The sequence below is a fragment of the Neofelis nebulosa genome, chromosome 6 (assembly GCF_028018385.1).
Source record: "Neofelis nebulosa isolate mNeoNeb1 chromosome 6, mNeoNeb1.pri, whole genome shotgun sequence".
Lineage (NCBI taxonomy): Eukaryota > Metazoa > Chordata > Mammalia > Carnivora > Felidae > Neofelis > Neofelis nebulosa.
In genome coordinates, this window is record NC_080787.1 from 18,387,090 (window position 1) to 18,448,037 (window position 60,948).

General features: G+C 48.0%; 3 long non-coding RNA genes across 3 annotated transcripts; 1 reads left to right on the forward strand and 2 right to left on the reverse strand.

Moving 5' to 3' along the window:
* Nucleotides 1-14,204: 14,204 nt before the first annotated feature.
* Nucleotides 14,205-23,221, reverse strand: LOC131513761 (uncharacterized). Its single transcript, XR_009262771.1, has 3 exons — nucleotides 23,109-23,221; nucleotides 20,452-20,580; nucleotides 14,205-16,526 (listed from the first exon to the last, which is right to left on the reverse strand). It is a non-coding gene; the product is annotated as an uncharacterized LOC131513761 (long non-coding RNA).
* A 300-nt stretch (nucleotides 23,222-23,521) lies between these two features.
* Nucleotides 23,522-36,433, forward strand: LOC131513763 (uncharacterized). Its single transcript, XR_009262773.1, has 3 exons — nucleotides 23,522-23,634; nucleotides 29,729-30,027; nucleotides 36,327-36,433. It is a non-coding gene; the product is annotated as an uncharacterized LOC131513763 (long non-coding RNA).
* Nucleotides 24,862-44,820, reverse strand: LOC131513762 (uncharacterized). Its single transcript, XR_009262772.1, has 4 exons — nucleotides 44,252-44,820; nucleotides 42,674-42,735; nucleotides 36,132-37,078; nucleotides 24,862-25,895 (listed from the first exon to the last, which is right to left on the reverse strand). It is a non-coding gene; the product is annotated as an uncharacterized LOC131513762 (long non-coding RNA).
* Between the last annotated feature and the right edge of the window lie 16,128 nt (nucleotides 44,821-60,948).

Consider the following 60,948-nt stretch of genomic DNA (forward strand, 5'->3'; position numbering starts at 1 on the left):
AAAACACTGATGAAAACAAATGGAAGACGATGCAAACAAATAAAAAGACATTCCATGCTCACGGACTGGAAAAACAAATAATGTGAAAATATCCACACTACCCAAAGCAATGTACAGATTTAATGCAATCCCTATCAAAACGCCAACAGCGTTTTTCACAGAACTGGAACAAACAATCCTAAAATTTGTATGGAACCACAAAACGCCTCAAATAACCCAAAGAACAAAACTGAAGATATCCCAATCCCAGATTTCAAGATATACTACAAAGTTATAGTAATCAAAACAGTATGGTGTTGGGACAAAAAGATACACAGATCAACGGAATAAAATAGCCCAGGAATAAACCCACAATTATACGGTCAATTATGCTTTGGCAAAGCAGGCAAGAATATACAATGGGAAAAAGACAGTCTCTTCCACAAATGGTGTTCAGAAAACTGGAAAGTCACATGCACTGTCTTACACCATACACAAAAATAAACTCAAAATGGACTGGAACTTAAATGTGAGACCTGACACCATAAAAATATAGAAGAGAGCACAGACTGTCATGTCTCTGACATTGGCTGTAATAACATTTTTCTAGATACGTCTCCTGAAACAAAGGAAACAAAGGCAAAAACAAACTATTTGAACTACATCAAAATAAAAAGCTTCTGCACAGCAAAGGAAACAATCAACAAAACTAAAAGACAAACTACTGAATGGGAGAACATATTTGCAAGTGACATATCCAATAAAGGGTGAGTATCCAAAATATATAAAAGCTTATATAACTCAATACCCCCCCCCAAAAATTAATCCAATTAAAAATAGGCAGAAGACATGAACAGACATTTCTCCAAAGACATCCAGATGGCCAACAGACACATGAAAAGATGCTCATTATCACTTATGATCAGGGAGACGCAAATCCAAACTATAGCCAACAGGTGTTGGTGAGGATACGGAGAAAAAGGAACCCTCTTGCACTGTTAGTAGGAATGCAAACTTGCGCAGCCACAGTGGAGAACAGTATGGAGGTCCTTCAAAAATTTTAACAATAGAATTACCATATGATCCAGTAATTTTACTGCTGGTATTTACCAAAAAAATACAAAAACACCAATTTGAAAAGATATATTTATTGCACCCCTATGTTTATTGCAGCATTGTTGACAGGAAGCACATTCTGGAAGCAGGCCAAGTGTCTATTGATAGGTGAATGGATAAAGAAGCTGCGGTATATATACATATAATGGAATATTACTCAGCCATTAAAAAGAAGGACATCTTGCCATTTGCAACAACATGGATGGATCTGGAGGCTGTAATGCTAGATGAAATAAGTCAGAGAAAGACAAATACCACCTGAATTCACTCACGTGTGGAATTTAGGAAATAAACAAGTAAACAAAAAAGAAAAAAAAATTGAAAACACACTCTTAACTACACAGAACAAACTAATCGTTACCAGAGGGGAGGTGGTGGGGGGATGGGGGGGGGTACACTTATCATGATGAGCACTGAGTCAGGTATGGAATTGTTCAATCATATATCGTACACCTGAAACTAATATAACACTGCATGTTAACCATACTGGAGTTACACATTTTTTAAAGAGTGCCTTATATTTTGTAATTATTTGTAAAGTGTGTGGTACCCATCCTTTGTGTCAATAAAACTTATAACAAATGTATGTGCGTATGTATTTGCCCACTTTCTTTCTGGACAGCCACTCGATGGACATTTATCAGGGTACCACTTCGTATGGAGCTCCAATAAAAACAGAGTAAACCCACTCTCTCAACCTCACCTATAGGTCAACCACCAGAATAAAGATGACTTAATATATTCTGAAAATTTTGTGAAATCATTTTAAAATATGAGACAACAGTCGTAGGTCGAATGGGCTATAATAAGGCACGCTGTAGTCTGGTTAAATCAGTCACTTCCAGGGCTTTGATAATTGTAGGGTATAAGAAGAAATAATCCCTTTTCTCCACGATGGCTTAATTTCTCCCACGTCTTCCATTCCTGTAAACCGGTGTTGTAGAATCTGAAATCTCCCCTGGGTTGAGCATTGCTGAAAAGCCCCCATTACGATGTGTCTGGTGACAACATCTGTTCCTCAGCGTTGAAGCTGTAGATAGAACAGAGTTATTCGGGGGATACTCGGGAAGGTATCAGAAGACTGTGTCCTCGGTTTGGCAGTTGAGTAACAAGATGGAAAATCCAACAGTACAGAAGACTTAGGATTAGCTGTTTCCTCACCAACCAGCTCTGTGATCATGAGTAAGTCACCACGGAGGGTAACCTGGCCTCCTAGCCGAGGGTAGACTCGCATGGACAGGGACCTGATTTTGCTCACTGCTTTCCCCCAAGCCTCACAAGGTGCCTGGCGTGTGGTAGGCATTCAATCAACGTTCGCTAAACCGACTGGGTGGTGATAAATACAAATTCTGCCTTCGTATTTTTTGTGAGGATCCAATCGATCGGCATGTACGTAAAGTGTTTTGTAAACTCAAGGCTGTTTAAGTTATCATTTTATTAGGTTCCCCTGTTAAAGAGCTGCTATGTGGCTGGCCTTGCCCTGCTTCCTGCTTTGATTTCATCTCTCTGACCAGGAGCATCTCCGCAGGCACGATCCCCACCGGGTTCCCATAGCAGCTCGAGCAGACCCTGAACAAAACAGGTGCACTCTGTGTTGGAATGGCTGGGTTTACTCATCTACCTTTTTCGCCCAACTGTGGGCTCCTTCAGGGCAGGATTTCTGGCTTATTCATGTGAGTACCTTCGGAGCTGTGTGCTCCGAGAAGAATGAATGAAACACGTGTGGACTCTAGGTCATCGGTTCAACTCGTTGTCATCAGAATGTGTGTCAGACCAGGAGGGACAGATAGGCCGTGCTGTCCTTCTCAGATTAGAGGCTGCCACCGGTATAAAACAAGGAATATGGGATGCGTTTCCAACAGACAATGAACCAGCCCTGCCGTGTGGCACTGTGTCATTTAAACAAGATTTGGTGGGCTAGCCTAGGAATCTAATGACCGTGTTTCCAGTTTTTTTCAGGTATTTAAAAAGTAACCCATGTCATGAGACGCCTGGGTGACTCAGTCGGTTAGGCGTCCGACTTTGGCTCGGGTCATGATCTCACGGTCCGTGGGTTTGAGCCCCGCGTCGGGCTCTGTGCTGACGGCTCAGAGCCCGGAACCTGCTTTGGATTCTGTGTCTCCCTCTCTCTCTGCTCCTCCCCCTCTCGTGCTCTGTTTCTCTCTCTCTCTCTGTCTCAAAGTAAATAAACATTAAAAAAATAATAATAAAAAAATAAATAATTACCCATGTGGACAAAATGCCTGTTCTACTAAAAAACAAAAACACATGCTATCCCATCCTATCAGCCAGCCCCAAATATATCATGGATATCGGTTGGCTTTGAGTGGTTTAAATCCCACTACCCACGCCAAGCAAACATTCGTCTTTCACTTCTGGGTGGACTGGAGTCTGCGTTGAGTTAACGAAATAGCACAGCAGAAAGAAATCAATTTGAATTCACGGCAGCAGCGTTTGTGGGAAGGATTTCTCCCACTGAATTCACCCTGCCAAGGAATAAAAACGCATTCAGGGCTCTGCTGGTGTTTTGGCAGAAGCAGGAGACTGTGTGTGCAGGCGAGTCACATGTGCCCCAGCTGGGACACGCTTTTCCCACGCCGAGTCCCAGTCCCCGGTCCCTCCCTCCTTTCCTCCTTCTGTCGGTTTCCTGGGCTCGCTCAGTGAAGGGCGTCCAGGTGGCGAGTGGGCCCCCAAACAGAGGACGGGTTGGCTTTAATTATTTGCATGAACTTCTCAGAGCAAGAGAGATGTTTGCCAGATGACAGAACACATAAAAGACAGAGCCCATAATTAATCTTCACGGAGTGTCCGATTCTTGGCAAGCTCAGGGAGCTGATGTTCACCTTGCACGTCGACATGGCCCTCTCGCGTTCCTCCACACATCAAATAAGTGTATATGAACCCAAGGTGGGGCACACGAACACGATCCCTAGCTCCCCTCTGCGGGATCCTGAGTCCAAGGATGGAAAGCCCCCAGGGTCCCCCGAGCAGGTGCGACAACTACAGGAAGAACGCTAACTGAACAGGAAATGGTTTATCTTTTTTCTTTATTTCTTTTTTTTTAACGTTTATTCATTTTTGAGACAGAGAGAGAGAGAGAGAGACAGAGCATGAGCAGAGGAGGGGCAGAGAGAGAGGGAGACACAGAATCCGAAGCAGGCTCCAGGCTCTGAGCTGTCAGCGCAGAGCCCCACGCGGGGGCTCCAACCCATGAACCGCGAGATCACAACCTGAGCCGAAGTCAGACGCTTAACCGCCTGAGCCCCGCAGGCGCCCCTGGTTCTTTTTAATTGTGCGACAAAGCCATCGCCTGCCTGGCCAGCAGAGCGACCGCCTAAAGACAGTTGTTTTGCTTTCGCAAAACGGAGTCTTTTCGGATTGACAGGAAAGAGCACATCTTCTAATCTCTGCACATGCTTGCCAAGCCCCCAGGGGTAAGGAAGGCTGCATTTTGCAGCTACCAAAGATTCAGTCCCCAGAAAGTGTGGCTGTGCCCAAAGTCCTGCTAGGGAACAGCTCGGTGCCCACCTGCATGGGCGGAGGTGAACCGAAGTGTGTGTGTGTGTGTGTGTGTGTGTGTGTGTTGGTCGGGACAGGGACAGGGGGGCTCACGTTCCCAACCTTGATGATTCATACTGGACAGTCTATTAGATGATTCCTGACACTCTTGGTCAAAAATCAACTCCGTCACCTTCCTGTTGGTGACGGACAGATCCATGTGATCTGCTGCTGTCGCCCCCGCTGGCCAGGCTCCCTAGGAGAGCCATCTCAAGCCTGGCCCGGGGGGGAGGAGGGGAGGGGTGGTCCTTAAAGCGTTTCCCTGCCCTATAGGCTGCCGCTCAGTTCATTACCGTGCCTCTCATTCATCGGCCCTGCCCTGCTGCTGGTTGGGATTCCACCTGTCTTCTGCCACCCTTTTGCCCACACCCAGCTGTCTGGCCACAGTGCCGGCACACAGGTCAAGGGAGCAGGGGTCTCCAAGTAGAACTCGTGTTGCGTTTAGTAAGAATCACTCTCCCTCATATGTGCCTATGTAAATATGTAATATGAATGTAGACAAGGACAGAGAAGGCTTCCTGCTCCCTGTTCTGGCATTTGAGGCCAATCCCAAACGTCATCTAGGGCCAAGTGGAGAATCACGGTTTCAGGAACCTACACTGGTCTTCTGGGGTCTGCCCTTTGGGTTGGGGAGAGACCCCAAAGCTGCACCGTGCCTCACCGTGGATCTGGAAGGTGCAACACAGCATTGGGTGACACTGGAGGCTGAGAAAAAGATGAGAAGGTGCCAGGGAGAAGCGCAAAAGAGAACGCTCTCAGTCTCAGATGTGCACTGACCTGAGTCAGCCCAACCAACCCCTACTCATCCTGCAAAGCCCAGTTCAGAGCATCCTCCTTAGAGCAGATTTCCCTGCCCCCATCCACCTTGCCTCTCTCACAGATCCCTGGCACTTTTCTCTGTTCCTAGAACAGAAATGGTCATGGCCTCCCCGGCCTGTGATACAAACTAATCACCAAAAAGTACTTGAGCTTTACTAGCTTGCTAATGAGGTGACCCAAGTCCTAAGTTCAGCCTCAGATTATCCCCCAGTGATTCTTGTGGGCCCCCAAAGGCTACCACAAAGGTCCTCAGCAAGGCCTCTGTGGTTGAACTTTGGTCTCGGTCTTCACCTGGAGCTATGATACCACAAGTCTTCTTGAGGAAGGCATCCCCTCACAGCGGATGCCCTTGTGAAAATTCATCCATTCTGGGTCCCTCTGCTTCACTGGGCTTCTCTGGCCGGGGGAGGAGCAGAGAAAAATCTCTCCTTCCATTCTATGAAAACCTGAGCCATAAGACACTCTGTGTGCACCCCAAGTCTGTAGAGCTCCCTTTCACCTTCTGTTGTGCCCCCCAACTCTCCATAGAGCCGGCCTCCCGGATCAGGTGGGGGAAGATTGCCATTCATTTCCTCTCCATGCTCTTGCTTTTCTCTTCAGTGTCCTGGGGCCCAAGCATACCCTTCCTCCTTCTTCTGGTTAAAAAACAAAACAAAACAAAAACACACACACAAAAAAAAAAAAAAAAAAAAAAAAACCCACAAAAGCAACCAGGCCTATGAGCCAAGGCAAATCAATGACCTGAGCAGGGGAGGTAATAGGCTTTATTCACACATGTCTGCTCAGACTGAACGGGGATACCAGACACACCCCTTTGCACGAGTGGAAAGGACCCTAGTATAACACTTGTCACATGTTTGTGATCGAGTCATCACAGCCGGACTCCACACGCCTTGAGAGCAGGGCCCACCCACAGATGGATCTTTATGTTTACACCCTCAACCTGGCACTCAGTAAGTGACCATCACAATAACTAGTAATTATTGGGCGCTCATTGGGGATGGACCAGTGCAGGCTTGGATTTGTCCAATAGTGTCCAAATTTCTAACTAAAAATCGTTTGCATTAAAAGCTAAGAGGAGGGGCGCCTGGGTGGCTCAGTTGGTTAAATGTCTGACCTGGGCTCAGGTCATGATCTCTCAGTCCGTGAGTTCGGGCCCCGTGTCGGGCTCTGTGCCGACAGCTCGGGGCCTGGAGCCTGCTTCGGATTCTGGGTCTCCCTCTCTCTCTGCTGCTCCCCTGCTCACGTTCTGTCTCTCAAAAATGAATAAATGTTAAAAAAAAAATTTTTTTTTTAAAGCTAAGAGGAGCGCCTGGCTGGCTCAGTTGGTAAAACATGTGACTCTCGATATTGGGGTCATGAGTCTGAGCCCGTTAGGTGCAGAGATTAAATAAATACATAAATAAATAAATAAATAAATAAAAGCCAAGAAAGATGAGCAATTAACCGTTAACTTCTTTCTCTAGTCCCCATATTAATCACCAAACCTCCTGCAAGACCAAAACAGGGACACAAAGTTTCAGCAAATGACACGAAGATTAGGGGGTGGTGGGATAGAGTGCAGTGAGCAATCCTCAGTAGGGTTCAAAGTACATTTCTTCATTTGATAACGCTCCCTAAAGAAGCTGACCAATTACCTGTTTCGACTCGGAGCCCTGAGGATTGGACATGAAATATATAGAAACATTTATTCCACGATAGAGAATTTGTAGGGTGGATCCGTGGGCACGGGATCTGAGGATTAGTCATTTCTCCCCTCAGCAGGATGATAGAATGTGTGGAGTTTTACTCTATATTTGATCGAAATATCTGCTAGGCTTCCCTAATGACATTCTTTTTAAAAAAAATTTTTAATGTTTATTTATACTTGAGAGAGCGAGAGAGAAAGAATGAGCAGGGGAGGGGCAGAGAGAGAGAGAGGGAGACACAGACTCTGAAGCAGGCTCCAGGCTCTGAGCGGTCAGCTCAGAGCCCAACACGGGACTCGAACTCACGAACCACGAGATCATGACCTGAGCTGAAGTCGGACACTCAACTGACTGAGCCACCCAGACGCCCCCATACTGACATTCTTGATTTGGTTTTCTTTTCTGATGATGGTCATAGCAGAGACTTCACTTACCATTATCACCATGAATAAGAAGAAAGTAACTTCTATGATCTTCTGGAGCCATGAAATCTCATGGTTAGAAGTTTACGATAATTCAGTCCAACTACCCCTCTGATGTCTCAGTTGCCCCAGTCCTATGATGCAAACGGTCACGTCCAACTTACCAGGGAGCGTATTATAGAACAGAGATTCCTGGGACGTCCTTCTGGAGACTCGGATTCACTCTGTCTGGGAAAAGTCTCAGGAAAATGAGTTTTTAACAACATCCCAGGCCTGAGAATCATTGCAATTGATAACATCTCCTGACAGAAGTTTCTCGAGGCTACGATTAAATGCCTCGGATGATGCTTAAAATAGTCCAAAACTATTTCAGATTCTGAGATTTTCGTTGAGCCAAATTCTTTCCCTGGGCCTTCTACCAATTGATACGTTCTTTGGAAATAAATTGAACTAGCCAATCTTTTTCCACCCAACAGATTTTCAAACACTAGAGATAAGAAGGAATGACTCCTTAGAGCCGACCTCCTCCAGATTATAACACACTAGTTGTGGTGGGTGACAGGGCTTCTTCCAACCAGAGTCCTTTTGGTACCATTCTTCTGGATCGAAGACCTCCAGACGGCCAGACCAGGTGCCATTGACCATTCACCACAGTCCAGTTCGAAGACACAACAATTGGTTTCCATTCAGGTATTCAACTAATATTTATAAACCACCTACTACGTGCCAGGCATTCTCCTAAGCCCAAGGGTACAGCCACAAATCAAAGTCCCTTATCTCATGAAGCTTACCTTCTAATCAAGGAGACAGACAAAAGGCAAATAAAGAAACAGATATAGGTAAGAGGGGATAAAGGTGCTGAGGAGTAAAGTTAGGCAAGGTAAGGAGGTAAGGTAAAGAGTAGAGGGTGTGGGGTGCCTGGGTGGCTCAGTCGGTTATGTGCCTGACGCTTGATCTCAGCCTAGGTCTTGATCTTAGGGTTGTGAGGTTGGGCCCCGTGCTGGGTGTGGAGCCTACTTTAAAAATACGTGTTAATTTGAAATCCAAACAGATCTTTATTTTGGTCCAGAGGTACAAAATGCACCAGATGAATATTCATGAACACAAGTCATTATTCTTCAGGCTTCAAGGGAGCCGCTGGTGGAGAGAATAATCTGTGTTCCAGCCAATAGAGGGCAGCTGAGTGCAAGACATATTTCTGTGAGCTGAGCCGAGTAAGGCATCTCACGGGGCAACAGGGCCACACCCCAGTCATCGTCAAGTGAGTAAATTAGCCCCACACCCCAGTCATCGTCAAGTGAGTAAATTAGCCCCCAGCCAGGAGAAACTCTTAATATTTTTTATTATTAAACCGTCTCCAGGCTACAAAAGTACTTCTATGTTGAGAATTTTCTTTCCTTACTTGCGCAGAACCAGTAGTCCAGCCTAACAAGAGGGCAGAGTTCAATTCTGGAACCCAAAAAAAATTTTTTTTCCCAGGACTTCTCTGAGAGGTTGATTTAGCGAGCTACTCATACAGAAATAAGAATTCAGTTACTCGTCACAGTCTAAAGATATTTTATTTGGAATGTTTGCATGACTACCCCCTCCGTTAACAAGACCCCGAGTCACGAAGGAGTCAGTCGCTTTGACACAGTGTAGGTCCTGGCACGGCAGTCGTTGAGAGAAAGGGGACTCGGAAAAATGGCTGGATCTTTGGACCAAGGGAGCAGGGAGGAATAATAAATTATAATCTTATTATCCCCAACCTACAGCCGCGACCCCATTGTCAAAGTAGCCTACAATTCAGAGTAGATATCTAGTCGTATCTGACTCAGCATTAACAAGGTTTCGGGAAGACTCAGGACCCACAAAATTGCCACTTAGAAAAGTGTTCCCCATCATGTCGAACCAGCATAGGAGAGACTCAAAGCATATTTTTTACCGCAAGGCAGAAGGTGGGCATCTGATGAACATCTTCTGAACTGACGTGCCCTTTTCCTGGCGTAGACTGAGTTAACAGCTCAGTGGTTTCGTTTCTGCAATTATCTCCCAGACCATTTATTGTTGCCCCGCTGGCCTTACTTGACTGCAGGTGCTCGATGGGAAAAAACACACATCCAACGTGGAAACACGATAATAATTTTACGACCACTTACGGAGCACTTCCTGTGTACTGTGACCCATATTATTCACACATTATACTAGTTAGCCCCCCACCATCAAACAATGATACAGACATTCACACCGGTTTTAAAATAATAGAGGTTCAGAAAGTTCCGGTACGTGGGTAAGTAGCAGAGCTGGGGCTTCAGGCTCTCCATAAAAAGCTATAAACCCTAGACTTAAATCACTACCTGATTCTTATTTTTTTTTTAGATCTTTTTTTTTTTTAATTTTTTTTTTAACGTTTATTTATTTTTGAGACAGAGAGAGACAGAGCATGAACGAGGGAGGGGCAGAGAGAGAGGGAGACACAGAATCGGAAGCAGGCTCCAGGCTCTGAGCCATCAGCCCAGAGCCCGACGCGGGGCTCGAACTCACGGACCGTGAGATCGTGACCTGAGCTGAAGTCGGACGCTTAACCGACTGAGCCACCCAGGCGCCCCGACTACCTAATTCTTAGTTGATGGAATTTTCAGGGCACACATTTTTTGAGATGTGTGGCTTCTGTGGAAAAGGAAGGATCTTATCACCTAGACAGAATCATGGCTCAGAGCCAAGGAGGTTAAGACCCAACGGAGTGGCCCAGCCCCCTGGAGAAGACGAGAAAGGATAAATGAACTTTCATTTTCTTTGTCATGCTTTGTCATCTACAAGGGGCACCCATTACAAAAATCATTCTTCCCAAGAGAAGATGGCACTCTGCATAACGGTGGGCTATTTTATCTCATTGTTTTCCTTCCCTTTCTGAACATTAAACGGCCAAGTTTGATCTGCATTTGTTCAAAAGACCTTCCGTTTCTCAGACGGAACAGGAAAATGTCATCAAAGGCCACTGGTGTATGTGAGCACTCTGTGAGGCCTGAAACAGCTTCAGTGGTCCCCTGTCTTCTCTTCCCAATGCCCTGCATCCGTAGTCTGTTGTTGATCCACGCTTTGAGCCGGCTATTTTGGACAAGCCACACAGACAGAAGCTTCTTTGGCCCCCAGGGGAACTGGGGAAGGCACCAGAGCTAGCTCAGGGGCACCCCCTCTGGGGGACAGAAGGATGGGCTGACTGCCCCCGCTTCCTTGAAAGGAATCATTAGTAACCAGTGCAGAATCTCTTCCCCATGGGGCACAAAGCCCTTTTCACTTCAGCGGCCAGCAAACACTGACTGCGCTCCTGTTCAGAACTTTGTCAAAAGACAGCAGACGGTTACCTCTTAGAGCAATAGTATCAACACCTTACCCCCTCTCCCCCACCACCACCCCGGGGGGTTTTATGGAACTCCGCACTTCAACAAATACTTTTACACCCATCATCATCTCGTTGAATTTAAATAAATGAACCAGTTGAGCAAAAGCAAAATAATTCTGTCCTCAAAAATAACTGTGAATGAGCCCGTGGTTTCTGTTCCTCAGGGCTTTGCACTGTTCATTACACCCATGTAATTAGTCTCACCTCTGCTACCAGCCTCTTGGGGGCCTCAACGCCTCCTTGGGGAGCAAGGAAACCTGAAAGAAAATCCGTGCGGAGAAGCGAGCGGGGCTTAGGGTCACTGGCATTGATGCGATGCAGATTCCTTGTGGGTCCACGTGTTCATCTGGGTCACCCGGTTTGGGTTGAGCGCTCTTGGGGCGTCTGTCCTCAGCAGGTGCTGGCCACGGGGCAGGACACAGAACTTGCCTTCGTTCTCGGAAAGCAAAACCTCATGACACGGCATAGGGAGAGACATACTGCCGGGGCTTTGGCAAAGAGAGGGGTCTGCTGCCTGCCGCCCCGCAGAGCTCTGCCAGGGTGCCAAAGAGCATGTCCCCACAGGGCCCAGGGGCTCCGGCTGCCTCCTCACCCAGCACCCTTGCTCACGCAGGGTCTCCGGCCTCTGGCCTTGTGGGTCCCTCCCTCCTGCTCTCTTTACACCTTGTCCTTTCCTGTCCAGGGTCTTGCACTATTCTCCTGCCTTCTCCAGCCCTGCCTCCTCCCACCCACTCATTCGCTCATATTTACTGAGCAGTCACAGTGTTATCAGACAGTGTCATAGGTGTCACAGTCATGGCAGGGAACAAGACAGAGCCCACGCCCTTCTGGGCTGTCCATTCAAGCCAGAGAGAGAGAGAGAGAGAGAGAGAGAGAGAGAGAGAGAGACAGCAAACAGATGCACATTCAACAGACATACCCTGGTTACCTCGTGGTGCTGCGAAGAGAGAGAAAATGGAAACGGGTAGGACGAGATGCGAAGGGGAGGCTTGTGACCCAGGCAGCGGTTCTCAGTCAGAGGAGAGTCCGCCTCCCTCGGGACATTTTACGACGCCTGGAAACACTCTCTACTGCGACCACTTTGAAGGTGCTGCTGGTAGCAGGTGGGGAGAGGCCAGGGAGGCTGGGAATCCTACAGTCCGCGGGAAAGCCCCACAGAGCACGGAATGATCTGGCCCAGCGTGTCACTAGTCCTGACCTCGAGACACCCTTGAGACGGACGGGGCCTCGTTCGGATTCTAAAGACACAGGAGCAGCCGCTGTGACGGGGGGCGGACCATCCAAGGAAGAGTCTGCACCCAGACCTGAGATCTGCCCTTCCGTGGGGAGGCCAGGGCCGCGGTCCAGCGACGGGCAGAGCAGTTCAAAGGTAAAGCCGAAGCGTGACCCTGAGTGTCCATCACTATCTTCAGCAGCGAAGGCCTCTCCTTACAAGGGCAGCAGCTGGGGATCGCAAACACCATTTGTATTCCTGCCGCTTCCACGATTTTCATTTTGACCGCTGTTTGAACATAAAAGCTGCTGCTAAAGATTTGCCCCAAATCAAATACAAGGTACTGTACCCAGGGGCGCCTGGGGTGGCTCAGTCGGTTAAGGGGCTGGCTCTTGATTTTGGCTCAGGTCGTAATCTCACAATTCGGAGCCTGCTTGGGATTTGGGATTTTCTCTCCCTCTCCCTCTCCCTCTCCCTGTCTCATTGTCTCTCTCAAAACACATAAATACACACACACACACACACACACACACATATATATACACTGTACCCAAAGAGTACCTCGGATGTCTACACTTGGATTTGACTCCAGTTCTGCCATTTATTAATTTCTACAAGGTTACAGCAAGGATTCAGTGAGGGGATGCATGCAACCGTATGGCACAAGTCCTGGCATCCACTCGGCTCTGTCTGGTGGCTGTGAGGGTGGCAACGATGAGGGAAAGAACATACAGACATTAGTTAGCTCGTTAGTTAGTTAGCTAGTTAAGCAGCTCCTAATTAGGTGTTTTCTGGGCTCTCAGCCCCATATTAGTACTGTTAAAAAAAAGGGTCAGGGAGAGGATACGCGGTCTCTGACTTCCAGGAACTTAAAACGTCTCCCCAAAAGAACACACACATCTTTCGAGGCATCGAGGGAAGACAAAACTTTCGCCTTTGCCCCTGCCCCGCCTCAGTTTCACCACCACCACCCCCCGCTTGGTCTCAAAACTGTTAAGATACGGGGCGCCTGGGTGGCGCAGTCGGTTAAGCGTCCGACTTCAGCCAGGTCACGATCTTGCGGTCTGTGAGTTCGAGCCCCGCGTTGGGCTCTGGGCTGATGGCTTGGAGCCTGTTTCTGATTCTGTGTCTCCCTCTCTCTCTGACCCTCCCCCACTCATGCTCTGTCTCTGTCCCAAAAATAAAATAAAAAACGTTGAAAAAAAAATTAAAAAAAAAAAAAAAAAAACTGTTAAGATAGAAAAGCCCCTGACGACTGAGGCTAAAACACCCATTCTATACGTGAGGAAACTGAGGCCCAGGGAGCCTCAGCCATCTGGAGCTGCCAGATGGAGTGGGGCCTGACTGTTGCCGTCGGGCGCGGTGGGGAGAGGAGCTCACGGGGAGAGGGCTGGTTACAGGACGGCTTCTAGAAGGGGGGCGAGTTAGAGGTGAAGGGGTCCGAGCATATCCCCGTCAAGGGCTCCGAGAGATCCCCCCGTGTGTGGTAGGCCATCCGAGACTTTCTTATTTCCGTGCCTGCGTATTTCTTTATCCTTTTCTTCTCCCACCGAAATACACGCTCTCTGAGCCCAAGCTCTTTGGGTATCTGGTTTGTCTCCGTAGCTGCCCTCCCTACCCCCTCCAGCGGAACAGTCAGTAAACGCGGGAGGAGAATTCACCACCTCTGCACATGGCCAAATGCTCCGTCGGCAGCTCAGAGGGCGTGATGGAAACCAAACTTCTGTCTCTTAGCCTTTCTCGGGCAGAAACCCCCACTACAGTTAAAACACAAAGACAGTCGGGGCGCCTGGGTGGCGCAGTCGGTTAAGCGTCCGACTTCAGCCAGGTCACGATCTCGCGGTCCGTGAGTTCGAGCCCCGCGTCAGGCTCTGGGCTGACGGCTCGGAGCCTGGAGCCTGTTTCCGAGTCTGTGTCTCCCTCTCTCTCTGCCCCTCCCCTGTTCATGCTCTGTCTCTCTCTGTCCCAAAAATAAATAAATAAATTTAAAAAAAAAAAAAAAAAAAAAAAACACAAAGACAGTCAAACCCAGCAGCCACCTAGTTTTATTATTGCCTTTGTCAGCAGCAACAATAGTTTTTAAAGGGTAGAGAAGTCAACAGCGGACCAGCATCGTGTATATATTACTGGATTCTTTCCGACATATTAGCAAACTCTTTTTTAATCATGAACATTTTATTTTTAATCGCCTTCTTAGTTGGGCCTCTTGTCTCTTCCCAAAGGGTTGGGCTGAACCAGGTAGAATCCGTGCTGGAGGGGACGGCAGTGGGGTGGCAAGGTCTTGGGACCAAATATCGCCGGAATGATGATGTGCGCTCAGGCCATCTGAAGGTGCAGCCAGGATAGAGCCAACATCGCTACGAGAGAACCCCAGTTTGTAGCCAGACACCGCACAGCACTTCACATCAAATCTACAAAAGGAAGGGGCGCCTGGGTGGCTCAGTCGGTAGAGCGTCCGACTTCAGCTCAGGTCGTGATCTCACGGTCTGTGAGTTCGAGCCCCGTGTCCGGCTCTGTACCGACAGCTCGGAGCCTAGAGCCTGCTTCGGATTCCGTGTCTCCCTCTCTCTCTGACCCTCCCCCGTTCATGCTCTGTCTCTCTCTGTCTCAAAAATCAATAAACATTAAAAAGAAGAAGAAGAAGAAAGGATGGGAACCAGAAAGCAAAGAGCCATGTCTGTGATTGGAAGAGTCCAAGTAAGGTATCATGATTGAGGATGGGAGGAGGGTTCAACTTGAATTTGTAAAGGTGGAAAAGCAGCGTCTTCATTGGGTGGCTGTACCAGATGTGGGCAGAGGGAGAGTTCAATGTCGCTTACAGAGCGGTCGCCCGGCGGTCGCCTCCCACTCACAGGCCCTGGGCACATGGAACGGGCAAGAGAGATTTGGTAGGGGACTGAGTCTGACAGGCATGCGGCCTCTTTTTCTCTGAAGGCTTGCCCTCACTTGCTTTTAATCCTACAAAGGGTTTCCATGTGGGGTGAGAAGCAGCGTAAACATTCCATCAATGTTGAGTCCTTACCACTTGTAAGGAATGATACCAAAGCAAAAGTCCTTTCACTGGAGAAAATGGCAACTTTATCTAAAACGGGCACTTTAAATAATGTCCTAAAGAATTCAGAAGGAAACAACCAGCCACGGAGAAGGAAGCGCTTCCTGAGCCCGCCGTGGGTTGTCTCTACCCACTCTTTCATCCACAAGCACTGATATCTCTCTAAACACCTGTCTTCACTAGATAATTGTACTGCCCTTCTCTTGGTGGCTTGCGCAGATACAATCCTTCCTCTCTGGGCAGCGGACAGAACTGCCCAGTACGAGGTTCAAGGACAGACGTCTACAGGGGCAGTGGGGCTCCTCAGGAATCCCCTTCTCCCTTGGCATTGGCAGTCAGTCTGGGGCTGCCGGCATCTGCCGTGCCTTATCAATGCAGCTCAGGAGGCAGGATGAAGTGACTTCACCAGGCCTGGAGAAGAATCGCTAATCAGGATGGTCCCAGAACATCTCTTCAGACGCTTAATAATAAATGCTTCTGTGGCGGTGGCCTCGCCCTGATTCTTCCGTAGGGAAGGATGACAAAATCAAGGCTACCGCCCTGGTGGCAGAATTACTGCCCGTGACCCCCGCTACACTCAAGGAATTGGCTTTTACACAGCCTGTTTAAAAAAAGGACACATGACAAATCTCTCAAAGGTCAGTGGAAACAGGCACAATCTGTTTTAAAATCTCAGTAGAGAAAAAAAACACACAGAGTGAAAGAACATACAAGATTAATGATCTCCCCGCAGTGCAGGGAGAAATCAACACCAGCTGGGGGATAGATCTGTCAGAGGCAATGAACGCCATGAGCAAAGGCTGTTGATAAGTTCATTTGGTGCGGAATTTGAAATATGATTTATAGATGCACACAGCACAGAGAAGAGCGTCACTCGTCGCGGAGTGTAAATACCTCCAGAACACGCACGGCCCAGCTCCAGAATTCAATTTTTTTTTTTTTGACTTCTCATTTTATCCTGACCCTGTTTCGTGGTTGCCATACAACTCGTGGGATATGAAGTAGGAAAATCATTAATATTAGTTGGGTCTTCTGTTAAGGCGTAATAAAGGAAATGTGTTTGCAATACGCATGTTCGTAACAAAATCCTCTCAAAAAGTCAACTTCTTATTTACAAGGACACTTGCTGATTCAAATATTTTAGAGGCAGAAACACACCAAGTATGTCTCACTTCCGTGTAGTTCATTATATCAAACCTGAAGCTGGAGAGAGATTCCACTCCAATTGTGTTGATACCTTGGCTGGTAACGTCCCCGCTGTGGAAGGTCACCACCTCTACCATGAAAGCATGATGCCCTACAGAGAGAAAATAAATGCAAACTACATTACGTGATAGGACTGATTTTAAAACATTTTCCCCAGACATTAGACTGAATGAACCTTTGGAACTTAAATCCGCAAGTGTAATAAATAAAACGAGGGTTTGAAGCCGTTAAGTCATCTAAATGCAGCCAGCACGCAACTTCCTTCCCCAAACCTTTTGCCAAAGCGTATCTTAGTGCAACCAGTGGCCTTAGGTGCCCCCTCTCCCTGCACCTCCCCGTGATCCCAAGTGGGTCAAGCGGCAAAAACTTCATTGGCCAAACAGGACAACGGAAGAAAGCAGGAGGACCGTGATTGCCCACAAATTAGGGCAGCCCTGTCAGCCGAGGGCCAGTCAGGGTCCTGGAATCTTTGGATGTTGGAAGTGGATAATCACTTGGAGGTTCGGTACAGGGCAGCAAAATCAAGGCTTCCAGGTCACCCGCCTGGTTGATGGACTGGAATCCAGCGTGGCTAAGTCCTCTCCCAAACAAAACAGAACAGAACAAACACAGACGGTGGCTAGGCGGCCTCTAAACCATGCGTTAGCTCCAGCCCCAACTACGTTGCGGCTAGCACAGACAGCAGAAATCCGGAGGAGTCAGGAGGCCTTTTCAGCAATAATTAGCAAAGAATTAAATCTCAAGTTTACGATTTTAGCCCAAAGAGGTTTTCTTTAACGGCAAAAAAGAGGGAATGACTTTGTACTTAATGAATGAGGAGCACCACAGCTTAGGTGTGGATACAAGGGTCAGCTAAAAACGGGTAGCTGGGTGTGTTTGGTGTGGTGTGGTCGTAGTTTGGCTGCGGCTGGGTGTTTTTAACCATGAAATTGGTATTGGAAAATGAGAAAAAGAGGGTCTTTCCAAAACACCCAGGGTTTCCAGATCCTGGGGAGAAAGTAAAACATTTTAGAGAAGTTTCAGATAATATCTTCCTCTTATGATTGGGCGTGTGTGTACTTGTGTGTGTGCATGCATACGCATAGACATGTGTATACATGTGGACATGTGTGGACACGTGGACGTGTGTGTGTGGCAATGTGTACACGTAGATATGTGCATGCATTTACATGTGGATGTGTGTGCGTGCGTGTTCACATGTGTGTGCACATGTGTGTGGGCGCATGCACATGTATATGCAGACATGTGCACGTGGAGACATGTGTATACATGTACATGTGCATGTGCGTGCATGTGTGTACATATGGACATGTGGGTGTGTGTGCATGTGTGTGTATTGTGTACATGTGAACATGTGTGTGTGTGTGTCTGGACGTGTGTGCATGTATGTGGACATGCATTTGGATTATGTGTGCGTGTGCTCATGTGTGAGGGCATGTGGGCATGTGTGTATATGTGGATGTATGTGCACATAGGCTTGTACACGTGTGGACATGTGTGCGTGTGGACATGTGTGGACACGTGGACATATGTGTGTGTGTGTGGCTATGTGTGTGCACGTAGACGTGTACATGTGTGGACATGTGTGGACGTGTGTGTGTGGGCATGCGTGTACATCTGGACATGTGGGTGGGTGTGGACGTGTGTGTATTGTACACATGTGAACATGTGTGTGCGTGTGTGTATCTGGATGCGCGTGCATGTATGTGGACATGCATATGGATTATGTGTGTGTGCTCATGTGTGTGGACATGTGTGTGTGTGCGTGTGGACATGTATGTGTATTGTGTACATGTGAACCTGTGTGTGTGTGTGTGCATGTGTGTGGACATGTGTGCATACATGGGGGTGTGTGTGTGTGCTCACGTGTGAGGACATGTGGGCATGTGTGTGCATGTGTGTATATGTGGATGTGTGTGCACATAGATGTGTACACGTGTGGACATGTGTGTGTGTGGACATGTGTGGACACGTGGACATGTGTGTGTGTGTGTGGCTATGTGTGTGCACGTAGGCGTGTACACGTGTGGACATGTGTGGACGTGTGGAAGTGTGTGTGTGCATGTGTGTACATATGGACATGTGGGTGTGTGTGGACGTGTGTGTATTGTGTACATGTGAACATGTGTGTGCGTGTGTGTATCTGGACATGTGTGCATGTATGTGGACATGCATATGGATTATGTGTGTGTGTGCTCATGTGTGTGGACATGTGGGTGTGGGTGTGCATGTGGACATGTATGTGTATTGTGTACCTGTGAACGTGTGTGTGCGTGTGTGTGTCTAGATGCATGTGCATGTGTGTGGACATGTGGGCATGTGTGTGCATGTGTGTATATGTGGATATGTGTGCACGCTGATGTGTACACGTGTGGACATGAAAAATGAACTTTAATTTATTTTTGTGTCTGAGTCATTTCTAAAGAATCTTACACCCCCTGACGTTTTTCCTTCCTGTAGCTGCAGGAACCCTTCGTAGAAACTCGGTTCTCCCTCCGCCACTCTGCTGAGACCACATCATGAAGACCACCTCTGCGAGTGAGCAGGAAATTCATTCCCCCCTTTCCCGGGGCCCGAAAAGAGAAAAATAATCAAATGGTGAAACCCCAGTGTTTGTGTACCCACACGATGGGTTTGGTTTCTCCAGGGCTCACTTTCATCTCAAGCGATCTTTTCCGCGCCCCCACCACCCACACCCTGGCCCCTCAGCCGGGAAGGGGGGATGTGTCCCGCTGTCCCCGTGGTGACAGCGATGAACATGTGAGGTATAACAAAAAGCCGCTCAGCCTGCAAGAGAAGCCCTGGTCTGGACGGAGGGGCTCGCGGGCATCGTGCCATGAAGTGTTATCATCATATTTCCAATTTTAAAAATCAATCCTGCCCAGAAGCATGAAGATTTCTTTCTACTTTATTTTTCTTGTGTGTGGTCTAGTACTTTCCCCAAAGCATGTACCTGTCCGTGGGTGCACGCTTCAAGAACTAGCTGAAGTGGGGCGCCTGGATGGCTCAGTTGGTTAAGCATCTGACTCGGGCTCAGGTCGCAGTCTCATGGTTCGTGGGTTCGAGCCCCACGTTGGGCTGTGTGCTGACAGCTCAGAGCCTGGAGCCTGCTTCAGATGCTGTGTCTCCCTCCCTTTGTGCCCCTCCCCCATTCACACACACACTCTCTCTCTCTGTCTCTCTCAAAAATAAATATTAAATTGAAAATAAAGAGAATTAGCTGAAGAAACAGAACAATATACACACATGTATTATGTATATTACATATAATAGAATATGTATATTCCAACGAGGGTAGTCAGGATAACCCCACAAAAACAACCTCCAAACCTCAGTGGCTCGATATGGCATTGGCTCATTCTTTGTTCATGTCACATCTGAAGCAGAACAGTGACTTGATTCCAACAGGTGACTCGGGAATCCCATTTCTCTCCATCTCGTGTTGGCACCATCTGAAACACGAGTCCTTCCAAGGTTGTCACAGGAGAGCGTGGGCCACTCACTGCACACGGGGTTTCGCGCCAGGCCTAGAAACCCCTCACATCTCTCTTCCAGCCACATTCCCTTGGCCCAAACCCAGTCATATGGCCCCAGCCTAACTACAAGGACAGCTGGGAAATGCATCCTCCCAGGGTGCAGGGAAGAGAAAACCAGATTGAAATGTAGCCAATCTCTGCCAGAGGTGGTGTTTTCTTCAGTCTATTAAGTCATTCAGCTTTGAGTGTGCTACATAAGCAATGGAAAGAAAGAAAGAGAAAGGAAAGAGAAGGAAAGAAAGAAAGAAGGAGGAAGGAAGGAAGGAAGAAGGAAAGAAAGAGAGAGGGAGAGAGGGAGAGAAAGGGAGAGAAGAAGGAAAGAAGGAAGGAAGGAAGGAAGGAAGGAAAGATGGAAGGGGCTAAAAAAGCTATTGTTACTCTGATACAATCAGGTCTTTGACCGGACTTATCACCAGATGCCAGACCAAATGAGAACTAAACCAAGGGGCAAAAACCCACTGCACAGACCTAAAAAGTTACCTTTCGTTCCAAACTACACGGACGTCTCAATTCACAGGAACTGGTGTACCCACGGAGCGTGCCAAGATCTGAAGTCCCCTTTGGAACACTATGGTGGTCAGGCCTGGAGGCCAGCGCATCGAGAGGGCCCTGGCGGAGAAAGAAGGGAAGAGCCAGTCTTGGGAATTATTCCACAAGCACAGTGTTCTTTAGGGCAACCAGGACCAGGGCTTTAGGTAGCAAGTTACACGAGACACATCTACTGAAGGATGTGGGGGCCCAGGACCATCCCTGGCAGGGCGGGGACGAGCCGGGCCACCTATCCCCACACACGACATGTGCCCCTCCTGTGTCTCCTGCCCTGGGTGCCTAAGCCCCCTTTCTCCCCTGCAGAGTCCCCACTCTGCTGATTCCACCCGGCTCCCCCCCTCTCTCTCTCTCTCGTTCACCCCACTGTCTTTATGCCACTGCCATGGCCTTAGATCAGGCTCAGCATCGGCCTCTGGGCTTCTGCAACAGCCTCTCCCTGGTCTCCCCGCCTCCATACAGTCTCACCTCATCCGCTCTATGCTTTGTGCTGCAATCCAGAGTGTTCTTTCCAAAACACAAAGCTGATGATGCCAACCCCCTGGTTAGAACTTTGTAATAGACCCCGCTGCCTTCAGGATAAACTTTAGGACCCCTGGTGTGGCCAGCAAGGTCTCACATCATCGGTGCCTTGCTCGGTTCTCCGGCATCACCCCCGCCCCCACTGCCCCTTCTCCCCAACAGCCCACGTGCACACGACGCTCCAGGCAAACCGCCCGAGGGTCCCAGGGGAACACCGGCTCCATCGTCACCAGAGATGGGCTCCCTCCTCTGTGTGCTTCCGTCTCCCACCCCCTCCCCAGGGTACCTCCCCCTGTCTCCGAAGGGGGCGGAGAGAAGGCTGCTTCTCTGTGGCGAAGCAGAATTATTTGAACGTGGCGCCACCGTGACCAGACTTAGCATCAGAGCGCCAGGCCATTGTTTGATCAGCACTGGGGTCAAAACACAGCTATTAAGCGGGATATGCCTTCTCTGGTATAGACTAGCCCGGGGTGTGGCCACAGAGGCACTCCACAGAGCAGCCCTGAGGCACTGTTCTGTGCTTGAGAGGCCCAGGGGGCACTGGTGGAGAGAGACCTCCCTGAAATGGAGGTAACCACGGGCCCCCGCCCTCGTCCCCCTTTTCACGGGTCTGAGCCCATCTCAGCCCTCTCTCCCAGAAGCCTTCAGGAGCCGGGGCAAAGGGGGACCCCTTGGACAGCCAGACACAACCTGGTGACGCCGTTCACAAGTGTCCAAGTCTTAGGACTGGAATTATCCCACGGGGAAGCTTGCCGCGTCCTGAAGGAGGAGGCGTGGGCCCCAAACAGGAAGGGCTTCAAAGGGGCCCTGGAACAACAGATGGCGGGCAGGAGGATAAGCCTGAAGCAAGGGGAACGCCCCGGTGGCATACTCAGCGAATCCCCTGCTGATGGCCCAAGGAGGGGACTGGAAGCCGGCCAGTGCCTTCAACACTCAACGAAAGGGGCTGCGCCATGTCTGGGGGACTTTCTGAGGGAAGCCAAGTTTGTGACCTCAAGCGTATCACCACCTGCAGGGGGAGGGGGGACAATGATGAGGGAGAAGAGTGGAGGAGAGGGTTTCTGCCTGTCTGGAGGGGCTGGGAAGGCAGGAAGGGGAGGGGTTCCCTGTTCTCTTTCCCTTCCTGAAGCCAGACAAGGGGTCTGTAAGGGAACCCCTTGAGGAACGTGATGTGACCCCGGAGTCTGGAGGACGCAGACAGAGACTGGTGCCCGGCCCCTGCCTGCAGCGTTCTGGAAACCGGTCCAACCAGAGGCACCCTGCAGGTTGGGGGGGCGTGGGGGTGGGGAGCGGCCTGCTTTCCCAGAGCTCGGAAGAGGGAGAGAGTGTTTCCCACAGACCAGAGCGGGCCCTGCACAAGGTCACGGGGCTTGAGCTGCCTTGAAGGGAGCACTCCCAATGGGGTGCCTGGAACAGCAAGACAGCACAAGAGAAGGGTCTGCAAATGGGTAGAGCTTCAGAAGGGTCGTCACCTGCACCTGTGCACCAGGGAGCCGTGCCTTGAACGGACGGCCCCAAAGGGGGTCCCCCAGAGGGTCACTGTCAAAGAACTCACAAGATCCGAGCTCACGTTGGGGCACCCGGCCCTGCCAGAGGCCGGCAGCGATGAGGCTCCCGATCCCTGTCTCTCCTCCCTCCCCCTCAGCCCGGAGGGGAGGCCGAGGCAGCCCAGGGAGCAGACCAGGGAGCAGACAGGAGTGTAAAAGGGAAGACGAACACACACGTAGCAGAGAAGCAGACCTCACTGCGGGCTGCCGGGTGAGAAGCTGGAAACTGGAGGCACTGAAGCTTTGATCTTAGACTCAACGAGATTAAGGGAGGGAGGCCGCCCACGAAGGCCCAAAAGCGACCGGAGAAGCATCGGGATCAGACAGGCATGTGGGAAAGTCCGGGCGGGAGGGGCAATGGGTGGTGAGGAAGCATGGATTTTTCCTGCCTGCGTGGCCCCCCGGACTGGCCCGCTCGGTGACCTGGCTACACCCGCTACCCTGGGCCATACCCCCGGTTAGCGGAACCTTTGGGCCTTACTGAGACAAGGGAGCTCTCGGACATCTTGGATTGCCACTCACCTGGGCTTCGGGAAAGCTTCGCTTTGGGGCAGTAAACAAAGCTGCCCCACACCCCTGACTACCCTTTCTTAAAGTTGGGTTATCCAGAGCTGGGGCAGGGGTGCACCTTGGCCTTGACCTCCTGAAGCCACCAGGGCTATGGAGGCAGCCTGTGTGATTCCACTTGGAGAACATTCTTCGCTCACCATGGAGCCTCCGGACACGCCGTGCTGTCTTCGGGGGACGGAAGGAAGGGAGGGCCACATCCAAGCAGCCGAGGGAATTCTGCGGGGACATCCTCGGAGATTTGTTCAGCCTGCCTGGTGAGGGTTGTCGATTCCAGGCACAGACCCAAGAGCTAGGACATGTCAGGCTTTGTTCAGCCAGGCTCCCCTGTGATTGAGAGAGCATGTGAGTTTGGAAGCAAAACAAGCGGGCAACTGTTTAAAGCAGCTGAGTGAACCCAGCGGCCTTTCTCTGACCCGGGAGAGGGAGCAAAGAAAGAGACTTGGAGAGAATCAATCCCTCCCAGGGATCCCTCCCTCAGGTAGGGAAGATGGGGCTTTTCTGCACACATGAGGTTTTCACAAGCTGAAGTACCAGGATATGGGTATTTCTCCCTACTTAGTTTTCTTTCTGCCATTCTTTTGGGGGGCAGAACCGTGTGTGCGCGTGTCTGTGCGTCGGTGTCTGGGTCTCTTAGGACCGCTGTAGCAAATTACCACAAACTTGGTGGCTTGAAGCAACAGAGAAGTTGCTTCAGTCTTCTCCCGTTGTTCTGGAGGCTTCAGGTCCCAAATCGAGGGGTCAGCATGGCCGCGCTCCCTCCGAAGGCTCTGGGGAAGGACCCTTCCTTGCCTCTTCCAGCTTCCGGTGGCCCCAAGCCTTCCTCGCCTCGTGGCTGCCTTGCTCCGACCTCTGCCTCTGTCTTCACGTGGCCCCCTCTCCTCTGCGTGTTCCCCTCTGCTGTTCTCCTGTCTCTTTTAAGGATACTCATTTGTCATTGGAGTCAGTGGCCATTTGGATAATCCAGAATGATCTTATCTTGAGATCCTTAATTATTCTGAAAAAGACTCTTTTACCAAATAAATTCACCTTCCCGAATTCCTGGTATCCACTTTGTAGTCATGTCTTTGGCGGGGGGGGAGGTTGGGGAAGAACATCGTTCAACCCACTACAGGAAGCCAAGAAGACAGCAAGAAAATGATGAACTCTTTAGGTTCCAGGAATAAGGAACTGGGATTTTTAAAAAAGAAAAGAAACGAAAAGAAAAGAAAAAAGAAAAAAGAAAAGAAAAGAAAAAAGGAAAAGTTCTCCCTTTCTGGAGGTATGAGGCCAGCCTGTCCTAGTCTCCATACAGGACATCACAACAGGGACCCCCACACCGCTGCCTCTTTGGAATCTCTGGATGTGGACCAGTTGGAGGCCTTAGGATCAAGAGGACATAGGGCTTTGCACCAAGCCCCACCCCTTCTGCTGGGTGGTGCCGGATGGCAACATCAGTGTTCACAAGGAGACGGAAAGTCGTTCTCGGTTGAGCTTCCGACTTCGGCTCAGGTCATGATCTCGCGGTCCGTGAGTTCGAGCCCCGCGTCGGGCTCTGTGCTGACAGCTCGGAGCCTGGAGCCTGTTTCGGATTCTGTGTCTCTGTGTCTCTGTGTCTCTCTTCGGATTCTGTCCCTCTCCCTCTGCCCCTCCCCTGCTCACGTTCTGTGTCTCTCTGTCTCTCAATAATAAATAAAATAAATAAATAAATAAATAAAACGTTAAAAAAATAGAAAAAGAGAAAAGAAAAACAAGGAACAAGTGGATCCTCAGGGGGTTAGACCTGGCGACAAGCAAGCTATTCCTGACGGGTTGAATTCTCTGGCTTTATGATCCTAAGTTTCTAAGCCACAGTTCTGTTGTGCCTCCAAAAGGCTTTGTGGAAAAGGGGTTACAGGACTCGAGGCCCTGGGCTGCTCTTCAAGAGGTATTTATGGAAACCGTGTTAGGCGACAGGTGCCTGCAGGGAGGTTCAACCTGGCTGGGGAGAGGGAAATCAGAGCAATAAGAAGAATGTTCTGTGTGTCCTTTAGCCAAGAATTTGAGCCAGTGACTCCAGGGTGGGATGCCATGCATATAAAAGCATAAGGAATTGCTAGGTAAATTTGCCTGACACCCAAGTGCCCCAGACCCCTCTAGCTTACATGAGTCACATGCTCAATAACACCTTGAAGACAGTGGTCCAAGGCCTGTATTCTATGACGCCCCAGATGACACCGTCTGGTTCTTGTCTGCTCCTCCGGCCCACGTCCAGTCACCCGCATGGACCGGACTCTAGCTTTTCCGGGGTTTCTGTTGTTTCCAGAACTGCTCTGCTCAAGCTTGAACCCTGGACCATCCCTTAATGCTAAATACAGATTATAATAATTAACAAGGTTTTGGTGAAAGCGTGGGGATAACAGAAGCTTCGGCTGCTCTTGGAGCCAATGCACCAAGGCTTCCTTGGGTTTCCATTGGACGCCGTTCTCCGTAGGCCCTATCCCATGGTGATGTGAAAAGGCCAACCCAGCTTCCAAAGGGCCGTGTCTTCCCAACTTGGAGTCCAGATGGATCTTTTCTGAGGCTTCCACAGAAGGGCGGAAAAAAGTTGTTTCTAGAAGGAAATCATCTGAGATTTGCAATTCTGCCCTCAGTGAAGACATTTTAATTATGGGAAACATTCAGATTCTTTATTCCAGAAGATGATCTGGGATTTATGAGTTTCATAAAGAAAAAGTCCATTAAAGTGTTATTCTGCACATAATGAAGAAGTCTGTCTTCTCTCTGTGGAGAAAAAGAAACCGTACAGGCTTCAAAGCTCCTTCACATATAGGTGTTGTTGTTGTTGTTGTTGTTGTTGTTTAGAAAATGAAAAAAAGAGACTCTAGACTCCCCTGGAGCACACTGTTCTATGCAAAGAATAAAGGGATGGAAAGAAGGGAGATGGGAGGGAGGGAGACAGAGAGAAGACTTGATCACTTACAGAACTTGGTCGTATAGCATTTTAGTTTTTTGATTACTCATTTGTCCCTCACTATAGCAAGCAACTAAGACAGAAACTGTCTCCTCATAAATTGTATATCCCCGTGTGCTTACTTTGGCCTAACAGGTGGTCCATGAAAGTCGATGGATGGATGGATGGATGGATGGGAGGAAGGAATAGCATGGATGGATGGATGGATGGATGGATGGTGGAAGAAGGAAGGAAGGAAGGAAGGAAGGAAGGAAGGATGAAAGATGGAAGGAGGAAGGAAGGAAGGAAGGAAGGAAGGAAGGAAGGAAGGAAGGAAGATGGAAGGAAAGATGGAAGGAAGAAGGAAGGAAGGAAGGAAGGAAGGAAGGAAGGAAGGAAGATGGAAGGAAGGAAGGAAGGAAGGAAGGAAGGAAGGAAGGAAGATGGAAGGAAGGAAGGAAGGAAGGAAGGAAGGAAGGAAGGATGAAAGATGGAAGGAGGAAGGAAGGAAGGAAGACAGAAGGAAGGAAGGAAGAAGGAAGGAAGAAGGAAGGAAAGAAGGAAGGAAGATGGAAGGAAGGAAGGAAGGAAGGAAGGAAGAATGAAAGATGGAAGGAAGAAGGAAGGAAGGAAGGAAGGAAGGAAGGAAGGAAGGAAGACAGAAGGAAGAAGGAAGGAAGAAGGAAGGAAAGAAGGAAGGAGGAAGGAAGGAAGGAAGGAAAGAAGGAAGGAAGGAGGAATGAGAGATGGAAGGAAGAAGGAAGGAAGGAAGGAAGGAAGATGGAAGGAAGGAAGGAAGGAATGAAAGATGGAAGGAAGAAGGAAGGAAGGAAGGAAGGAAGACAGAAGGAAGGAAGACAGAAGGAAGAAGGAAGAAAGGAAGAAGGAAGGAAGAAGGAAGGAAGAAGGAAGGAAGGAAGGAAGGAAGGAAGGAAGGAAGGAAGGAAGAATGAAAGATGGAAGGAAAGAAGGAAGGAAGGAAGGAAGGAAGGAAGGAAGGAAGGAAGGAAGAAGGAAGGAAGAAGGAAAGAAGGAAGGAAAGAAGGAAGGAAGAAGGAAGGAAGAAGGAAAGAAGGAAGGAAAGAAGGAAGGAAGGAGGAAGGACGGAAGGAAGGAAGGAAGGAAGGAAGGAAGGAAAGATGGAAGGAAGAAGGAAGGAAGGAAGAAAGATGGAAGGAAGGAAGGAAGGAAGGAAGGAAGGAAGGAAGGAAGAAGGAAGGAAGGAAGAAGGAAGGAAGGAAGGAGGAAGGAAGAAGGAAAGAAGGAAGGAAAGAAGGAAGGAGGAAGGAAGGAAGGAAGGAAGGAAGGAAGGAAGGAAGGAAGAAGGAAGGAAAGAAGGAAGGAAGGAAGGAAGGAAGGAAGGAAGGAAGGAAGGAAGGAAGAAGGAAGGAGGAAGGAAGGGAAAAAGGAAGGAAGGAAGGAAGGAAGGAAGGAAGGAAGGAAGGAAGGAAGGAAAAGCATGCTTAAAATAGTGTGTTAAGGCAGGCAGTCATTTTTTTCCTTCCTTTATACCATTTGAAATGAAACACAATTCTATCAGCCTTTTCGCTTTTGTTGGTGATTCTCATGGAGGTGGGGGTGTGGTGAGAGTGTGCAAACTTTCAGGTCACATTTGGGGGCCTGGTGTAGTGTACAAGCGACAAGTTCTCACTGCCAGCATGAAAGGGACTGAGCTTCCAGGCTGCAGATCCTGGAGGAGAAACCATGTGGATTATTTTTTAACCTTCCGTGCCTGACATCTGTCTGAGCTTTTGTAGAGTGAAGAGCTCTTTCAAAGAATGACCTTATCTGAATTCTCACAGCCGCCTGCCAGGAGTCTCCACTAGGCATCTCCAGTGTGCACAGGGAGAAACTGAGGATAACCAAGTTACGGGACACATCTAAAGTCAAGCAGCTAGAACTTGAACCTAGGTTTTCTGGTTCTCAGCCCGGGACTTAACCCCATTTGACCACAAATAGGAACACAGTACTGGCTGTGTCTTCATGTCACAGGAAACAATGGTCTTTGTTCATTTTTAATGTCTCAAGAGTCTATGCAGCCAAAGCGGACACCAGTTACGGACTTGATGCATCAACCGTGAGGGAACAAGCCGTCTCCTACTCCCTGGGCAATGATTCTACTTAAGTCATATTTAATCACACTCAACAGAACGCCAAAAAGGGATCAGATCAACTAGAGGAAAAAAAAAAAGCAAGGTATACTTATACAGCCGATACAGGAGAGGCCCCTTGAAGATGCCCCTCTGAGCACCAAGGTGGTGGAGGAAAGACCCCTGGACCAGGCAGCGGGGGCCACACTTGTGAACCCGCCCACTCCACCGTGACAAGCCAGTGCGTCCTCGGGCGGGCCACTGTGTTGGCCATGCACCAATGGAAGCGCAAGATGACGAAAACAGACTCCTGGAGGTGGTGCCGGGGGATCAGGTGGGGCTGTCGGGCTGCCCTGACACAGGAGCACAGGCACCGGGAGAAAAAGGACACATATGGGCTGCCCTTGCTTCGAGGTAAGCTGTCGTACTCAGGGGATGCCGTGCCTGGGCACAACGTCGCCAGGGCAGGGCTCACGGCCGAGACTTCCGAGTACATAGAAACAGAAGCATGAAGGAATGAGAAACGTGCTCAAAGCCAATCAGGGTCAATGCCCCCCACCTCCGTGCTGCCCACCCCCAACCCCGAGCCCCCAGCAGGCATTCGGGTCGCTTCCTTACTGTCCCAGCCGCAAACTCCACCAGCCCCTTAGCCTGCGAAGAGGCAGCAGGAAGAAGACGATGTGGCAGGAAGAGGACAGGTTTCTGACTCACACAAGCCTAGTCAGAGGCTGCCTCTGTAAACCTCTGGCTGTCGACTCAGCTCAGGTCGTACAACTGCACAGGCTGCTTCCCTCATCTGCTCGGGGAAAGATGGAAATATTCCACCCCTGACAACCGCAAACCCTCTCTACGGCCTTCGAAGTATCTTGATAGGATCAAAAGCTTCAAGCACTCGCCTAAAGACTCCTTAACCCTTCCCATGCTTGGAGCACTTACCACACCAGATGTCTGGTCATGCCAGACGAGACCGCACAGGAGCCACAGTTAAACTATTCTGTGTTACCAGTAATAAAATGAAGAAATTAAAGCATGCATGCAGCGGTCCAATCGTGATTAGTTTCTCTGAAAAGCCATATCCCTGAGGAGGCTATCACAAATTAGGAATCCAATTTGCAGCAAGGTTTGTAGAAGTCGAACTCCTACACCCTGAACTAGCACCGCCTTGAGTTAAACTGTCAAACGTGACTCAGCTTAATCCTGGTTCCCTCGTTTATGGACGTGCCTTCTTATTATACCAAATCTTCAGATCTGTATTTTTCTTAGCAGTGTCATTACTTTGAGGCTCCACAGAGCTACGTGTTTAAAAAAGAAAGCACGGAAGGGGAAAAGGGAGGGGAGGGGAGGGGAGGGGAGGGGAGGGGAGGACGGAAGACGGAAGGAAGGGAAGGAAACAGAAAAAAGAAAAGGAAAGCCTCTCAGTTTCGTGGGATGGCGTGTGACTTCTGCTCTCAAGTTTACCAATTAGCTCTGGCGCCTAGATTTTCTTGGCAGCCTTCTGTATCCCATCACAGATGGTGTGGAAAAGCCTGACTGCTGACTTTCTGGCTCTGCTTGCTTATTTCCTCTCCCCACAGCTAATTTAAGAAAGTCGACATGATACCAGGACTGAGAGCCCTGCCTCACTTCCCCTGCCTTCACCTTCTCCAGCCTCCCACGGCCACATCTCCTACGGGACCCTTCTAGCCCCGGAGCCTGAACTCAGAGCAACAGGAAAAAAATCAGCATCCTTAGCCACACGAGCCAGTGTGGTATGGAATTAAGTTGCAGCCCCAAACGACGAACCCGTGACCCTGAACTTCTGGGCTCCTGCAAACTCCAGCTGCCTCAAGTCTCAGCACCGCCTGCCCTTGTAGCATAGATGCACTCCACGGAGGTGAGCGTCTCCTTGGCCCTGCTGATCCCCCCCCCTCGGGTTCCAGTCCCTTACTCACCCTCTAGGCAGGGCCGTGCTAAAGCTTATAGTCCATAAACCATATCCTGGCTCCTCCAGCCTCCCCCAGGGGCGGGCCACTCATTTCTCAGGCCCATCAGTAAGTAGACAGGATTCAACAACCCTGTGTGAACCCGTCTTTGATTACAGGCGCGGCCCGGGGCCAGCGTCCTGCCTGGGAAAGGTCCTAAGCTGCATGCAAGCTTCCTTCACACAGCTTCCAGAACGCAGTGGCTGGCTACCCAGGGAAGGCAAGGTGGAGCAGAAGCCTCTGCTAGATGGGAGAGAGCAGGAGAGATGGGGTGGGACAGGGTCTCAGCGGTTTCTGCTGATGAATGTCCAAACTGAGTCTGTGGGAATGGAAAGAAAGTAACAGCTTTCCAAGCGCCTCAGGTACTGTGACAAGAACTCCTTCCTGATGGCTGACATGACAGGACCCCGCTGCTGCCAGGGAGGGGCGGGGCACCCTAAGGTCTCTGGGTACCCCAAAATAACAGCTACATTTGGGCCCAGACAGGGACTTTATTAATACAGTTCTGACCCGTGACTCCCCTGCTCAGTGACTTCCGGCGGTTTCTTCCTGCCTGCGAAACAGCATGCTTGCCAGCTTCCTTCACAATCGGGGATCAGTATTGTGTCACAGCTCTCCAGAGAAACAGAACCAGGAGGGTGGAGGTGTGTGCATGCGCGTGCATGTGTGGAAAGAGAAGGAGAGAGAGAGAGAGAGGGAGAGATTTTAAGGAATTGGCTCATGGGGATACAGAGACTGACAAGCTCTAAATCTGCAGAACAGGACAGCAGGTTGAGACCCAGAGAAGAAGCGATGTTGCAGTCTTCTGGCAGAATTTCCTCTTCCTCCGGGAAGGCCAGTCCTACTGCCGTTAAGGCCTTCAACTGATTGGATGAGACCCACCCACGATGCTGCTCTACCCAAAGTCCACTGATTTAAATGTTCATCTCATCTAAAACAAACCTTCACAAAAAAAACATGTAGAACAACGTTTGATCAAATATCTGGGTACCATGGCCCAGCCAAGTTCACACATAAAATAAACCATCACACACATGGTTTTCCAGCTTCTTTTTCCAACATGGTCCTTACACGAGCCCCTTTTCTGGCCACTCAGAGGCTAGTAACAATTCCTTGGATACACCAGGCTCTGGGCCTTGTGCATCCCCGAGTCCTCCCAGGACCCTATTTCTCTGTCTTAGCCCATTTCATTGTAATGAGATGTTGACCTGCCTGTCTGTCCACCGGATTTTTCTACCTCCTCAAAGACACTTTCAGTCTTATTCAACCTTATTCAGCCAGCATCTAACACAGCAGTTGGAACTCAAAGACCTTCCGTGGATGTTTGTGGAACAAAAATCAGTCCAGAAAGCTAAAGACCCACACCAAAGATGAGGGCTGATGGAATTGACCCTGAAATGGACAAGGAGCTGAGAGCCCAAGAGGCCACAACAAAACCCAGATTCGCTTCTGGCTCGGGAAATCTCGGAAGGCTTTCTCAAGGAGATGGCTTTTGCGTTGTGCGCTGGAGAATAATGGGATTTCAACAGGTAGGGAAGGGGGAAGGGCATTCCAGTGAATGAATGCCTTCAGTTAGGGCACAGAAGTGGGAAAATGCAGAGGTGTCCGGGAAAGTGGACAGAGTGATCGCAGTGTTCTTAGAACACAGGCTCCATGCAGGTGGGGTAGGCGGGTGGGGTGGGGGAAAGAAGCTGGAAAGGCAACAGGGGCCAGACTGTTCGGCACGTTCAGGCCGGGCACAGCGCCCTGGATGTATCCAGATGCAGTGGTAAAGCATCGGAGGCTGTCTACGCCGGCAAGAGTGACCTAATGGTTCAAGCTGGGCTGTCACTTCTGCCTCTGCCAGGAAAGTTATTAGTTCGAGGTCGCTAATGTGCGGGTCCTGAGAGGTGAGCTCACTGACGCCCGAGTGAATTAAATGCCCTGGGTGGGCGCCAGAAGCTACCTTCACTATCATTCATTTACTCACCCTAGCCGGGGCCAGAGACCGGACTGCTCCAGTGGGTGGCGTCATTTAGACATTGTCTGAAGGAAGCGAAGGAAAATGTTCCAGAAGCGGAAAGACCTAAACAATGGTTAAGCTTCAGTCCTGGGTAAAGCTTTAGTCCAGGCCCATCAGTAAGTAGACAGGATTCAACAACCCTATGTGAACCCATCTTTGATTACAGGCGCGGGGCCAGCGTCCTGCCTGGGAAAGGTCCTAAGCCGCATGCAAGCTTCCTTCACATAGCTTCCAGAAAGCAGTGGCTGGCTACCCAGGGAAGGCAAGGTGGAGCAGAAGCTTTTGCTAGATGGGAGAGAGCAGAAGAGATGGGGCAGGAGCAAGCCAAGGGGTGGATGGAAAGGGCAGCTCTGGGGCCTGGGGGAGTGGATGGGGAGGCTGGGGTCGGCCTCTCAGCAGGGTCCGGGGTGCTGGGCTCCAAAGGCCCCGGATGCTGCAGACTCTGGAGGACCGCGGCCTCCCCCAGCACCTGGGCTGCCAGCTGCTGGGCCGCTAGGTGCGTGGCTGCGGGGCCAGGCCCGGCCGGCCGGACCCCGGCTCTCTCCGCCAAAGCACCTACAGACAGGCCTGCCAACGGCCTACGGACTGCTCTGCGATGCTAATCAATTCCTTCACTTCCCCAGCCTCCGATTTCCCCCCAGTTCAGTCTCAAATATGATTGCAAAGGAAGAGCTCCCCAAACACTTCTTTCAAGGGATTTACTGGACCTTCAGCATCCAGAGAAGGAGTCCCCGCTATGCCGCTCAACCGTTCCTCGATTTTCGGGGGTCCTCACTCCCAGCAGCTGTTAGGAATGTGTTTCCGGTGGCCTTGGTTTCATGCCTGTACCTCTCCTGCAGGACAGAAGCTCGGGGTGGCAATGGCCGTGTGCCTGTTCTCTGGGTTCCCCCGCCCCCGGTCAGCCAGGTCGCAGGTGCGCTCAGTTGGACACTGGGGCTCCCGTGTGGCAGGGCCAGGGCTGGACGCGGGCCCACGTGTGGTGCCAGGCTCTGTGCCTAAAACACTCAGTGCCAATATTGGGGTGTTTAAGGTAAAGCCTGCCCTAATCTGTGGGGCCCCAGGCAGTGAGAAGGCAGGTCCCTGACTCTGGCCCTATTTCATTCCTAACTGGGTTTTAAAGCCGAGACTGCAATGTTTTGATGTGATTGAAGCAGAGCTTTAGGAAGAAGAGAAACAGCAGAGGACCCAATATTAAGGTCCTTTAAGGTCTCCCAGGGAGGAAGAAATGAACACAATTATTTTTCCATTTTAAAAAAGGGGGAAAAAAAATCCGAGTAGGAAATTAATGAACGCGAGGCTTAGTAAACACAGAAGTATTTTGCTTACTCCTTACAGGCTGCATTTCACAATTATTAGCCTCTCTTTCGTAAAATAAAAAAATAAATACATTTTGATTTAATGAAAAAAAACCCACCTGCTCAAAAGGTGGGCTAAATTGTCTGCCTTCAGCCTTACGAAGCTTCACTGAAGCAAACCTTGTCAGGCAGATCATGTGGCAGTTTTTCCAGTAAAACTGCCAGTGGCAGGTGGTTCCAAAAGCTGTGCCAGAGGTCCCCCCGACTCCCTAAGATGAGGCCATGGGCCATCCCAAACTCCTCCTCCCGGAAAGAAAACCTACAAAGACCGATTGAACAACAGCAACGAGGCTGGATTTTGAGCCCTAAGAGCTAAGGAGGGAAGGGGGCCCTGTAAGCAGTTAAGGGCCCTCCTGCTCAGCCACCCTGTCCTCCGGAGCCCCTGGGGCTGTGGAAGGCAGTGTTATGAGGAGAATCACACCAGGTGCTAGAAGTGTAGATCCTTCCTGAGCTATGCTATTCACGGCATCCCCTGACTTAGTCCTCACTTCAGCCCCCTGGGTTAAAGAGGTACCACGGTTGTCTCCATTGTTAGCATAAGAAAACAGAGTCCAGCGAGGTTAGGTAACTCGTGCCAGCTCACGTAGCCAATAGAAGTAGAACCCAGGACTGTCTATGGTATTGGCACAAAAACAGACACATTGATCGAAGGAATAGAATAGAGAACCCAGAAATGGACCCACATATATATGGCCGACTAATCTTTGACAAAGCAGAAAAGAATATCCAATGGAAATAGACAGTCTCTTCAGTAAACGGTGCTGGGAAAACTGGACAGCGACATGCAGAAGAATGAACCTGGACCACTTTCTTACACCAGACACAAAAATAAACTCAAAATGGACCTCAATGTGAGACAGGAAACAAAATCCTACAGGAGAAAACAGGCAACAACCTCTTTGACCTCAGCCGCGGCAACTTCTTACTTGACATGTCTCTGGAGGCAAGGGAAATAAAAGCAAAAATGAACTATCGGGACCTCATCAAGATAAAAAGCTTCTGCACAGCGAAGGAAACAACAAATAGAATGGAGAAGATATTTTCAAATAACATAGCGGATAAAGGGTTAGTATCCAAAATCTAGAAAGAACTTACTAAATCGAACACCCAAAAAACAAATAATCCAGTGAAGACATGGGCGGGAAACATGAATAGACACTTCTCCAAAGAAGACATCCAGATGGCCAAGAGACACAGGAAACAATGCTCAACGTCACTCCTCATCAGGGAAATACAAATCAAAACCACAATGAGATACCACCTCACACCTGTCAGAATGGCTCACATGAACAACTCAGGCAACAACAGATGTTGGCGAGGATGCGGAGAGAGAGGATCTCTTGTGCTTTCCTGGTGGGAATGCAAACTGGTGCAGCCATTCTGGGAAACAGTATGGAGGTTCCTCAAAAAATTAAAAATAGAATTGCTGTATGACCCAGCAATTGTACTCCTAGGTATTTATCCCAAGGATACAAAAATGCTGATGTGAAGGGGTACATGCACCCCAATATTTATAGTAGCCCTATCAACAGTAGCCAAATTACCGAAAGAGCCCAAATGTCCATCTACTGATGAGGGGATAAAGAAGATGTAATGTATATACGTGTATGTATGTACACGTGTATATATACATACATAATAATGGAATACTACTCAATGATAAAAAAAAAAATGAAATCTGGGGTGCTTGGGTGGCTCAGTCAGTTAAGCGTCTGACTTCGGCCCAGGTCGTGATCTCACGCTTTGTGGGTTCGAGCCCCACGTCAGGCTCTGTGCTGACAGCTCGGAGCTCGGAGCTCAGAGCCTGGAGCCTGCTTCGGATTCTGTGTTTCCCTCTCCCTCTGCCCCTCCCCTGCTTGCACTCTGTCTCTCTGTCTCCCAAAAACAAATAAATATTTTTTTTAATTAAAAAAAAAAAGAATGAAATCTTACCATTTGCAACAACATGGATGGAACTAGAGGGTGTCATGCTAAGCAAAATAAGACAGAGAAAGTCAGAGAAAGACAGATATCCTATGATTTCACTCATATGTGGAATTTGAGAAACAACAGATGAACGTAGGGGAAGGGAAGGAAAAATAAGATACAAACAGAGAGGGAGGCAAACCATTAGACTCTTAAATGCAGAGAACAAATTGAGGGTTACTGGAAGGGAGGTGGCTGGGGGGATGGGCTAGATGGGTGATGGGCATTGAGGAGGGCACTTTTGGGGATGAGCCCTGGGTATCACTTGTAAGAGATGAATCACTGGGTTCTACTCCTGAAGCCAAGACTATACTGTGTGGTAACTAACTTCAATTTAAATTAAATAATAATAATAATAATAATAATAACAACCCAGGACTGCCTATGTCCAGAGCCAGAGACCCTACCTTTAACTATCGGCCTCCCACTCCTTTCTATCCAAGCCCTGCCAGTTGGTCACTCAGGAGTGGGAGGACCAGAGCCAGGAACATGGGACAGCAGAACAGCCATCACCTACGTGTAAGGAGAGAAACACGGACACGGAGAGGGGCTGCACATATCCCATTCATTCCTCCAGCGATGGTATCAAGGTTAACTGAAACTTCTCTCAGTACCCCTGGGCATGACCCTCATTTTTTGACTGCAGCTAGCCATAGATAACTTGTCACCCAAATACAGGAGACCCTCCCTCTACCTGTGATTTTGCTCGCCACCATTTCAGGCACCCACTCAGGGTCCTAAAACGTATCCTCGGTGGATAAGGGGGTGATCTGCTGTATTCCGGGTATTGCAGATGTAAACCGAAAACATCAAGCCTGGTGAGACCCAGCATAAGACAGCCAATTTAACCCACGTGGCTCTGCCCTTCTCTCCCTTTTCGCCTGTGCAGGGGAACAGCGTGCATCTACTGACAATGGTAGTTTTCTTCAGCTTCTCTACCCTTCTCTGTTGAGCTGCTTGGACAGTTCAAGGAGTGAGAATCATCAGGAACAAACGAAACGTGGAGGAGTGTCACTTTCAAACGTTTAATCAGTTTTGAAGACCAGTTGAAAAGGCCAGCGCGTAAATCCGCACCCTTTGGCCGGGCTGCGTGAATTTGCCTGTCTTCTAGACGCCCCGTGCGGAGACCTGACAATTGCTGGTCTCTGCCTGGTGATCTACTGAGCTGCCCCAAGTCGGAGGCATCTTCTTCCTCATTCACTGTCCATGCGTAGGTACCCCATGTGATATGCAGGGTTTACACAAAATCAAGCGTGAGTGAACACAGAGCCTCACACTTAGCATCTTTGTTTCCATCGGTTGAGAGAGCGCGGGAAGGCCGTGCCTCCGTTTATGCGATTAAACCTCAGCAAGGCTTCTTCTCAATCCATCTCAAAAAGGAGCCACTCATTTTCTGCAGGGCTACGATTACTTTCCAAAAGCTTGGAGAGAGGGGGAGCCAAAGCTTCCATCGGCTGTCTGGGACGGGTTCTAGGATACCTGGTAGGCTTCTTCCTGGCGGGGCGACGAGAAGGCAAATAGTGGCTTCTCGTTCCTGAGAGCAGTGGGGTGTCGGGATGGCTCAGCTGCTGGCGGTACTCCAACCGAAGACCGAAGTCTCGAAGTCTCAGAAATCACCTTGCCTCCGGACGCCATTAATCCCTAATGAGAAAACGGCATTCACTTAGTCCACGTAGTCTCTGGGGGAACGCACCTACAGGAAACCTATCCTAACGGCACAGAATCCAAATACCTCGTGTCTCGTAGTGGGTGCAGCGGCACCTGTTCCCGGCGCTGCTCCAGTCCCTCACCCTACCTCTTCCTGGTGGAAACCTACCAGGAGGAGATAGCCGATGCTTTCTCTCTGCTATAACTCAAAAGAATTAAAGAGCACCAGAGAAAGGAGAACTTTGGAGAAACAAGTAAGTAGCGGCCAGAACAATTTACATAAGAGACGCACACTCAAATATTGGTCTACTCCCAAGACCTACAAGCCCTACTTCTAAATCAGCAGTTGAATCGCTTGTGAGCGCCTTCGCGTAAATAAATGCTGACCGGGAAACATCAGTCCGCAGCAGAAAAAAAAAAATGTTCTTAAGGGACAAGGGGTGATCTAGAGATAGAGAGAAATAATTCATAGCCCTGTTTTCACCAGACCTGCCCCTGTGCGGCCTTGAGTGAGTTGGTGACGCAGGGAATTTAAATATTCATTTGTAGCAGCCATCTATCTACTTTTTGTCTACACCGCAGGACTTCCTTTTGGGAAATGCAGCTCCCGGCCTGCTGAGCTATCCCCCAGGGCTGGCATTCCTGTCATCCTGCCTTCCAGGCACAGGAATGAGCGTGGTCCGCACCCTGCACCCTCGTTGTCTGAGGAAGAGGGAGGCAGCTTCCAAATGGTCTCCAATGATCCTGCTTCCTGGGCTCATACCCTGGTGTAGGCTCAGGCACGGCGTACCAGAGCTGGTCTGTGTGACCAACAGAACAGGGCAGAAAGGATGGTGTGTCACTCCCAAGATCAGGTTATAAAAGACTGCGGTGTGATACTGGGCTCTCCCCTCCCCTCCCTTCCTTTCCTCTCCTCTTCTTTCTCCAATCAGTCACTCTGTGAAACCAGCTGTCTTTGGAAAGGACATTCATGCAGCCTATGGAGAGGCCATTCGGTCAGCGAACCCACAGCCAGTAAGAAACTGAGGCCTACAAGCAACCACATGGGTGCCCTCGGAAGTGGATCCACCAACCCCCCAAGAGCCTTGGGAAGACAACAGCTTGACTGCCTCCTTGTGAGAGGCCCAGAGTCAGAACCACCCTACCAAGCTGCTCCCAGATTCCTGTCCCACCGAAATCACTTGAGATAACAAATGCTTGAAGCTGCTAAGGGTTGGAATAATCTGCTGTGCACCAGTAGGTAATTAACGTCTTGGCCAATCAGATTAGACCAAACTCAATACATCAAACACCGTGATTGGTCCAGGGGAAGAAACACAACCTAAGCAGAGCCAATCAGAATCCTTCTCAAGAACTAATAATGGAAAACAGGTGACAGGGAGTCAAGCCATCTTCTTTGGAATCTCAGCCAGAGGCCCTATTATCTCCCTAAGGAGTATGTGAAAGTGGGAAAGGGGGGGCATATTTAATAGGTCACATTTTATGGAATCCCTCGTGTCATTTGACGGCTGGAGGCTAGAGGTGGTAACTGTCCCGCAATGCATGGGAGAGTCCCACACGACAAAGGATTAGCAGTTCCAAACTGTCAATACCTCCACAGTGAGAAACCCTGAGCTAGAACCTTCAGTGGATTTGTCTACGTGTTTGTTTATTTATTTAGGCAGGCCGTATGGGGAGATCTTCATTGAGAATGAGGTAAATTTGGATGTCAGCAGAAACCAAGATATACTGAAAGAAGGAAAGAGTCCTGATGACAGAATTTGAATCCCTGGGTCCACTCCTACCTGAAGCCAGAAGCCGTACCCTTTGATCTTCCTGACTACACGAGCTGAAAAATGTTCTTGTGTGGTTAAAAGAGGTCAAATTGGGTGATTGATGTTTGCCACCCAAAGCAGCAAGACTGCTCCATCATTCAACCAACCATCCGTTCATTCAAGTCATATTTATTGAGCATTTCCTATGTGTAAGTCACTGGTTTACATCCTGGGGATACGGAGCTAAAGACAGCACACTCCAGAATGACAAGGGATTAACTAATAATTACCATACGTAGTGATGTGTATTCTCTCTCTCTTTTTTTAATGCTAAGAAAATACAAAAGAAGACAATCAGCTCAGTCTAATGGTAGGAGGAGGTAGTCAGGGAAGATGGCACTCAGATATAAAAGGAAAGTGACGGAAGAGCCTTGCTTGGTAAACAACAAGTGACTCGTTGCACAGGCCAAAGCTTTTGATATAGCCTAGCCCTGGCTATTGAGGCTAAGATCACAGTGATTCGAGAATCACTTACTGGCCATTTGGGAAAACACAAAGTAGTAAGACAAAACAGCATCGATCCAATGAAGTGTCCCTTATAAAGCACTCGGGTCATTCTCTTTGTCCACCTCTTTATGATCTCTAGTATTTCATCTTGAGAAATAAGTCTCTATTATGAAAGCAACTCTGTTTCTTAAAAGCGATAAAGAGAGGAAGACATTCTTTCGCAACCAGACTCAGGTCAAAGTATGAAAAATCATTTTCGTTGTAATGTGACCTCATTACATCTCCTTCCCTCGGTACACGGAATTACCGAGGAAGTTACATGCTGTTAGCAGCTGGGTGGGTTGCCATGATGGTGTTTCCCAATTCCAGGAAGAAAAGAAGTAAGGCTGCATGTCAAGGAGGCTCTCAATCTCTTATAAGCACTCAGACTCAGATCCTCATCTGGGGATGAGGACAGAAAGGAGTGGAGGCTGAATTTTTTTCCAGAGACCTCCAAGCATTCCCTGACTAGATCCCCAACCCTGAAATTTCCAGGTCATCAATCAATCACAGCATAATATCAATTAGGGGTCTATGAGGACAAGGCATTATTTCAGGCACCATAGAAAATGGGCCAGAGAGACAATGTCCTTGTTCTCAAAGAGCTTACAGTCTTACTGGGGAGGTAATCAGGAAATGACAAGAATCAGATGTGGCAGAACTGACTGACCTACAACAGAATAGTTAGGAGACGGTTCATGGCTGCCTGGCGGGGTCTTGAGCCAGACCTACAGAATGGGTAGAGTTTGGTCAGAAGAGAGAAGGAAGAACACTCCCCCTAGGCCAGAAAGATCAGCACTTGGACAGAGACGATTAAGCAGCCCAACTGAAAAGTTGGAGGGTGTGTGCTGAGAAATAGAATTCGTAAAGCCGTGTAAGCCAGACTGGGGAGCAGTCAAGGTCAGGGGCCGGCTGTTGATCTGTTGCTCTCAGCCTCAACGCCTCGCTTCTTCAACTGCTCTGTGATAAAGGAGCTGGAAGCAGCTCTCGTTCGCAGCAAACGCAAGCTGTGTCAGCACAGAGCTCTGGGTCCAGCAGGAGGAAGGAGCTTCTCTTTGTGGTTCCTCGTCTGCTGCTGTCTCATCTCCTCTGGGGCTGCCTGGCTCCCAGTGGCTGGCCCCAGTCCTACACCCAGCAGCCTCCACCCAGCCCCAGCCCCTTGGTTGCCCATGGTGACCACCTGGCCACAGAGCTCCTGATGTAGCACCCAGCACCCCAATCCTTGCACTGCCCGGCTGGAGAGCAGCCTTCTGACGCCCCTCTGCCTTCTGTGAGCTCTCCTGCCGACCTCCACCCACCTCCACCGCGGACGGGTGTCTCCTTCTTGCCCACCCAGAAGGTTGCGACTGCACCCTCTCCGGCACCGTCAGAAGCGCAGCCTAAGAGAGGGGTCCCCTTCCCGGCTCTTCCACCGGTGCTCTCCACTAGCCTTATGGTGTTTTGCAGGGGTTTCTTTACCTCCGCGTGACTTCCTCCCCTGTTGTAGTTAATACATCTTTATATTAAGCTTTCCACATGCAACCTACCTTGTGGTTTGTTTTGCATCTGACACAGGCAGGCAGAGGAGTCTAGATGGTGTGCAAGGGACGGGTGAGCCAACAGGTGGGCCTGGGCCCGGGGAGGGGAGGGAGGGGGAGGGTTTATGGGCCGCCTGCAAGGGCAGGGCGCCCTTTTCACACCCCGGGAAGGGAGGGAGCAGCAAGGGGGCACCAGGTCCTGGGGCAGGGGAGGAAGGGACCCCGAGTGAAGAGAAGGTGTCAGAAAGAAGGAGGGAACGTGGCACAACTCATAACTTTGCGGGGGGCTTGTGGGTTTTTGGAATTCTAAACTAATCACGCTGACACAGTTTGGGGATGTTACTGTTCTTTTTAGCAGGGCAGGGTCATTGCGTGGGGTTTTTTTCCCCATTGTCATCTACTGCCTTACATTGGTGGGTCAGAGGTCGCCCTGCCCTGTGGTGACACGCCCCAAAGTCAGGAGAAAATGGATGTGTTACCTTTCTCGGGGAACTTCCTGCCTCTATTTTTTTTTTTTCTTTTTACACCTGTGATCTCAGAACAGTCCCTGAAGGTTAATTAAAAGCTTCAGCCTCTGCTGTGTTGTGCTAATTATATTTATTGGTTTGGATGTCAACAGCAACTGATATTTGTGAGTAGCTTATGCAACATCAGAAAGTAAATGAAGAGGGAGAAAAAACCTTCAAATACTATATGTCACAGTCCAGTAACTGCCTCACCTTCAGGGCTAATTAAAATAATCGAATTCCACATAGGAAGCACTTTATTAAAAAGCTTCAGGTGAATAAATATATTCGAACAATGCAGACTTCTTTTTAAGTTTATTTATTTATTTATTTTTTAAAAATTTTTAGCGTTTATTCATTTTTGAGAGACAGAGAGAGACAGAGCCTGAGTGGGGGAGGGGCAGAGAGAGAGAGGGAGACCCAGAATCCGAAGCAGGCTCCAGGCTCTGAGCCGTCAGCACAGAGCCCGACACGGGGCTCGAACTCACGGACCGCGAGATCATGACCTGAGCTGAAGTCGGCGCTTAACCGACTAAGCCACCCAGGTGCTTCAGTTTATTTATTTATTTTGAGAGGGAGCAAGAGAGAGCCAGGGAGGGGCAGAGAGGGACAGAGACAGAATCCCAAGCAGGTTCCACACTGTCAGCCCAGAGCCCGACACGGGGTTCAAACTCACAAACCGTGAGACCTGAGCCAAAACCAAGAGTCAAACGCTTAACCAACTGAGCCATCTAGACACCCCTCAAACAACGCACACTTACAAGTTTTTTTTAATGTTTCTTTCTTTTTGAGAGAGAGAGAGAGAGAGGCAGAAAGAGAGGGAGACACAGAATCCAAAGAAGTCTCTAGGCTCTGAGCTGACAGCAGAGAACCTGACCCGGGGCTCGAACTCAGAGACTGTGAGATCATGACCTGAGCCAAAGTCGGCCGCTTAACCGACTGAGCCACCAAGGCACCCCAACAATGCACACTTTTAAATAAAGTACTGCACTATTCATATTTGTGTATTAGAACATGATCATGTGTTGATTGGGTAATTGACAAATATTATGTGATTAAAAGTGATTGTATCTAAGTCTTAAATAAAATCTCTCCCTCCCTCCCTCTCCCTCACACACATACACACACACACACACACACACACACACACACACCACCCTGGATGAAAGGCTGAGCAGGCTTATTCATCATACTCTATTATATACATTAAAAATAAGAATCGGGGTGTTGGTCAAGGGTTTCCATCTCTTAAGCCAGAATGCTCACCTTCATTCAGATTCTAAATCTGATGATGATGATGATGATGATGATGATGATTTTTTTAAAGGCTGCAAAACAAAAACAGAAATTTTCATTAAAACGCACTTTGAGATGATTTTCCCTTGGAAAGCTAGCCCTCCGCAAACTGGTTCTAAACCCCGACACCCGATTTCTCAGGAAGAGGTTCATGCTAATTAGATCTGATTCCCTTGGCTTATCAATAATTAGTTACCATTCAAAACAATTTTCATTAAGTCCTTCTCCCAAGTTCTGAACCTTCCACTTCTATTAATTAGTTAACGATTGTACAAGGTATTAGGGACCCACTTGGAAACGCCGGAGGGAACGTTAGAGTCATTTAGTGCTTGCTTACTTGGCTTCTCAGCAAGTGGATGTGTAGGGAACTAGAACTCTGCTTCAAAAAAATTTTTTTTAATGGCTATTTATTTTTGAGAGAGAGAGAGACAGAGAGACAGAGTGTGAGTGGGCGGGGGGGGGGGGTTGGGCAGAGAGAGAGGGAGACACAGAATCCGAAGCAGGCTCCAGACTCCGAGCTGTCAGCCCAGAGCCCGACGCGGGGCTCGAACTCACGGACCGCGAGATCGTGACCTGAGCCGAAGTCGGACGCTCAACTGACTGAGCCCCCCAGGCGCCCCTAGAACTCCGCTTCAGTGATGTTGTTCGGGAAAGCAGAGGCCAGCGGGCGTCTGCAGGTGCCTCCCGTGGCAGGCACCGTGGTCCCACTGATTCCACCACCCTTGCCCCATCTTCACATCAGGTCCAATGTCATCTGTCATTACCACATCCTGGGGCTGTGTCACCCTTGTTTCCATGCGTGGCTTTGCCTCATGTACTCAGCTACCCAGCAGCAGGCTGAATGTGTGCGGGAAGCATGCTTGCTTTTGAGCCCGGTTACTAACACTAGCCAGTTCCCTGCCCATGAGTGAATCCAAAGCCCAATAAGGATGAAAAGTAATAGCGGGGGCGCCTGGGTGGCTCAGTCAGTTAAGCATCTGACTCTTGGTTTCGGCTCAGGTCATGATCTCACAGTTTTGTGAGTTCGAGCCCCACATTGGGCTCTGTGCTGGCAGCACGGAGCCTGCTTGGGATTTTCTGTCTCTCCCTCTCTCTCTGCCCCTCTCCCACTTGCGCTGTCTCTGTCTCTCTCAAAATAAATAAACAAACTAAAAAAAAAAAAAAAAGGAATGGAAATCCTGTGGAAAACCAGAAGGAGAGAAAACACAGGAAGGATCAATTGTAAGTGATGAGAGAGGGACAGGTAATCATAACACAGTGTTGTCTCTCAAGATTTAGAATCCAAGAATCTCAGGATTAGATGGAACCTTAAAGGTTCTCAGATTAGGCAAGGTAATAACTGCTAGCTGCTAAAACAAATAAACCCGGAAATCTCAATGACTTCATAAAAAAGAAGTTGAAGGCCTCGAGGGAGGTTGGGAAGGGTACTTGGTTTGACACCTAGGAAGAGAACAGGTTGATGGGCAACCAGTCAAGCTGTACGATAGAATAGTTCTCTAGGACAATCTTCCATACCTGTCTGTAATCACCTCTAAGCAGATGGCATACCTGTCTTTGAACACGTCCACAGAGGGGCGCCTCATCGCTAGCTGGAAATTCGGTATATACTCAGGGCCCAAACACATGGGTAAGTGCAAGGTCCTGCCTGCAGCCAGAGAGCTTTCCACATCCTGTGTCGGAAGAGAGATACAGCAGCGGGTTTAATTCTGAACTGACTCCAGGGTTGTCAGGAATGCAGGCTCTATAATCATGAGACAACTGGGAACTTTGAAAGCTAGTCCAATATTCTTCTGGAAAGGTTTGAGTCAACAGAGATAGAGACCATGGGAATGCAAGCTGGTGCAGCCACCATGGAAAACAGTATGGAGGTTCCTCAAGAAACTAAAAATAGAACTACCCTATGACCCAGCAATGGCACTACTAGGCATTTATCCATGGGATACAGGTGTGCTGTTTCGAAGGGACACAGGCACCCCCAGGTTTATAGCAGCACTATCCACAATAGCCAAAGTATGGAAGGAGCCCAAATGTCCATCGATGGATGAATGGATAAAGAAGATGTGGTTTATATATACAATGGAGTATTACTCGGCAAGCAAAAAGGATGAAATCTTGCCATTTGCAACTACATGGATGGAACTGGAGGGTATTATGCTGAGTGAAATTACTAAGAGAAAGACAAATATCACATGACTTCACTCATATGAGGACTTTAAGAGACAAAACAGATGAACATAAGGAAAGGGAAACAAAAATAATATAAAAACAGAGAGGGGGACAAAACAGAAGAGACTCTTAAATATGGAGGACAAACAGGGTTACTGGAGGGGTTGTGGGAGGGGGGATGGGCTAAATGGGTCAGGGGCACTAAGGGATCTACTCCTGAAATCATGGTTGCACTCTATGCTAACTAATTTGGATGTAAATTTTAAAAAATAAAAAATAAAATTTAAAAAGAAACAGAGAGAGAGACCAAGAGCACTTCTGGAGTATCTAAGGCTGAGTGAGGACCGCTAGGCTATTGGTAAAAATCACCGCGTAAATCAATTCTCGTGTACTCAATTGTTGGCAGAAACCCTGAGACGCTTTGTAACCTGTAAAGGTCTAGACACAGGTAAACAACTATTGTTGCTAATTTGTATCAGCAGGTATGTATTCATTCGGATTGGTTGTGTAATAGGTTTATTAGTGAATTCGTTATTCCTTGGGAAGACTAAAGAAAAAAATCACACACACACACACACACACACACACACACACACACACCCCTAGCATGTCTTGCCTTGCCTTTACTCTGTAAATACTGTCACGATCACGTCTGTAGACACTGACTTCTCCTCCAGGGTTCCAAATGCTGTGCGGCAGCCCTAAGCATGTGGATCTTGACTCCCTGTACAGGTTACTCTAACTAAATGTGATCGATCCTCTTGTGACAAATTGTCACCTTACTGGTGTTTATTTGCAGCATGCGACGGACAGATTTTTCTCTCCTTAAAAACAACAATACCCTTGATGCCGACATTTATTTCTCTGGCTTCCAAGGTGGTATTTTCCACACCACCAGAAGTATCTTCGCATGCTCTGTGAGGCTGACGGCTGCTGCAAAGGGCTCAATAATACTGAATACAAATGTCTGAGGGAATGCATTTTTTTTTTTTTTGTATCAAGCCCACAAGAATTTGTACGACAGGAAAACACGGAAAAAATTTTTTTTGTAAAAAGCTCAGAGCACTGGAGCGCGTTCCAGGTAACCTAATAACAGCTTTATGCGGTAGGGCAGGTAAAGATCCACGTGCCCATTTTACAAGCGGAGAAAGAGAAACCCAGAAAAGGCTTTCCCAAAGCCCAGTGGCACATTGTGCAGGAGAAATGAGGGGGACAGGTAGCTCAGAGCCCGCTGCAGACAAGTGCCTCAAAACAATTTCTGATGCTGATGGGAAATTAAGGGCCTCTGAATCAAGGCAGAGAAAGTTATCAGCACCCCTAATTTTCTTTACTGACTCTCTAGACTTTGCCTTTATCTCAGAGAGATGTTTCAGAGGGCAAGAAAGAACTTGCTAACCAGCAGTGAAACTGAATCAGTAATCAAAAACCTCCCCCAAAAACAGGAATTCAGGACCTGTTCACAGGCAAATTCGACCAAACATTTAAAAGAAGAGTTAGCACGTGTTCTTTTAAAATTTTTTAAATGTTTGTTTATTGTTGAGAAACAGAGACAGAGCATGAGCAGGGGAAGGGCAGAGAGTAGGGGAGACACAGAATCCAAAGCAGTCTCCAGGCTCTGAGCTGTCAGCACAGAGCCCGACACAGGGCTCGAACTCACAGACCGTGCGATCATGACCTGAGCCGAAGTCAGACGCTTCACTGACTGAGCCCCCCAGGCGCCCCTAACACCCATTCTTAAACACCAGAGGAAGGAAAACTTCCAAGTTCATTTGAGGCCAGAGATCACCCTGATACCAAAACCAGATAAAGACACCAACAAAAAAGAGAACTATAGGCCAATATCTTTCATGAATATAGATTTAAAAAAAATCCTCAACAAAATATTAGCCAACTGAATGCAACAATATATTTAAAAAATAATACACGCCACAATCAAGTGGGATTTATTCCTGGGATGAAAGGGTGGTTCAGTATTTGCAAAATAATCAACGTGATACGTCACATCAATAAGAGAAAGGATAAAACCATATGATCATTTTGATAGATGCAGAAAAGCATTTGACAAAGTACAACATCCATTCATGATTTAAAAAAAAAAAAACCTCTGCAAAGTAGGTCTAGAGGGAACACACCTCCATGTAATAAAGGCCTTATGTAAAATACCCATAGCCAACACCAGCCTCAAAGGTGAAAAACTGAGAGTTTCCCTTAAGATCAAGAAAAAGACCAGGATGTCCACTCTTGCCACTTTTGTCCAACATAGTATTGGAAGTCTTAGCCACAGCAAGCAGCCAACAGAAAGAAATAAAAGGCACCGAAATCAGCAAGGAAGAAGTCAAGCGTTCGCTATTTGCAGGTGACATGATACTATATATAGAAAACCTGAGAGACTCCCCAAAACACTGCTAGAACGGATGAATGAATTCAGTGAGGTCCCAGGATACAAAATCAACGTACAGAAATCTGTTATGTTCCTATCCACTAATAATGAACTGGCAGAATGTGAAATTAAGAAAACAATCCCGTTTACGGTTGCACCAAGAACAACAAACTATCGGGGCGCCTGGGTGGCTCAGTCGGTTAAGTGTCCGACTTCGGCTCAGGTCATGATCTCACGGTTTGTGAGTTCGAGCCCCGCGTCAGGCTCTGTGCTGACCGCTCAGAGCCTGGAGCCTCTTTCGGATTCTGTGTCTCCCTCTCTCTGACCCTCCCCCGTTCATGCTCTGTCTCTCTCTGTCTCAAAAATAAATAAACGTTAAAAAAAAATTAAAAAAAAAAAAGAACAACAAACTATCTAGGAATAAACTTAACCAGAGGTAAAAGACCTGTACTCTGAAAACTATGGCGCTGATGAAAGAAATTCAATGCAATACAAAGAAATGGAAGGATATTCCGTGCTCGTAGATTGGGAGAACAAATATTGTTCAACTATCTACACCGCCCAAAATAATGTACAGATTTAATGCAGTCTCTATCAAAACACCAACAGCATTTTTCACAGAAATAGAACAGTCCTAAAATTTGCATGGAACCACAAAAGACCTCCAATAGCCAAAGCAATCTTGAAAAAGAAAAACAAAACTAGAGGTATCACGATCCCAGATTTCAAGTTATATTACAAATTGGTAGTAATTAAAACAGTATGGTACTGGCCTAAAAAGAGACACATGGATCAATGGTATAGAACAGAAAGCCCAGAAATAACCCATAATTATATGGTCAATTAATCTTCGACAAAGCAGGAAAGAATATCCAATGGGTAAAAAAACAGTCTCCTCAACAAATGGTGTTGGGAGAGCTGGACAGCTACGTGCAAAAGAATGAAACTGCACCACTTTCTTACACGATACACAAGAATAAATTCAAAATGCATTAAAGACCTAAATGTGAGACCCGAAACCATTAAAAACCCTAGAAGAGAGCCCAGGCGGTAACGTCTCAGACATCAGCCATAGCAGCATTTTTCTAGATACGTCTCCTGAGGCAAAGGAAACAAAAACAAAGATAAACTATGGGGACTCCATCAAGAGAAAAAGTGTCTGAACAGTGAAGGAAACAAGCAACACAATTAAAAGACAATCTACTGAATGGGGGGAGATATTTTCAAGTGATAAATTTGATAAAGGGTGAGTATCGGAAACATACAAAGAACTGATACAGCTCCACACCCAAAAATCAAATGACACCATTGAAAAATGGGCAGAAGACATGAACAGACATTTCTTCAAAGAAGACATCCAGATGGCCAACACACACATGGAAAGTTGCTTAACGTCACTAACCATCAGGGGAATGCAGTCAGAACTACAGTGAGATATCATCTCACGCCTGTCAGAACGGCTAAAATCAACACAAGAAATAACAGGTGTTGGCGAGACTGCAGAGAAAAAGGAAACCCCATGCACCGTCGGTGGGAATGCAAACTGGCGCAGCCCCCTGTGGAAAACAGAGTGGATATTCCTCAAAAAGTTAAAGATGGAGGGATGCCTGGGTGGCTCAATCGGTTAAGCATCTGACTCTTGATTTCGGCTCAGGTCACGATGTCGCAGCTCATGGGATGGGGCCTCGAGTTGGGTTCTGTGCTGACCGCAGGAAGCCTGCTTGGGATTCTCTCTCTTCCTCTCTCCCTGCCCCTCCCCCACTCACACACATGCATGCTCGCTCTCTCTCAAAAATAAACTTAAAAAAAGATGTAGTATCTATATAGAATGGAATATTACTCAGCCATAAAAAAGAATGCAATCTAGCCATTTGCAACAACATGCACAGAGCCGGAATATAATGCTAAGTGAAATAAGCCAGTCAGAGAAAGATGAAGACCATATTATTTCACTCATTTATGGAATTTAAGAAACAAAACAAATAAGCAAGGGGGGGGGGGGTGGAAAGAGAGAGACAGAGAGACAAACCAAGAAACAGACTCTTAACTATAGAGAACAAATTGGTGGTTAGCAGAGGGGATGTGGGTGAAGTAGGTGATGGGGATTAACGAGGGCATTTGTCATGATGAAGTAAAATAATGAAATAAAATAAAACAAAATAATAAACATCAAAAAAGGACAAGACTTGCTGTTCCGTGACAAATGGGCATGGAGCAAACATACACTTAGAAAGGGGCTTTTATGGGGCGCCCGGGTGGCTCAGTCGGTGAAGTGTTGGACTTCGGCTCAGGTCACGATCTCACAGTTTGTGAGTTCGAGCCCCGCATCCGGCTCAGCGCTGACAGCTCAGAGCCCGGAGCCTGCTTCGAATTCTGTGTCTTCCTCTCTCTCCGCTCCTCCCCCACTCATGCTCTGTCTCTCTCTCTCCTTCAAAAATAAAGGAAAACATTAAAAAAAATTTTTTTAAAAAAGAAAGGGACTTCTAGGATTATTATACAGAGAGACTGAGGCAAAGAAAGCAGACGGCTTCCTCTGAACACAGCCAGACAGGAACTGGGTTCTGATTCCTCCCCCACCCTGTCTCAAGGCTGAACCTGCCTTCCAACCCCTCACCGTCAACAGAGAACAGACAGGCAGGAGTAATCACTGTTTGGGTAAAGTCTGTGTGATATCTGCTCAGACTCTGCTAGGAGATCATCTCACTGACGTTTTGATTTCTAAAATGTCAAAACATGTAAAGGATCAGGGAGTTCAAATTAAATCTCGGGCGAGTTGGAGAAAATTGTCAGTTTTTAAGAAAGAAGGAAATAAAATAAAATAAAATAAACCCCGCTTAGCGTCTCTCACATAACAGCGGGAGCCACAGTCAGCAGGGCACCGTCTTCAGTGACAAGATCGGACGGCCACCCTGCAAAGGCTTCCCAGCCACCCCCAAAGCATTTGGTGAAGGAGATCACCCACGGCACCGGCTCTGGGAAAGGTCTGTGGCGGACGCGGAGAGGGAGAGTCCTTGAAATAAAACGTGTATCATGGGAACATTCGAGTGAGGGTGTGAGACAGGATGGGAATAACTCTACTTACAGAGACTCCTTCCCTCCACCCTAGGGGAGCCATGGAGCCTAAGAAGGCACTTATTCCTTGGAAGAAAGGAAGAAAGAGAGTGAAGCAGGGAAGTGGGGAGGCATATGAATCTCCATCATTCCTGTCTGGGAGAGAAACGGAGGGGAAGGGAAGGACGGGATGGGAATCCACCCTAAACGATAAAGACGTCACCCAAGACCTGGGAGGCACCTTCCCAAGACACCTGCTTCACCTGCTTTGCTCACCAGGCCTCACTTAGGCACAGAGAGAACGAGATACAAGAATCCCAGGGAGGGGCCCCTGGGTGGCTCAGTCGGTCGAGTGTCTGACTCTTGATCTCGGCTCAGCTCATGATCCCGCTTGGAATTTTCTCTCTCCCTCTGCCCTTCTCCCCCGCTTGTGCTCGCTCTCTCTCTCTCTCTCTTTTTCTCTCTCTTTCTCAAATGAATACATACTTACATGAGTACATAACCACATAAATAAAAAACAAAAGAATATTTTTAAAACGAATCCCAGAGAACAAATAAGTGAGTAAATCTTTTCGTATTAAAATACAGCCAATAGACTAAGAAAACGAGTTTTGACGAACTGTTACAGATTGCGTCTTCAACTCCGGCTTTGCAGAGAGCATGACCGTTTCACTTTCAAATGAGCACAAAAGGCAGATCTGGGCGTGGAGCTGACGGCCACGTGGTGGCAGGAGGAGTCCAACGGGGTGACAAATGGGGGTGCCCACCAAAGGGGAGGACAGCACAGGAGACGCCGTGTCTAAACGGCATGTGCGGGGCTGGTGTGGACTCCTCCACTCGTCTTACATTTTCAGGTCAGTCTGAAGACAGATACGGAGGATTTCCTGAAACAGAAAATAGGTTTTTTGGGGGAGTCAAATCTCAGCAAAGTGCAGAACCTGGGACTCAGAGAGCCCCCATTCTAAGGTGCACATCACCTCCTCTGCTCTGGGCTTTTTCACTGGTCTCCTGTGGAGTCACAGCGGGATCCGTCTCTTGTTTGGGACAAATTAAAAGAGCCTTGAAATTCTACAGATGAGTCCTTCTTGGAGCAAAAAGAAGACACCAATTTTCTGCTGGAAGCGCATCCCTCAAATGTAGGGAAGTAGGTGTCCGTGGTCCTTAATTTTACGCCGTGTGAAAGGAAGCCCCGCGTCGAGCAGGAAGCGTGGCTATGTGCCCGTGACCATGCATGCAAACACCCGAGTGATTCTCTCAGCGCTGCCCTGAGGACTTAACCACTGGAGAGCTACGGGCTGGGCACCCACCCTCACCTGGAAAGTAGCCTTGGAGTCCTCTGTTCGGGTCATAGCACCGGAATCTTAATACGAGGATTTTTCCATTTCGCTCGTGCTCCGAACACGTTCCCATGGAGGTAGACACGGGTGCAAGAACAGCGGGTTTTTCTGAGAAAAGTCGTGGCAGCTGGGTAGTGTTTCTCACAGCTGTCAATGGCTCCTCACCGTTCATACCTGCGAGGCCTGGCATTTTCCGTTGCTATGGAGATTTGCAGTGGGTTGAGGAAACGCACTGACTTGTGCTTTCACTCTGGAATTTGAAAGGAAAATATGTATTCTGGAGGCACCTGGGTGGCTCAGCCAACTGAGCGTCCAGCTCTTGGTTTCGGCTCAGGTCATAGTCTCACGGTTCGTGGGATCGAGTCCCATGTCGGGCTCTGTGCGGACAGCACGGAGCCTGCTTTGGGTTCTCTCTCTCCCTCTCTCCCTCCCTGCCCCTCCCCTGCTCACGATTTTTCTCTAAATAAATAAATAAACAAACATTAAAAAAAGAATATTCTGATCTAGGCCTTGGCTATCACACAGCTCTATATAGATTAAGAGATCTAGTAAGCCAGGAGTCTAGGCTTATTCTTCAAATCTTTCCATTCACGTTCCCCCAGCTCGTTGATTTCCAGCAACAAAATCCAGCAAAAAGTCTCTTTTATCAGGATAATTTAGAAGACAGCAACCTCCACAACTGGCTTCCATCACTAGCAGCTTCCGGGATAATTCCCAGTCTTCAGCCTAAACTCCCTTTGTCATCCAAACGTGAGCTCCTGGGCACAACTTCATTATGACTGTGGCATATGACCCGCAGTGGAAATGTCATGGGACATGAAATGAGGGGGGAAAAATGGCCCCTCGACACTATTTCCCCTACAAAGCTCCACAGCCCAAAGCATCTTTCTTCATAGTTAGTCAACCAATACCGAGCAAATGTCTTCAACTGGCAGAGGACTGAGTCCAAGAGCTTATGTGACTCACAGCACAGCCTTCCGGGAGCAGGAGTTCATATTCTCATGCCCCAACTAACAAAAGAATGATACAGGATGAAAGAAACAGGCTGTCTGAAAGACATTTGGAAAATCCTGGCAGATATAAAGAAAAAATTAAAATGGCCTTACTCTACGATCTGTCAATAACTACCATTAACATGTGGCGTTAATCCACTCCTCCAGCTTTTTCTGTTTTTCCCCCACAGTTGAAAATTGTGCTGAATGTGTATACATTTATGTCTTGTTTATTTTCCTTTCAACATTGCAAGAAGAATAGTCCCCCTATCACCACAGAAACCCCGTGGGCACAACCTTTTCCTAATGAATCGTTTTGCCTTTGTCCTCCTATGATAGACTCACTTATCACATTTTAAATGTTTTTGTTGCAAAGTTTCATTAGGTTCTGATTGAGTGATGCTCTGGGGTTGCTGAATTGTGTGCGATTTTGTTTTAAAATCTTGGGTATAAGATGGACGGTGGGGGACCATCCACACACACCCTCAAGGTTCAGAGGGCAAGCAGCTGACGTTGATGGGGAAGAATCCGCCCTTCCTATTGGAAAAAGTGCCAGAATGTCAGACTGGCAAACGCAGAGGCAAGGGGACAGCAGAGGGATTATTGAGAAAATCAAATTAACTGCTGATCTGAAGCCCAGATTCTCCTTCTATTAAGTACAATCAAGTCCAAGAATCTCTAGTTAGAGGAAAACACAGTTGGTAGGCAGTAGTCCTCCATGGAGCTAAACTCAGGAAAGTTTGAAGGATCTGAAATTTGGGGTTAACACGGAGACGCGTTCCTTCTAAGCCCAGACGTGGGGAATGCCAGGGTTCAATGAGCAACAGCTAAAAAGGGCTAAGGAATACTGCACATGCCTATTAATCATAATTAGGCTTTTATATCTCTTGAATCTGGTTGAATTGATTGGCATTGTTGCGGGTTGAATCGTGTCCCCCCCCCAAAAAAAATTCATGTTGACATCCTAGCTCCTGTAACCTCAGAATATGCCTGTATTTGCAAATAGGGTGGTTGCAGATGTCATTAGTTCAGATGAGGTTACACTGGAGTAGGGTGGACCCTAACCAACGTGACCAGTGTCTTTATGAAAAGGGGAAATTTGGACACAGAGACAGACACACAGGGGAACACCACGTACGGACCGGAGTTGCACGGCCACAAGCCAAGGCAGTGCTTGAACCTGGGAGAGGGGGAGGGTGGCCCCGCGGTCACCTTGATCTCACACCTCTGGCCTCCAGAACTACTGTTGGAGCCGCTCTGTTTGCAGTGTGTCGCAGCAGCCCCAGGAACACAGAATACAGAAGGGATCCTGGGAGTGATTTCATCCAATTTCCTATTTAACGCGGATCTTCCTCCCCGTATGGATAGACGCTCCCTTCCGCCAGCCCCCAGGGGACATTTCCAGGGATGCGGAGGCCACTGTTCTTGGGGTAACACATTCAACTGAATGGTTCCAGTTATTTCATTGTGTGGGGTATCATGCTTTTGCGATACAATTATTTGCAACACTAGTTAACATGAAGTTGCCCCCTTTTCATTTCTTATACAAAGTGCTGTTAACATGCAAGAAAAGGGCGATGCATAGAAAAGTCTGTGCGGATCGCCGGCTTAGCCTACAACCAAGGTCCCATTGTTGGCTCAGAGGTAACAAAAGTACTCGGCGCTTGGATGGAGGCTCTGGCCTCCCTAATAGGAACTAAAAAGGCAAGAGCACACTTTACACTCCCTTCTGTGGCTTGCAGAGCCCGCTGCCCGACCCAGTGCCCACGAGGAACAAATCAATGCTAACAGGCTGGCCGACTGAGTCATAAGAAGCCCAACTCGTGAGCCAGAGCGCAGCATCTCCCTTTCCTGTTACAAAAGAACAGGGACGGAAACAGAGCTGTGAGTCACTGGAGTAGTCGAGGGGACGGGGGAAGCATCTTTGATGCGTTCCATGACCTTCTTTCTTTCCAACCAGCCACATTTCCGAAAGGACCGGAGAGCTAGAATTCCTGCCATCTCCCCTCAGCCCATTCAACAACAGCTTTTGTCGAGCACATGAGCGGACCATCTGCCCCAAGGAGAAACTGCTCGAGCCACAGGGATGATTAGCTCTTATGAGCTACGAGTTGGTGCCTGGAGGCTAAGTGACTCATGACGAGAGATCAGTGCTTTAGGAAGAAGTGGCAAGTAGATTGCATGTCCAGAATGCCTGGCTCTGGATGCTGATGAAAAATCCTGTCCCTACTTGGTCATGTTCCTCTGCGCCCCACTCCCCAAAACCCAGTGATGAGATCAAGCCATCTCATAGTGGAAAGCAGAGTCTGTATTTTCACATACACACACACACACACACACACACACACATACACACACACACACACACCCAGACCTATTCAGAATGTTCCAAGCCCCTTTCCACTGTGTGCACCTAGACCTCTCGTCTCCCACACTCACGTTTAGTGTAATTCAGCAAATGCTCACTGGGTGGTGTTTACACTGGGCAAGCCCCATGCTAGGAGCTGTGGAAGCTACAAAAATAAGACCCAATGCCCTGAAGGAGCTCGGGGAGGAAGCAAGACGATCCCTCTGTCTTCACGTGCTGGCACCAGTTCCTAGGCTGACATTTCTATCTCTTTTTCATATGGGAGCCGGGGAGACCGAAGTTCCTATTCTGGCACCAGTGCCTCCTCGCTGTGGAACACGAGGCCAAATCCTAGGGAGGATTTCACCAAATTTGACAAACCGAATTAGAAATTCATAAGAGAAGCAAAGGACCGGGACTAGTGGAGACACCCGTAAAGGCGATAGCCAACGTGAGGGGTCTTTCGCTGCAAGATATCGCACTCATAGCCGTGTAGAACTGCTGTGATTAAAGCAATGTGGTCAATGGGTATCGTAACAGAAGCGAACAAGTAGAACAGCGATGCCCAAGAGAAAGCCGATGGGAAACACATAGCCATGTCAGAGTCTGTTATGTGACCAACGTGGCATAATCAATGGGAAACCACGGACTCTTTGAAAAACAGCGTTGAGACAGTTGATTAGTACAAGAAAAAAATTTGTTTCATTCACTAAATACAGCTGTTTTCTTCTCCTTCTGGGCGCGGGAGGGAGTTGCATCGTCCCGAACCCTCTGAAACTAGACATGGTTATGTGACTCACTTTGGGCATGGAAAGGTGATCAGAAGACACACGTGTCCCTTCAAGCACGGCCCTAAGCACCAGTATGAGACTCACCGCATTCACCCCCTTTATTCAGGGATCCCAGAGGCCCCTGTCTAGATAACCCCCCAGCATCCTGGGTCCCCCAGGGGCTACGATGAGCAGAGACCCTGCACTCCCACAGTGGACGACAGTATAAATGAGACATAAATTTGGGGTTAAACCTCTGGAATTCGGGTTTATTTCTGCAGTACAACCTAGCCTCTCCTACTACGAAAAGAACCCAAAATTAAATTTCCATGGATTAAAAACCCAGATGTGGAAACTTTAAAATTTTTAGAAAAAGATACAGGCAAAGATCTTTATGACCTCAGAGTATGGGAGGACTCTGTAAAAGTTTTTAAAAATTATCAGCCATAAAGGAAAAGATCAACGTATTGACCTCATTCAAGTTAACGTCTTCTGTTCATTAGAAAACACCATACATGGAACAGATAAGCAACTGACTGGAAAGGGGATTTGCAGTGTGCGTAACAGCTCAGAGGTGAGTGTTGAATGTGCATAAAAACACTCTGAAGATCAATAAAGAAAAGACAAATGAGCCAAAGGGAAAAATAAGCAAAGATATGAAAAGACAAGGAACAGAGAAAACTACTGAAATCATCTAACCATTGAAGAAATGCACAGTAACGTGATTTAAGCCATTTCACATAGTCGGTTTAGCAAAAATTAAAATTGCCACAACACCTCAGATTGTCAAGGATGTGAGGAAGAACTTCACAGAAGAGCAATTTGGACAAATCTAGTGAAGTTGAGTATACTTGCCTTTCAAGGCAAGAATAGTCACTCTTCTCAGTGCATTTCCTAGGAACCCCTGCACTTTTGCACCAGGAGATGGGTAGTCAGGAACACGCTTTGTGGGCTTGTTTTTAATGGCAAACAATTAGAAACGATTCCAATATCCACCCCCAGCAGAGTAGATGAGCAATTTGTGATATATATGGTGGGATATTCACAACCACTTGCATCCACGTGGATAAATCTCGAAAACACAAGCCAAACAGTTAAGTTGCAGACAGTTGTGTGCTATGGGTGCCATTTATACAAAGTTTGAAACCCTGTACGCTTTAATAGAGACGTACATAAGCAACACACGGTAAGAGTATGAAAGCCTGCAAGGGAACGATGCACATAATCAGAGGGAGAGGATAATGGAGTCAGGCATGTAGGTTTCCAATGGGTCTCTCCTTAATTAAGAAAAATTGAAACTAATATAGCACAACTTTAGATTGGGTTGAGGGGTGCCTGGGTGGCTCAGTCAGTTGAGCGTCCAACTCTTGGTTTCCGCTTCGGTCGCGATCGCACAGTTTCACGGGTTCGAGCCCCATGTCGGGCTCTGCGCCGACCGCGTGGAGCCTGCTTGGGAGTCTTTCTCTCTCTCTCTCTCTCTCTCTCTCTGCCCTTCCTCCACTAGCACTGTCTCCGTCTCTCCCAAAATAAATAAATGAACTTTAAATAAATAAGTAAATAAAGAAATAAATACATACATGTATCCTAAAAAATTTTTAAAGAAATTAAAAGAAGACAACAATGAAATTGGCCTCATTGATCGACTCTTCATGAATGATTTCTCTGCAGCTTGAGATGCCGTTTGACAGCATTTTACCCACAGTAGAACTTCTTTCAGAACTGGAGTCTGTCTTCTCAAACTCTTCTTTTTCAACTAAGTTTACATAACATTCTAAATCTTTTGTTGTCATTTCGACAATCTTCACAGCATCGTCACCAGGAGAAGCTTTCATCTCAGGAAACCCCTCTTCCTTTGCTCGCTCACGACGAGCGACTGTCATCCTTCAAGTTTTATCATGACAGCAACTCAGTCCCATCTTCAGACTCTAGCTCCTTCTTTTGTAATGTTTATTTATTTTATTTTGAGAGGCAGAGAGAGAGAGAGCGCGTGTGTGCATGTGAGTGGGGCTGGGGCAGAGAGAGAGAGACTCCCAAGCAGGCTCCACACTGTCGGCTCAGAGCCCGATGCAGGGCTCAATCTCACAAAACGTGAGATCATGACTTGAGCCCAAATCAAGAGTCTGGCGCTTAACGAAGCGAGCCCCCAGGCGGCCCAAGACTCTACTTCTAACTGTAGGTCTCTTGCTGTTTCCACCACATCTGCGGTTACTTCCTTCGCTGAAATCCTGAACCCCTCAAAGTCACCCATGAGGGTTGGCATCAACTTCTTCCAAACTCCTGTTCACGTTGAGATCTCAACCTCTTCCTAGAAATGATGAACGTTCTGCAAGGCATCTAGAATGGTGGATCCTTTCCACAAGGTTTTCGATGGACCCTGTCCAGATCCAGCAGAGGAATCACTGTCTATGGCATCTATGGCCTCATGAAATGGATTTCTAAAATAATAAGACTTGAAAGTTGAAATGACTCCTTGATCCACGGGCCGCAGAATGGGTGCCGTGTCAGCAGCATGAAAACAACACGGATCCCCTCGTCCACCTCCATCTGAGCTCTTGGGTGAACAAGTGCCTGGTCAATGAGCAGTAATATTTTGAAAGGAATCTTTTTTCCTGAGCAGTAGGTCTCCACAGGGGGCTTAAAATATTCAGCCAACCATGTGGTAAACAGATTTGCTGTCATCCAGGCTTCATTGTTCCCTTTAGAGAGCCCAGGCAGAGCAGATCTAGCGTAATTCTTAAGGGCCCTAGGAGTTTTGCTGTGGACTGGCTTCAGTTTAGAGTCAGCAGCTGCATTACCCCTAACAAGAGAGTCAGCCTGTGCTTTGAAGCCGGGCATTGACTTCTCCTCTCCAGTTATGAAAATCCCACGTGGCATCTTCTTCCAGGAGGCGGCTGCTTCATCACATTAAAAATTTGTTGTTCCATGTGGCCACCATCATTAGCTACCTTAGCTAGATCTTCTGGAGAACGTGCAGCTTCTACATCGGTGCTTCTTTGCTATGGAGATAACTTCATCTTGCGCTTCTTTGTTACGGAGATAAGATGGCTTCTTTCCTTAAACCTCATGTTCACTGGCTTCAAACTTTCCCCCAGTAGCTTCCTCACCTCTCTCAGCTTTCACAGAACTGAACAGAGTTGGGGCCTTACTCTGGAGTAAGGCTTTGGCTTAAGGGAACGTTGTGGCTGGTTCGATCTTCTGTCCAGACCACTAAAACCATCTCCATATCAACCATGAGGCTGTTTTTGCTTTCTTATCGTCTATGTGTTCACTGGAGTAGCACTTTTAATTTCCTTCATAGAACTTCCCCCCTTCGTGCACAACTTGACTAACTGGGCCAAAGAGGCCCGGCTTTCAGCCTATCCCAGTTTTCAATACGGCTTCCTCACTGAGCTTAATCATTTCTAGCTTTTGACTTAAAGTAAGAAACTTGCCACACTTCCTTCCACTTGAATACTTAGAGGCTATTGTAGGGTTATTAACTGGCCTCAGTTCAAGACTGTTGTGTCTCAGGGACTAGGGAAGCCCAATGAGGGAGACAGAGGGAGGAAACAGTGAAGCAGTCTGAACACACACAACATTGATCAGTTACGTTTGCTGTCTCATATGGGTCCGCTTTGTGGTGCCCCGGAACACAATAGCAACACCAAGGATTACTGATCACAGATCATCATGACAAATATATTAACTTGAAATACTGCGAGATGAAACAATTTGAAACATTGCAAGAATTACCAAAAGGTGACACAGAGATGTGAAGTGAGCAAATGCCAATAGACTCACTCAATGCAGTGTTGGCACAAACTTTCAATTCATAAAAAAAAACACAGTATCTGGGGCACCTGGGTGGTTCAGCTGGTTAAGCCTCTGACTCTTGGTTCCGGCTCAGGCCATGATTTCACAGTTTGTGGGATCGAGCCCCTCCTCAGGCTCCGCACGGACAGTGAGAAGCCTGCTTGGGATTCTCTTTCTCCCTCTCTTTCTGCTCTTCCCCTGTTCATGCTCACTCGCTCTCTCTCTCTCTCTCTCTCTCTCTCTCAAAATAAATAAATAAACTTAAACAGTATTTGAAAGCACAATAGAGCAGAGGGCAATAGAATGACGTATGCCTGTAACTTGACCTGGGGCGTGGCCTGGTGTTAAGAGCATTTAAAGCTTCTAGGTGATTCTAAGTGCAGCCAACGTGGAGAACAGCTGCCTTAGGAGAAATGGTAGGAAGAGCTCAGGTTTTAGAATCTGTGAGGAAGAACCACAGATCCGCCACTGCTTTGTAATCTTGGGCAATTTCACTATCAAGCTCTCCATTGGAACAACAGTGATAATAACACTTATTTGGGGGCGGGGATTGTGAGAAGAATTAAAAAAAAGAATGATGGTTATACATTACCCAGTACAGTATCCAATATATGGTAGCAATAAGTAGTTTTTCTCCTTAAGATTGATGAATAAAATTCTGACGTATTTTAAGGAAGTGAAAACCGTTACTGTCCTGGATGATCTCACAAGAAATGAACACCAAGCAGATTACTCAGATCCTGGGACTGGGCTGAGCATCTTACCATCATTCTCCATCCTGTGCCCTCGTCCTTCCTCCTTCTCTCCTCCTCCATCCCACCGACTACACTGTGAAGCAGCCTATAACTCTGCTGTTCTCTCAGCCTATCTTATCCAAGTGTGCTTGGAATTTTGAAAAGTCCCAGTCGCACGTTTACACCCAAAATATGGCCCTTCAGCCAACAAGGTGGTCTGCTGGATTCTCAATATTTCTTCTTAACTGGTATCATTATCTCAATGCGTCAAACAACACCATCAAAGTGATAAATGGAAAATGCTTTTGCCTTCCTTCTTTTTTTTTTTAAAGTCTTTTACAATAGTGGGTAAGACGCCATACCGCAAAGCCATAATCTTTTAAACTACCTTGCTCATGGATGAGACTTCTCTTGACTTAAGAAGACTGGTCTCTATTTTCAAGGCCTACGGTTACTCATTCTGCACATCATGTATTACAAAAACAATATTATATATTCATCATTTTCAAAACTACTTACTTTCTCAAATCCCTTCTTTTATGAATGTGAGATGAGAGAAACGAGGAGTCTAGATATCTGAGCAATAAGGAACTGTACAGACGTAGCCTATCAGGTGATGCTGCTGACCAGACCACATTCCGTGACCCGAGCAAACGTTTAATGTGTCTACCATTTA